The sequence below is a fragment of the Quercus suber genome, unplaced genomic scaffold, assembly GCF_002906115.3.
Source record: "Quercus suber isolate HL8 unplaced genomic scaffold, Cork oak 2.0 scaffold_46, whole genome shotgun sequence".
Taxonomy (NCBI): Eukaryota; Viridiplantae; Streptophyta; class Magnoliopsida; order Fagales; family Fagaceae; genus Quercus; species Quercus suber.
The window spans coordinates 3,071-75,159 of NW_027069511.1; the positions used below are offsets into that span (position 1 = coordinate 3,071).

Below are 72,089 nucleotides of genomic sequence, written 5' to 3' on the forward strand. Positions count from 1 at the left end.
GCAAAGTGGACAATAGATCAGAAATGTGGAATTTTATAAGATGACCCACACGAAGAAATATGACTCTTTTATATAGTGTACTTATATTATTTAATTACTTGCATAAATTATTTAATTAAAGTTTATTTTAATTGTGCATAATTTAATGAAGGAAAAATTAGTCGGTGAAGAGGTTTAGAGCACTAAGGAGAAATCTTTTATACAAGTGCTAGGGACAATGTCGAGCCTTGTTAGACTGATGGGAAAGTTTTTCATTCCTACCCTATTATTTTCTTCTCGTTTGCAGTATAAGACAATGGTCAACAGTGAGTTAGAAAAGTGCAAGCAACTGGTTAGGGTCAATTAGAGAAAAATACGTGTCAAATAACTGTAGTGATGACTAATTATGATAGCTAGTTTACAGTGATTTTTCCCTCTAAGTAATTCATAGAAAATTTTTGCATATAGTCACATATTGGTTAAACTTGAGGTAAATATTAAGCTATGTTATATCGTTGGGGTTGCGTTTGGTTGTATTGTTTTGGAATTTGGACTTATTGCTTTTGGATAATGAGTCTTGATGTAGTTTAAGTTTTGTCAGATATAGATTGTTGATAAAAATTCATATATTCTCTCAATTATGGTATGTTTGAAAAATATAAAGGTTCAAGTTTTACTTGGACACTAATACTATTTAGTAATCATTTTTGTCATCTATTTCAGTTGGTCTTTACATTTGGTTATACTTTTGACTTCATGGAAAAATGTCTCATGTATTAGGCTATAAACAACACCAATGGGAGATCCATCTCTTGATGACTTGATGTAGAGGTTGCATATCCTCGTGAGGAAGTTGTTATTGTTTGATTAATATTTGAGACAGTATTTTGTAACGTGTTTGAAATTGTTAATCCTTTAAATGTTGATTTGCTGTTTTTTTTTTTTTTTTTTCATTAATATTTGTTAGGGAAAGTCCAATTGGAATACGAAGGACAGAGGAAAGAACAAATCTGATTACAATTGAGGATCCAAATAATTTATATGCTTATTTAGAGGATGCTGCAATAATTTAATATTATAATATTATCTAATAATTATAGTCTACTATATCTTTATTATGTGCATTAAAAGCAAAGTGGACAATAGATCAGAAATGTGGAATTTTATAAGATGACCCACACGAAGAAATTTGACTCTTTTATATAGTGTACTTATATTATTTAATTACTTGCATAAATTATTTAATTAAAGTTTATTTTAATTGTGCATAATTTAATGAAGGAAAAATTAGTCGTTGAAGAGGTTTAGAGCACTACGGAGAAATCTTTTATACAAGTGCTAGGGACAATGTCGAGCCTTGTTAGACTGATGGGAAAGTTTTTCATTCCTACCCTATTATTTTCTTCTCGTTTGCAGTATAAGACAGTTGTCAACAGTGAGTTAGAAAAGTGCAAGCAACTGGTTAGGGTCAATTAGAGAAAAATACGTGTCAAATAACTGTAGTGATGACTAATTATGATAGCTAGTTTACAGTGATTTCCCCCCCTAAGTAATTCATAGAAAATTTTTGCATATAGTCACATGTTGGTTAAACTTGAGGTAAATATTAAGTTATGTTATATCGTTGGGGTTGCGTTTGGTTGTATTGTTTTGGAATTTGGACTTATTGCTTTTGGATAATGAGTCTTGATGTAGTTTAAGTTATGTCAGATATAGATTGTTGATAAAAATTCATATATTCTCTCAATTATGGTATGTTTGAAAAATATAAAGGTTCAAGTTTTACTTGGACACTAATACTATTTAGTAATCATTTTTGTCATCTATTTCAGTTGGTCTTTACATTTGGTTATACTTTTGACTTCATGGAAAAATGTCTCATGTATTAGGCTATAAACAACGCCAATGGGAGATCCATCTCTTGATGACTTGATGTAGAGGTTGCATATCCTCGTGAGGAAGTTGTTATTGTTTGATTAATATTTGAGACAGTATTTTGTAACGTGTTTGGGAACAGGGTGAAATTTAAAGTAGGTAAATAATAGTGTACTTGAGTATTGTTTTTCTCTTACGAGTATTTATTGTTTGAATAGTTGTAATGCTTATATGAGAATTTGTGATTGAACAATTCTTTGATGCGAAGGATTGTATTTTATTATTTTCCATTAGGTGCTCATGTAAAATTCAGAATGAAAATTATATAAAAAGTAATATGTTATTACCAACAATGCTATGTCATTGCTAATATTTTATCTCATAATCAATGATGACACACAATACTGTTACTTATATGCATAAGTAATGACAATACTGTCACTGACAATGACATATTAAAGGCCACCAAAACGTCATCATTGATAAATTATAATGACTTATTACTCGATCTCAAATGTCATCGCAAATACCAATAGCGACAACATTTAAAGCATTAGAGGCGACTTTTTTGTCATCCCTTAAGACCAAATTTCTTGTAGTTTTGTATCTACTTTTGCCCTTTTCACAAATGCATCATTCAATATGTATGTCAGATGCATATCTGCATGTAGGACTCCTTGTGTTTGCCAAGTTTTATGGTATCAAAGCCGAAGTTTGCAATATATTTTCCTTTCTGTTTTCAAAATCTTGTTTAGGTTTTTAATTATTGGCAAATGGAAAAGTAAAAGGAGATTTCTATACCAAACTCCAACTAGCCCAATCTTAAACTCTCATTATCCTAAGCTTTGGCTACCAATCAAATTTTTGTGGAGTTATCAAACCAAACAAATGTTGAAAATAGGAGCACATAAGAAAGAAATAAAATAAGATGCTTAAGATAATTTACATTGCACCAATGTTCTTAAGACCAAGAACAACCCAAACCCTAATAATGTGACCCACAGTTCCACATGCCAAACAGTGTGCCAAAGTATTTGCAAGAGTGCAACCAGCTGGGATCACTAGTCTGTAGGCCAGAGTCTCTCACTTCAAGCTTTAATCCCGCCGTGGCCTTCCTGTTTGCTGACGGTGCCAACCCAAACCATCCAGCAAATAGCATCAAGCTTGTAGAAGTCACAATTATCTATCCCCCAAATATTTAGATTTGTCATCTCTTCAAATATAATCCAATAGAAAGCTGACATTAAATTTTCGATGAATGAAATGCGATTAGAATTCATCCAAAAAAAGAGAGGAAAAAAAACATCATTGTACAAACTTTAACAAAGTTAGTAATGTTGACTTTGGAAGCAAAGTTATTTAATCTAAATGTTGTATTCAAACAACCATCTTAAAAATTGGCCTAAAAAGTCTTGTTGTTTAGTGAGATTAACTAGTTCTCTCCATCCAGAGAACTTTAGTTTGAATCTCCTACCCCACTTATTATAAGCAAAACCATCATATGATTCTTGATGGTTCTGGACCTTTCCTTCTACCTGTTTCTGAACAACCTTTTCCACCTCCTCCTTTCCAGAACTTGAATTGAAGATTAAGGAATCTGTCGAATCACTTGTGGGTTGAGTCTTTCCTAAATTGAATAGGAGTGCACCTAAAGACTTAGCTTGGATAAGCACCACTGGTCCAATCCAATGCACCACGTTTAGTGAGATTACACTCTTGCTAAGAGTATCTGACTGCTTGATCCATGATTTGTGTCATGCATAAGATTCATGCACTGATAAGTCATTGTCAAAACCGCCGAGTTTCTTCGTTGCACTCCGCAAGTGGTACCCATCCCTTCTGCCGGAGATGGAAAATCCGTTGTTTCGTATGGGGTCAAATCTAGTCGGTACTTCTCAGCATGATGTCACTACTTTTTACCAGGTTCTTCTTGAGAAGAAAAGTAATATTGAGTGGTTGATGAGGCAATTTTATGAGGATCACGTGAGGCTAAAATTTGAATCTGGGAATTACACATTTGATGTTTATGTTACAAAGGATGAGCGGATTAAGGTTTTGGATTTCAACCCTTGGGGTGCATTTTCATTGCCATTGTTGTTTAATTGGGAGGAGTTAAGAGTAGAACACTAGGGAAGAAGGAGACCAAGTGGACTTTAGAATTGTGGAGAGCCAGTGTGCTGTTAGGCCAAGTATGAAGACAGCAGTGCCATATGATTACTTGGATACCAGCCCCAGGAGTGGCTGGGATCAATTTTTGAGAATGCTGATGAAGAGTTACAACAGCAGATTAAGTCTCCTGAAGCAGTTTCTCTGTATCAACTGTGATTCATATATTTAGTTCCATGGGGTTAGACTATATATTCCTGTTGCTGAAAAACAAGATTTTGCATCCACAATCAATTACATAATGATGAAACTCGATTTGTGCAACCTCCCTCCTGGTTTGTGACCTATAAATTGATTGGTGTTCCTCAAATGTGTACTTAAAATTCTACTTTATGGTGCTTTCATAAAATCTACTTCAAGTTGTGTTTTTCTTTCCCATTCCATTTGTCTTGCATCTCTACTTTGTTGGGATTTCAGATGTTTGTGTTCAATTTAGTGTTGTATCCCATTGGAATTCCTTTCTATGTTTAATTTTCCTATTAGGCAAAGTTTTTTGCGGTCTGTTTATATGAGCAGAATTTTATGAAGGGGAAATTGTTTTATGCTGTTTATTTTTTTGCGATACTTTGATATCAGTATGATTTGAGATTTGATTATAGGCAATCCAGAGCACACCATTTTAGATGCAACACAATGTGTAAAACATGGGGTCAATGCATAAATTGTAACAGGCGTATTGGAAGCTATTCCTATAATAAGATTGTCTTTGGTAGTTATTCTGATAAAGTCCCAGTGTAGGACAATTCACCTTAACTCGTTTTTATAGTTCACACACTTTTGTGTTACCTATATTTAGTGTTGTATTTATGTTAATGCACAAGTTTTTATAGTTCACACACTTTTGTGTTACCTATATTTAGTGTTGTATTTATGTTAATGCACTTTCTAATACAAAGGCCAAAGTGAAGACCCTTGCTAGGGTAAAAGAGCAAGGAACAGAAAAATTACTCAAGAGAAAGAGAGGGAATGTATTTCTTAAGGAATTAAGGATGTCCTTTCCAAAAAGATCTTGAGGGGCGGGGCTATGGCCTTTTTCATCCATACATTTTGCATTTAAACACGAACTTCAATTGCAGATGCAGGTCTTGGAAAAGTGTATTGTATTTATCTGGGTTATAGGAGCTAAAACGATGTGATAACGGGCCTAAAAAAATAGTGTAGTGCAATGCAAGACATTCATTCTAGTTTGTTTTCATTGGAGGAAAAGGTTTCCCCAGTAAAGTGAATTCCGATTATTAAGGCTAAAATCTAAAATCTATTTCTAGTCTGAGGCCAGTTTTTAATGGATTTTCCCTCACTGGTGACTTTTAGAATCCTGAAATCACTCGATCTTAAAATTTGAGCTAAAATTAGATAGGGGCCGCGCGAACGCAGGCCCCCACTACCACAAATTACGACGTAGGCTCTGCCACTTGGGCAGACCTTAGAGCAGCACCCCTCCTTAAGTGCAATGGAGGTCACTGACCTAGGCCATAGGCATTTTTGATCACCCATTGACCCCGTCCAGGTAAGTATTTTGCTCGTTCCTAGTTTTTCCTTTTTTATAATACCTTCTTACCCTTATTCCGCTTGTTCTCTTCCTATGTGGGATTTTGTGCCACACCAAGAATCAAAAAAAGCCTGACATTATTTTGGTTCATTGTAGAAAGAGGCTAGGTTGGCTCACAGCTTAAAACATTTAAATCCCACTTTGCCACTTCGAAAGAAAGATGATTTGACGCAAATGAATGTACTAAAAGTTTTTAATTTCTTCCCATCCAATCTTTTTTTGGTTGCTGCTTCTCCTTTGCTGCAGAAGTCATTGCCATAAGATGGGGTATGGTATCTTTTCTTTTTAGAACAACAAAGAAGAAAAAACAAAAAAATAAATTTCTTCCAATCATTTACGTGGCACATTCCAGTTGTTAGATATATTATAGTCCAATTGGCCCAAACCAATTGGTGCAAGGAATTGTTGCTGGGGCTGTTGGGTTTTGGTGAGTGGATCTCTTGGGCTTGCAAGGACAGTGAGAGTCCGCTGGTGGAGTTCCTTGACTCCTTAAGGTTGCGCTTGGAGGAGTCCATGACTTGATGACTGCTAACGTGGGCTTGATGAAAGACAACAAATTTTGGGAGCTGAGATTGAATTTGGGCTTTGAAACCATGTACATGAGCGGACTATGGTTAGGGTCGGCCCTAGGCCTAGGCCATGGCAAAAGGCTCCCCTAGCATAGAAAGGCTCCCCTAGCATAGAAAGGCTCCCAAATATGGGGGTGGTAAGTTCTTTTTTCTTTCTTTTTTTCTTTTTTTTTTTTAATTAAGGGAAAAAAAATTAGAGTAATACTAGCATATTACAAGTTTTATTATATAAATCCTATAAATTGATATGCGAGTAATTTAATACTCACTGATTCTTTTATTGAAGTGTCATCTCATTGTCACATCAGTTCGTAAGTTTTTTGTAGTAAAATTTTTAGTAAGTTTAGCATTTTTTCAACAAAAAGAAATACAACCCAATCACCATTAATTAAATGAAAAATGCTAAAACTAATACAAATTTTAGGACAAAACAAATTTTGGGAGCCAAGATTGAATTTTGGCTTTGAAATCATGTACTTGAGCGGACCATGGTCCATGGTGTTATTCAATGCACCTTGTTGTTCGTTCATTGTTGTTACTGTTTGAAAGCTCGAAAATGTGTTGAAAACACAAGAGCTATTTAGACCCCCAATTAAAATTACGGCTCGATAGATTTTACACAAACTTAATACAAAGTGCGGAATAGTGTAAATGCGAGCGGATGAACAAGTAAGCTACTCTAATCCATAAACTAAGAGACACAGCAGTATAATGGAATATAAAAGAGTAGGGAAGAAGGATGCAAACACAGAAAACACCAAGACGTGTTCTCGAAGAGGAAACCGAAGAACTCGGCGAAAAACCTCTCCGCCGCCCTCCAAGCGGAAATCGATCCACTAGACAATCAGTTGGGATACATGGGTTAGCAAGAGACCCTCCAAGCCTAATCTACAATGTACCTAAGCCCTCCAAGCTCCTACTCCAACAAGGCTTCTCGGAACCATGTCTTGTCTTAGTTATCCGGATCCCGCAACAAGCTCCATGTTGCATCTGCCATTCCAGGCTTCTTCCAATGCTTCCCAGCAGCACCAAAACGTCACACAACACTCTCCAAAGGTGTGGTAAGTGTTTGGGCTATCAACCTCTCAATGGTGTGGAAATGGAGAGGGAAGGGTTGAGGAGATACCACAAGCAAGTGTATAGAGAAAGGTGGGGATGACAATCTCTAATTACAAATGTGTTTGGCTAGGGTTTTCTCTCTGAAGCACTCCTCAACATTTGTGGGTAATGGGGGTTTATATAGGATAGGTGCAAAATGTGTGAGTCAGTCAGTACAGGCTGGCAGAACAGCATGTCTCGCGGGTGTCTCGCGGGAAGGCCTTACCCGTGAGATACTCGCGAGAGACAGCTATCTCCATCTGTCATGACTCTTCGCATTCCAGCATGTGCAGGGCACATGCTTCACTTCGCGGGAAGCTTAGTCGCGAGATACCCGCGAGATTCCATCAGCTTCCAACTTGCTTGAGTCTTCACACACTCTCTATCACACACCCCTTACAACAATTCCCACAACAAATACAGGGTATAAACGATTGATAGAAATTACAATCAAATTTGGCACGGAATAAAAGCCAACAAAACACATAGTTGTAAATCACAACTTTACAATTTCTTTTTTGTGATAGGTAACATGTCAATTTGTAATCCTATAGTAAATTTGTGTTATCCTTAGTATCACTAATTATAATAAAAAAAAAGGTAAACAACCATTATATATAGACACACACACATACACATATATACATACATACATATACACATACACACATATATAATTTTATAAAATTTAAGCCTTTTGTGGTGGGGGCATTAGGCGTAGGCCTTAGGCTAGCCCTGCAGGGGCATGAGTCTAGAATTTCATAGTTTTGAAAACGGCACCAAATTCAAAGCTCAACCATTGGATGAGAAGAGCATGACAAAGTATGGGTATTGGTGAAATTAGGGTGTGATTAGATGGTTTGATTGTGAGAGTGGATCGATAACATGCAACCATCATGCAGCAATTTAGATTCCAATTCTAACCATTGGATTTGCATAGCATGGTAAAATATTGGTGTTGATGAAATTTAAGCTCAATTGAATAGCCAAATCGAGCTCAAGTTAAACCATTTTTACATATAAGCAAACCCATCATTTGTTTTAATATTTAATAGTTGAACTATATTGTTATTTTATAGTATTTGATATAGCTCACTTGTGGAGATTTCATGTTGTTCTTTTAACCTGTGACATATAATCTTTTTTATTATCAAATTTTGGGGAGCTATTCAATTTATGAATTGTATATAATTTATTTCTTTAATTAACCTATGTATTTCATATACATACTCCTATTTATTATTGTTTATTATAAAAGTTTATAATTGTTTAAACTTTAAACCTTATAAACTTCAAACCACATGCCGCTACATATATTCTAAAACTAGTCATAGGCCCGTGCGTTGCACGGTTTTATGAAAAAGCTTATAAAATAAATGTATAAATAATTATATATTTTAATAGATTCAATAAAGATAAAAGAAAAAAATTATCAAGTGTAAATAATTATCTCACTAAAATAAGAGGTAAGATTTCTTCCTAAAACTAAATTAAATTAATAATTGCAAATTGAATTTTAAATTGATAATTATTTAAAAAAAAATACTAAACAATTGATAAATCTAAAATTAATATAATCTTGATAATATTATAAATTAAAATTAAAGTTGATAATTCAAGAATACACGTGTAGAACATCTTGATAGTTTGATGTAACATAAAAATCAAATAAGAAATTTTTTAAAATTAATCTATTAATTATAACCATATTTAATCATTAATTCTAAGACCCTAACCCTAAGCATATATATTAGATCAAAGCTAAGAAAATTAGTTTAAACAAAAGGCAACCAATGCACAAAACCTAATCAATTTAATAAAAACAAAATACAAAAACAAAGAAGGAGACTTTAGAAACTTGACAATGTTTTCGAATGTTTTGAATTCATTAATTAAAATCACATGAAGACAAAAAGCCAATAATAACACTAAAGAAAATAAACAAAATAAAAATAATAATAATAAAAGAAGAAAGAATGCATACCTACATTGTCATGAGATTTAGGCATTCACATATTGAAATAAGCTTCACTCCAAAAAGAATATATAGGGTTATATATATTGGTAGAGTTTCATTTGAAATGTAATTCATTTAAATCTTATTGAAATTAAAGATATCTAATCAATGTGTTTGTTTTTATCCCTGAAAGTTCAAATAGCATTGAAAACACTATGAACATTTAGACCCCCAATTACAAAAAATCAATTCAAGCTTATTATCAAACAATTAATGTGCGGAACATGAATATAAGCTAAACATAGAATTGATAAACAATCTAAGCCAATTATAATCACATCCACAACAGAAAATAAAAGGCAAAGATAAAGGGAAAATAGATGAAAACACAAGGACAACACGCGTTGTGTTATCGAAGAGGAAACCAAAGTCCTCGGCGTAAAACCTCTCCGCCGCCCTCCAAGCGGTCAATAATCCACTAGAAAATGTAGTTGGGATACATGAACAGCAATAGACCCTCCAAGCCTAATCTACCTAGGTACCTAAGCCCTCCAAACTTCTTGCTCCAACGAGGTTGCGCCGAACCTTTTTCTTTTCAAGCTTACCGGATTCCGCTATAAACCATAACATCAACCAATAACCATTGGTCCCTTCCAAACTGCTTCCCTTAGTACTAAATGAACCTTCTCACAGTCGTGAGTATAGTGAGAAAAGGATTTGGTCAAGAACCTCTCAAGGATGTATTAATGGAGAGGAAGAGATTAGAGGAATTTGAAGAGTCTCTTAGTGAAGATTGGGGATGAGGCAATCTTATTTTTCTCTAGGGTTTCTCTCACAAAATTCTCTCTGGAAGCTCTCAACATTTCATGAGTATAAGGGTCTATATATAGTGTTGTGTGTTTGGAATACGAAGAGATAGTTTTTCCTAAACAGGGTAAGTTGGCGGCTTGGCCTCGTGACTGGTCTAAGTCACAAGCTAACGGCGTGGCCAGCCTGGGACTTTTGTCCTGTAGTGCGACAACTGGCGTGACCTTTCACCTCCCTGCATGCTTCTTATGTGTACTACAGTTGGCAGCTTGTAAGTCACGAGTCCTAGCCACAAGTCCCTGCTTCTTTGCACATTGTTGAACAATTTTTCACACTCTCTCACACACTATCCTTACATGAATCCCACCTAAATACAGGATTACTAAGTACTAAATTACAAGCAAATTGGTACAGAATAAAGCCAACAAGATGGTTGATAGAATTCAACCTTACAATCTCCCCCTTTGGCTATTCTGTGACAAAACCCTATAACAAACTCTAGACTTAACGCGTGAGTTGGGAATAGTTGGAAAACTCACTCACACCTAACTCTAGAATTTGTGTAGCTCTTGAACCATAAGAACAAGTATCTCCTGAAACATAACAACACAATAAGTTTATTATATGTAGAAAACTTGTAATGCATATGAAATGGAATATAGCAATAGACCATGGCAAGACCTAAACAAGCAATCACTACATACAAGTGATCACAATGCTCATTCACACTTGGAATGAACATCCGGACATTCAAGCTAATAAACACAAAGCAAATCACTTGAATGACCAACACTCAACCAATGCACAGTACATGAAATATATGCATCTAGGAATAAAATCCTACAAGGGCACAAGAGTAAGAGTACTTAAAGAAAATGCATAACATTTAGCTGTAAGTACATAGACACCTTAAAAGCTTACAAAAGCAACAGGTACAAAACAAAACTAAGAACCTTAAAAACCTACAAAGGTACCAGGTACAAACAATAAACAATGTTGAAAACATCATATTATATACTTAAATAACATTTTGAACTAAGTAACTATACCAGTGAACCACAAGTTTTCCAAAAGTATTAAATCCATATCTACACAAGATAAAAACAAGCAAACAATAAACATAATAGACAAAACAGGTGTATAACATCTATAATAACTCCCCCTTTCAGTATGCACTCTCCTTTTCATCTTTATGTTGCTCTCCCCCTTACTATGTGCCACTCTACCCCTTTTTGGCACGAATCACTAAAGACTTTCTTCCAGCTTCTGTTGAATAACATCTAGTTGTAACTCAATGGTGCCGAGACACATTTGAGTTTGATTGTGAAAGGAGTGAAGGAGTCGTTCCAAATCAGAAATCCGATAAAGCACATTTTCAATGAAGTAGCTTTGCTTGGGTGTTTGGAATCTAGGGGGAACAGATGGGGTGCCGGTTGATTGTGTAGGTGCAACTGTAGCATGAGCAGATGGAGATGCATGTGTGGATGACTCACTCTTAGGTTTCTTAGAGGAGTGACTCTTGCTTGCTTGGAGAGTGTATATGGATATTGGTCGAGGACGAGGCATAGTTTTCTCATCTGATGAAGGATTAACACCTTCACGAAGGATAATCTTCATGATTAGACTACAGAATGGAAGAATTGTTCGTGTTGCTAATCGAGCCACTGTTTTCCCAATGATCTGAAATATATGAGCACAGATGTCAATCAAGACACCAAAAATGAGGTCACACAGGAATTTAGCCCTTCCAAGACTGATGAAGGCAGTGTTTGACAGTGGGTAGAGGTTGGAGAACATGGTTAGCTTTAGAGTTGTCAGTTCAGGCGAAAACAATGCAGTGCCTATAGATGATCCTGTACTTCCCACTTCATGTTCATTCCTAAGAACTCGAAGGATGTCTTGTGCCTAAGTACTCTGTCATCATATGGAGTTCGATCCACATTTTCTGGTCTGGTGATTCGAAGTACTTGAGCAATATAGTTTGCATTGATGGAAAATTCTATTCCTTGTACCCAACATTTCAACTCTACCACTGTGTATCTGGTATTAGAGTAGAATTCCTTAACCAATTCTTCAATTGGATCCTTAAAATTCCCAAAAAGGTCAGCCCAATCTCTTTCTTCAAAAATCTTAGGATAAACGTTATCCCTAGGGTATCAAACTTGACAATTCATTCCACAATGGGAGAAGCCTCTCTAAAAGTGTTTGTGTAGGTCTTTGAGTCAATAGGTGTCCTGAATCTCTCAATGGTAGAGTCTCTAGATGACTTAGACGATAGTCGTGTCCGTTTAGCAATCGAGGTTGACGGGTCATCGGTTACAATGTCTTTGCCTTTTGATGAACGATGAGTCATTTGAAAAAGATCAAACACACAGCAGAGAACCAAATGCAATACCATAGGGTACAAACATTAGTTTAATTAGATTCAGATATAAGAGTGTAAAATAAAGAGATCTCACTTAAACACAAAAACATGAACCAAGAAAACACCAAGAAGACATAAGCAATACTAACATAATAAGTGAAATCGGCAAACAAATATGATGAAGAACAATAACAACTCAGAGTCAAGTGGAAAATGTGCATCACAAAGTCACAAGTGACAAAATACCAAGAACATGATATGAATGGAGCAACACATTCATGAAGCACATCACAGAGCACAGTCTCTCTAAAGACAATAGAAAAATAATCAAATGTCCATCAAAAACAATAACACTCTGAGCAAGAAATTTTCTTAAAACATAATGACATCTGCACAAATCAAGAAAATAATGTTCAAATCTTGAAATATTAAGTGAGGGAAGGAAAACCCATACCTTTTTCTTGATGTTTGAAGTAGACATGATGCAAAAATGGAAGCTTTTTCAAGAGAGACACGGAGTGTTTGAGAGAGACAAATGGGGAAGATAATGAACAGTCACAAAAATTCGAGAGAAAACTTAAAAACAATTTTAAAAACTGTCTTTAAAACGTCAAACACGCGTTTTTTGCGACTGGATTAAGTCGTCAGTCAGTCGCCAGGTAAGCCGCGAAACACATAGAAGTTAAGATTTCTGAAAAATTGTCTAAGTGTTTTTCGTGACAAGAAGGTCTACTCGCGAGATAGTCGTAAGGCGAGCCGCGAAAATTTCTGAGTACCCTTGCGACTGGACCCTCCACCCTCGAACAAGTCACCACACTGAGTCGTGAAAGTCACCAAAACACAAATTTTGAAAAATTTTCCAAGTATTTTTCGCGACTGAGACCTTGACTCGCCAGTGAGCCATGAAAAATCTCGGAGTGAGCTCGCGACTAGGACATGCGATTGGACCAACCTGCGACTGAGTCGCCAAAACAGGGCAACACTGTTTTTGAAAATTTTGACATTTTTGTATAAACAAAATACTTTCCAAAAACGAGCTAAAACACTCAAAAATCTTTTTGTGTTTGATAAAAAAAGATTGAGTTTGTAAAAACACATTTAAATAAGTACAATCACACAAATGAATATGGCATTCATTGAACATAAACTTGTGTGATGTGTGTGAGTATCAAAAATGAGATAGTCCTTAGTCTAATGTGAAGCTTCAATGATCAATTCAATTAAGGCATACACAACTAACACTAGATATTGTGACCTATCTCAATTATAGAAGTATGCATATATGACCTCCCACATAAACTTGAGAACATTTCTTTGAAGCTTTTCATTTGGCTCAATTTCTGACATATCATTTGATCTTTTTGAATCAATATATCTCATTGTGAGATTGATGCTTGAAATTTTTAATATTTCAATTTGATAAGTTAGTTTTTGGCTTTTTGGGCATCATACAATTTATTTTGGTCGCTTTCCCTTTTTCTTAGTCAAATACTAGTATGTGCGACAGACTTTTGTAGCTCAATATCTCTTTTCATTTGGAGATTTACATTTGGTGAGCTCTTTGAGTAAAGCAATAAAATAATATTAGGAAGATATATAGGCACAAGTCTATACATGTCTCAAGATCAACAAAACCATTCACTAATCATTCATGATAAGGTTGAAGATCTATTTACAACAGTCACATAGATTTAAGAATTTCTTCCACAATGATATGAGTGCATAAGAAACAAGTTCAGCTCGTAAATGCACAAATCTATTAGTACAAAGGTACAAGGCAAAACATGCTTTGAGACAAAACTCAACAAAGCCAATCAAACTTTTTAGATTTTCTACTTTTTATGTGTTTTTGGATTTTTGACACAAAAGCAATAAAAGATTGATCAAAAGCAAAAAATGTAAAAACATTTGTAACAAAAAAAAAAACACACAAAGCACACAACCAAGCAAATACACAAACATGGGAAGTATTAATGCATGGACATGTTGTAATGCTTATGCATGAGTACCCTTCGTCACCCACACGTCACGTGTGTTTGGGGTGATATCCTTAACGGATTAGGTACAAGAGTTGGGACTTTCAAACCTTCTTGTGAAGCTTTTCAAGCAATTAGTGAATGCACCAATCATCTTCATAACGTCCATCATTCCTGGATCATGGTTTTGACTTCTTGGTTGCTCACCACACCAAGACCTCTTGTCATTTCTCCTTCCTCGTGATCGAGGAGCGCTTGTATTATTCAATGCTCTCAGCTTATGACAGTTGAGTTTGGTATGCCCTTGCAATCCATAAAAGTGACAGAAATGATTCGTTCTAGGACCCCGTTGTGATCTTGGAAGAGATCTTCCTCTAGCTTCAAACCTAGCTTCTGATTGATTATAGGACTTATTAAACACCCGTTAATCAGCCACATCCTTCATCTTCTCAGCCTTAACTTTCTCAAGAATATGCTTATCCACAGCCGTCTCTTTGGCCTTCACAAACTTCACTTCTTTGGTGACATTAGCTAATGAGCTACTCCTTCTGGTATATCCCAACCTGAACTTGTCTGAGGCATGTTTTTGAGATGAAATAACATCATTTAGCTTCTTAGAAAAGACCTTATCTATCTTAGCATGAGCTTGCACTACCTCTTGCTCAAGAAATCTCACTTTTGTGTATGCTTCTGATAGCTCACCATTAAGTATTTCAATCTCACATTTTGCTTCCTTGTATCGTACCCGCAAACTTTTGTAATCTTCCTCAGCCTTCTTCATCTTCTCCACAGCCCTTTTTGCCACCTTTGCATACTCACCTGATTTCTCAAGAAATAAGGTGTAATTCTCTTGAAGACCAGATGTATCTTCATCTTCTTCAGCTTCCGATTCGTCCACAATCCCAATGGATTCCAAATCAGAATGCTCACCAAGCTCCTTCACAAGTGAACCTAAATCATCTGAGGATTCCACATGTGCAATGGTCATGAATGCGAAGTAATTTCCTTCTCCATCGCAGCTCTCTTCAGAGTCAGAGTTTGATGAATCCGAATCACTTAAAATAGTAGCATAGACCTTTCCTTTCGACTTTAAATAGTTGGGACATTTCTTTTTGAAGTGTCCATGTCCATTACACTCAAAGCATGTGATTCCTTGAGAATATTGGGAATCTCTACTATCTTTCCTTCGGAATTCTTTCTTCTCCTTCCCGGAACTTTGATATTTTCCTTTGTCACCAAATTTCCCATCATTCTTGAGTTTCAAAAATTTCCGGAAGTTCTTTACAAGGTACACCACATCTTTATCTACTGCATCCTCTTCCGAAGAGTCATGAGATACCATTCTCTCATCAATTGTTTTAAGAGCAAGAGATTTGCTCTTCTTCTGCGTGGGTAGTGACAATTCATATGTCTACAATGAACCGACCAGCTCTTGAACTTTAATGTCGTCAAGATCCTTACTCTCTTCAATTGCCGTTACTTTGGCACAAAAACTTTCTGACAGTGACTGAAGGATCTTCCTTACAACTTTAGAATCCTCCGTCTTTTCTCCCAAATTAAATTTGCCGACGACCACCTTGTTTAGCTTACTGTAAAAAGAGTCAAAGGACTCATCCTCACTCATCCTTAACTCCTCAAAGCGAGTGGTCAACATCTGTAGTTTGGTGTCCTTCACCTTCTTAGTCCGTTCATAAGTTGTCTTCAGAATTTCCTATGCTTCCTTAGCAACGGTGATATGTGAAATCATGTGAAATTCTTCTAGAGAGACACCACAAAAAATGGCATTCAAGGCTTTGCTATTTCCAATAGCCACCGCGAGAGCTACCTTATCCCAAGTGGATTTGGCAACCTCTGGTCTAGTCCAACCAACTTCAACTGTATCCTACACAGCATCATCAATAGAACACAAAAATGCTCTCATTTGGACTTCCCAAAATGCATAATTATTACCATAAAAAAATGGTGGCACATTTAGAGATTGAGACCTATCCATCTCAACACAAGGTCAAGGATCGCACAAAGTGTTTAAACCATAGCAAGTGCACCCGCTTTGATACCAATTGAAAGTTCAAATAGCGTTGAAAACACTATGAACGTTTAGACCCCCAATTACAAAAAATCAATTCAAGCTTATTATCAAACAATTAATGTGCGGAACATGAACATAAGCTAAACACAGAATTGATAAACAATTTAAGCCAATTATAAGCACATCCACAATAGAAAATAAAAGGTAAAGATAAAGGGAAGAGAGATGCAAACATAAAGACAACACGCGATGTGTTATCGAAGAGGAAACTGAAGTCCTTGGCGTAAAACCTCTCCGCTGCCCTCCAAGTGGTCAATAATCCACTAGAAAATGTAGTTAGGAGACATAAACAGCAATAGACCCTCCAAGCCTAATCTACCCAGGTACCTAAGCCCTCCAAGCTTCTTGCTCCAACGAGGTTGCGCCGAACCTTTTTCTTTTCTAGCTTATCGGATTCCGCTATAAACTATAGCATCAACCAATAACCATTGGTCCCTTCCAAACTGCTTTCCTTAGTACCAAATGAACATTCTCACAAAATTCTCTCTAGAAGCTCTCAACATTTCGTGGGTTTAAGGGTCTATATATAGTGGTGTGTGTTTCGAATACGAAGAGACAATTTTTCCCAAACAGGGGAAGTTGGCGGCTTGGCCTCGCGACTGGTCTAAGTCAAGAGCTAAAGGCCTGGCCAGTCTAGGACTTTTGTCCTGTAGTGCAACAACTGACGTGACCCTTCACCTCCCCGCATGCTTCTCACGTGTGCTGCAATTGGCGGCTTACAAGTCGTGAGTCAGTCGCGAGTTCTAGCCGCGAGTCCCAGCTTCTTTGCACATTGTTAAGCAATTCTTCACACTCTGTCACACACTACCCTTACATGAATCCCACCTAAATACAGAGTTACTAAGTGCTAAATTACAAGCAAATTGGCATAGAATAAAGCCAACAAGATGGTTGATAAAATTCAACCTTACAATCCCATAAAAATTGGAATTAAAAAAATGTCATATGAATAGAATGAAAAAAAAAAAAAATGATTCAACATAACGTAACATATAAAAATTTAAAATTTTAAAAAAAGAGAGAAAGAGAACGTGATTGATAGCTATAAGGAATTTTGATATATATATATATATATATATTAAATGTTATCAACGTAAAAATTATCAAATTAATAGGAATATATACTGTTTTTTGAAATAGATAGAGATTATCAAATTATTGGACATATGTACTGTTTCTTGGGATAGATTTATATTAATCACCTCTTGAAGAATTTGGATTGTGCTTATCCCTTAATAATCAAGTTTTGTAACTTGATATTCTGATAAAATAATATTAATTTAATAATATTAAAATTTTGAAAATTTAGATGATAAATATTAAATTTTTGTATGTTAAATATTATCCTCTAATTTAAGAAATATATCCTAACAAATAAAAAAATAATGTTAATTTAATTTTATTTAATGATAAAAATGAATTAGAGTCCTGATAGTATACTACTCCTTTTTAGTTCTTTAAAAATCTAAAAATTTAATCAAATTTCTTCAATTTGGTGAAGCCATGTGGTGCCAACTCACGCCAACTCACGCCAACTGACAACACACAACTGCGCAGCAAGGCACCCTAAAAAAAGAAGAAGAGAAAAGCGACTAAAGATCAAGACAATTGAAAAAAAGAATGCCTAACTGTCTAAGTGAGACCTGGGAGTGTGAGAGGCTGGGCAGCACAGCGGCAGCAGAGCAATCGCTGAAGCAGAAATATAGACCTGAAATTGGAACCCCACAGGTCTCTCAAAATTATTTTTTTTAAAAAAAAAACAACTATCCTGATAAATATGAATTAATTTAACATATTATTGGAGCTTTTTGCATTGGATTTAGAATATTTATTTAAAATTTTGGATCAAACTATCTACACATTGATTGAGAACCCATGCGCAGAGCAATGCATGCGTTGATTGTTCATCACCTAACCTATGATGTTGATATTTTTTATTAAACAGTTCTAATCTACAATCATATTGAAAACGTTAACCAGCCTCTTCCTTCGTAGAGCCGTGTACTGTAAGTGACCCTGATTACAATTTGGTAGATGAGGAAGATTACGATTCTAATTTGCCCCAAATTTTGAAATATAATTTGATGAAATGCAGATCTTTTCTGATGCTGGTCAGTATGTGATCCGATTTGGGAGTTCTGATCCTGGCTCCAAGACTGGCCCTGCTACAATGGTAGAGTACCACATCAGGAAACAAAAAAGGAATTATTTTCCTTTAATGATTTTATTCATTTCTCTAATCTTATATGTGCAGTCTTTGGTGGCAGATAGAAGAGTTGGAAGTTGAGCGGTAGCTGTTGCTCTTGCTATATCTCTGGATAATGACTCTTTCTCAAGACACGGCGGCTGGTAAGCTTGTTCTTAGGCATACGAGACGTAATAGTTTCTTGCTAAGTGTGGATGCTTTTGCAGGTGCAAATTCGCACCAAAATAGGGCAAAACCTTATTCAATATTTCTGTTCCATTGAGTGATTAATATGCTCTTCATATTAAGACTTAGGCATGCATATGATGGTGTATGTGTCTGAGATTGAAAGAGACTGATTGACGATGTGTGAAGGAAACAAAATGTATCTGCTGTGTTAGATTAGGACATGTGCAGTCCACGTGTGTGTGCACTAGGATGTCAATCAAAAATAAAACCCAAAATTTGAAAACAAAAAACACATTACTCATTTTGATGCCAACCAGTCTAGGGATATAATTTTTTTATTACTGCTATTGACAGTGTGATGTGTGATACAAAATAAAATAACATTATTAACATTATCAATTATTACAAAATTTGTTCGTTTCCTTAAACGGCTATATCTTTTATCCTAAAAAGACAATTTTAATAGCATTTGGATAAGATGGGACTTCCACTCTACATAACTATGGGGCGGTGGGTGAAGTCATGAATTTAATCACTTTATGTTGGAAGTTTTCTCAGTACTAGAAATGTTAATTTTTTAGTCTCTAGTTGCTCATCAACATTGATAGAGTTGTAATTAGTACTGATTTTGCCCTTGCTTTTCTTTGTCATCAGGGCATTACCTTTTGTTGCAGTTGGGGAGTAGTTTTGGTTAAGCAATATAGTCCTTAACCTGTGTGGTTATATTCTGTGTTTGCAATATGGGAGGGATAGCAATGAGCCAAGCAATAATAGCCTGGAAGGTGCTCTACTGATCTGTTTTCTTGTTTCCTTACCCCACCCTATAATCTGAATTTGTAACTCTTACCCTTTTTTGAGTATTTTACCAAATGACTTTCTTCTATTGCTCCCTTTTTTTTTCTTTTTTGTGCTTGTTACTGTTGCTAACACTATTATTAATTTGAGATATCAAAATGACTGTTTATCACTAAGGGAATGTATTATTTGTCAAGACTTGGCCCCAGCGTCTTACAGTAATTTATGGATATATAGTAACATAATGATACTGGGGTATTGTAGCATGACCAGGAAATGAAAAAGACATGTCTATGTTTTGGATATGAGAGAGTTGGTATTTGCTTAGGAAAGGTGTTTGCCTTCTTTGAGGAATGTGACAATCTCAGTTCAATTATTTGTGTTTTTATTTAAGTTTTACTATATACGTGGCATGCAAGCCATCCTAGTAGGAGGGATATAAGGTTCATTATAAAATGATGAATTTACAGTCAAGTACCCCTTTAAAAATCCATCTTAATTTGGGACCATAGTTTTTTCCTCATTAAGGCCAACTTCAAATTGTACTATGTTCCAATCTTCACACTTGTACCAAAAAAAAAAAAAAAAAAAAAAAAAAAAAAAAAAAATGTAAAAGGTTTGGTGTTGCTTCTTACAAGATGGCTGAAGCATAGGCATTGATTTTCTTTGCATTTCTCTATCTTGTATGTTAGCCACACTAGTACCTTTTAATATTATTAATCTGGATGACATTAATAATATTATTACCCAAGTGCAACTTCAACTCTCTTTCTAACATTACCATCATTTATTATTGATTTAATTTTTACAGAGATTTGTAGCATCAACAAGCAAAAGAACCACAATCAAGTTTGATAGGCCACAATCTGAATGACCCTTTGTGATTAACCATAATTAATTAATTAGCCAAAGTTGTTAATCAATCAATTAATCATGCAATTGCGTGGAAGCACAAACAAATCACCAAAAACTAAATATGCAGTGGAAATTAAATAACACGGTAATTTGTTTACGAATGGGGAAAACCCTAACGGCAAAAACCCCACCGGGTGATTTTCAGGTCACCACTCCTGAAACTCTACTATTTTCAAATCAAGCGGTTACAAGTAAAGGAATCCCAAGTACTTTACCAACCTACAGTTGAACCCTTATCCCAATACCCAATTGGACTTGATCTGTAGCGACAGTTCCCACCTTTGATGCATAGTTCCCAAGTACGTGACTAACCAATGCACGGATCCCAGTACGCGACTTCAAAACACCAACTAAGGAAGAAAGGTTGGCTGCAAAATTTTTCAGTTCATCATTTATGATGAATAACAAGAAGATGCTTGGTTACAAAACCCTTTGGTGCAAATACACAGCAACTCCTTGAAGGAAGATGAACTAGGTCAAGAACTTCATCTTTTGATCACAATTTGCTTGAACAGAGATTGCTCAATGCTTTTGCAACTTGTGTACAACTTGACAGCTCTTAAAACAATCCTTTTATATGTTTAGGGTTAAAAGAAAAGAAGGCCCAAAATCATATTCACGGATCCCAAGAAAATCAGATTAAAAAATCTGAAATATTAAATCTCGACAGATAGCAGGTGTCGAGGTAGCTATCGAGCAGGTGTCGAGCTTTAATGAAATTGCACTTCAGCTTGCTTTTTCTTGGACAAACTTGATGACTTCAACACTTGACCTTGAAACCTTGTTTCTTGAGATATTAAAAACACCTAGAACTACCCAATTACAAGTAGAGTGCGTTTTGTCAAAGGATTAGCCAATTTACATAAATAAGTGACATATGTTCTTAACAAGTGAAAACATATATATCCTAACAATCTCCTCCTTTGGCAATCTGTGACAAAACCACAACAAACAAATGAACATATGAGAGAAGTCATAAATCACTCAACTCATATTCACTTGTTGATACAATAAAATATATCCTAACACAAACTCTTGAAAAACTTTGCAAGAAGAGAGTTTATGGCAAGTAGACTTTGACAACCTGTATTTCTGAAACACTTTAAACAAAACTCATCAAGGCATCTTGTGTGAAACAGAAATAATAGATTGCATACAAGTATAATGAACATGTGTATAAAGATAGAGAAGAAACAACACATGAAGAGAGAGGTGAAAGAAACATACATCCATATATATAAAGAAGTATAAGTACAATGTATGTAAAAATGGTCAAAGGACCTCATATACAAGATCAATGTATCTAAAAAGTAAGAAAAGAAAATATACATATAGAACCTCACTACATCCCTCAAAAATATCAACACTCCTCCTATCAAAATGTCCTATACTAACTCTCCCCCTAAGATGACTACTCTCATAACCCAAAACTACTTCCCCTTTTTGTCACGAGTGACAAAGGGTACAGTGTCATGTAGACATCTCATCAATAGAGCTAGCATCCCCATCATCATCATCATCATCATCCTCATCCTCAGAATCTGAAGCTGCTAGAGTAGGTGGTGAAGGAGTAGCCTCTGAAGCAAAACCACCCATGGTCGCCTGCTGTTGTGCAATACAACCAACACAAACATTCACCTGATACAACTCAGCAGAGAGTGTATCAAAGCGAGTGTCCATGCGCTGCAACTGCGCCATAATGTCTCCTAGAGATACATCGCTCGTAGAGGAAGAAGGAGCAGATGTAGATGGAGCTGATCTGGATGGAGCTGAACAGGAAGGAGGAGTGGCATCCGTCTGTCGCGACCTAAACTGCGCCTCACTACGTTTTATGGTAGTGGCATCTATGGCAAATATGTGTGTGAAGTGGTCGGACACAGGAAAGGGAATGGAAAAATGGTGTAAGATCCTCATGATAGCGGAAGGAAAGATAAGCTTATCACGGGACGCCGAATTAAGATGAACATCTATGATAGAAAGAATGAAGTGAGAAGGAAAATCTATAGTAAGATGCTCTAATAAAGATAATAAAAATCGAGCACAAGGCTCAATGATGGAGTTGTAGTGAGAAAGTGAATGGAGTACAAAAGTCATCACCATGTTAAGAAATCTAGGACCTTTAGCAAAAGGCCTACATGATGTGTACTGATGCTCTCCCCAATCAGCTGGGCGTTGACAAAAAGCAGAGATAAGCTCATCTTTGGACACAGTCCTCAGACGCTCACAAGAAGGGTAATCAGGAAAGTCTATCCTAGGTACCCTAAGCATATCCGCAACTAGCTGCAGTGTGACAGGAATGTGTGTACCTCAAACGCGAGTGAAAAAGAAAGGTATTGAACGATCTATCCTGTGCATGTTGGAGTAAAACTCCTGAATCAGCACGAGAGGGCAAGTGACCAGGACGTCACACAGTGACTCCCATCCCCTATTGTGAATGACAGAGGGAAGTTCAGTGTCGGCGAAGTCCGCCAGAATGACTTGGCGTTCCGAATGAACACCTCGTCGAGAAAAGTTCTCCCAAAATGCCTTGTGGGCATCTCCATCACGGAATCGAAGGTTAAGAGAAGCAAAGTCAGAAGAAGAGGAAGCTCCAGAATGCAGAGGGTTCCGAGCAAGAGTGGATTTACGTTTGGGTGCCATAGATACTACTAACATAAAAGAATGAGAAAGAGATAGAGAGGAAGATAATCAGAAAAGTTCCCAAAACAGTTCACATATATCAAATATATTGAACAATAAGTACGTATGCATGGGAATGCATGAGCATGTGACATGCAAATCAAAAAGGCATCATGGGCTCAGCCCAACCCAATCCTACCAGCACACAACATATAGCACACATCTAAATGCATGTAAATATCATTCTAATGCACATGGAATGCAATGTATGACATTTTAAAAGCATTTAAGTGAAAACCCAACCCAAAATTTCAAGAAAAACTCATCAATTTTGAAAAACCCAAAAAATTAAAAAAAAAATCCCAAACTTAGGTTTCAAAACATGCAATGCATGAAAAAGGAAGGGAAAATGAACATACTAGGTGATGGAAATCAAGGGAAGATCGAAAATGATGAAGATTTGAAGATTTGAGTGACAGAAACTTGTTTGGGAGGTGAAAAGTCTTCGAATAGATCGAGAGAGATCGACAGAATGAGAGGAAAATCGCGATCGGACCTTTTATAGACACCTCAGTAATTCTCGACAGCTGAGGTGTCGAGAGGTATCGAGGAAGGTGTCGAGAATTTTGCCTTCGACAGCTGCAGGTATCGAGAAGTGTCGAGGTGCAAGATCAATTTCAGATATAAGAATCTCGATCGATCGACAAGGCGTCGAGGAGACAGGAGATTTCTCGATTGATCCACATGGTGTTGAGACAGGTGTCGAGAAAGAAGGCATCAGACACAACAAGTGAATCTCGATCGATCCATCAGGTGTCGAGAATCTATCGAGGAGACAAAAGAATTCTCGATCGATCCATTAGGTATCGAGACAAGTGTCGAGATTGCAATAAGAAAAGGCTTGAAAAGCTTGACAGGTGACCAGGTATTGAGTAGGTGTCGAGGAGGTGTCGAGCCAGCAGTTAAAAGCAGTTTTTTGAGAAGAGAAAAGCACAGACATGAATGCAATCCAACACACGCCTCAACCAAAGATCCACTCAACATATAAAACTCTCAAAATCATCTCTCAACAAAAATTTAAGCACATGGATCCTCAAAAACACACACATACACACTAAACAAGTCTAACCAATTTTATTTTTCAAAAACAAGTTAAGACAGTTTAGTGAGCATACATTAGCACATGTAAAACCTTTGTGATGGCTAAATTACATTGTACCTGCACATGTATCGAAAGTAGCAAAGAATATTACGTGTTGTGTGTAAAAAACATCACAAGATTGCATATGTGTATGCATGTTATGACGATCTGAGATATGAGAAAATAACTTTAACTCACACACAATCATAACTGTTTGATGGGCACTATCACCTTCGAGGTACATCCTATAACTCCCACATCTCCTAGAATACACGCTTGCAACCATACTTAAAGCATTTTTGATCTTTTTGCTTTTTATTTTCTTTGCATATTTTCTTTTATTTTAGCATATCATACACGGGCATATAAAAGAGAGAAAAGAAATATCCAAGATGTTAGGCTTTTGACATCGCACTTTTGCTATGCCGAAGCATACGAATGTCTTTGACACTGCACTTTTGTTATGCCGAAGTATACAGGTGTCATATTATGATTGGCGGGCAACAGTGATGAGATGGTTATTTATGCCTTTCTCTTAGAATTTTCTAGTCCTACCCGTCAAAAAGAGTGATATGAGTGTTAAGTTTTAAGAGATAACTTAATCTTACTCATCAAAAATAAGAGCCGCAAAGCTCACTTGCTTAGTTGTGCATAGAGATGCTCATCTAAGCTACAAAAGATACAAAATTTAGAAACTGTGTTTCAATGGCCATCCAAAGTATACAAGTACCAAAGTACACAAAACACATACTGTTTTTATATTTTTCTGATTTTTCAATTTTTATTTTATTTTTATATTTAAAAACAAAATAAACAAAACTGAAGGTAAACACACAAAACATGTTAAAACAAAGTAAAGCATAAAACTAAACTGACTCAACAAAAATGCAAAACACACAAGTAATGCAACAAACAAGAAAAACAAGAAGGGGAAAAGAAAGTGATGAAATCACTTAGAGTACTTTTTCTTCCACACATTGGAAGAACCTTTCCTTTGATTAAACCCTTGAACTGGTGGTGGGGGGGAAGAATTGAAACCGTTCAAGTTAGAAAGAAACATGAGGGCTTCTAGAATATCTCCAAGAGGAGTAAGAAAGGATTGAAGCTGAGTTTGGCTTCCTAATGCTATCATGCCATTGCTCTGTTGAGTGGCTAGCCACTTATAGCAATTTGGTCGAGTATGACCGGCAGCTCCACAATGATGACAGAGATGCTGCTTCTTTTATTTAGGCTTTTGAGAGTTAGCCTTCCTAGCCCTAAGGTTTTTAGCATCTTTCTTATCTTGCTTAGAGGGTGCTCCTAAGATAGATTTACCCTTGTTTAAGTTCTCACTGGCTAATTCAATTTTGACATCAGTGTTCTCAATTTCAGTGTTATTAGCAGGAGAAACAAAAACAGTATTGCTAGTAGAAGCAGTATTAGAGAAAGAAAGACTATACCCCAAGCCAGTTCGATCTGAAGCAGATTTCTGATTGCTAAGCATCTCATTAAGTTTTGCACTTGAAGTCCTCTCCAATTGAGCTCTAACTTGTGACACTCTGCTTCAAGCTTCTTGGTTTTTTTAGCCAAAAAGTTGTTCTCAAATCTCAGTGCTCCAATAGTTTGATTCACCTCATTAAATTTTGTGGACAACTCTTCACGATTAAGTTCCACATCACTGAGCTTCTTGGTGGCCAGCCTGTACAATTTCTCATGCTTCTCAGAGAGCTTGTAAAGCTTCTCATAGGTTGAATGGATATCATCTTGATCATTCATCTTCTCAAATTTTGACTCCACAAGTTCTTCTTCTTCATCCACTTCTTCAACAATCCCTTCAGTAGGATTGACTGTGGCAGTGAAGGCATTTAAGATTCCGTCATCCTCATTGTCGGAATCATCTTTAGGCTCAGTGTCACTCAAGGTTTCAGCAAGTGTCTTACTCTTCCCAATGCTCTTGAGATATGTAGGGCATTCATGCTTCATGTGACCAAATCCACGACATCCAAAACGCTTTGGTCCTGTAGGAATAGTGTACTGACCGCCATCCTTAGCATCCTTCTTCCCTTTGTCTTGACTCTTGAACTGAGAAGAACTGGATTGTCTGCAGTTCTTGTTGAAATTCCTCCCATTGGCATTCTTCATAAACTTCTTGAACTGCTTTTTAATGTAGGACTTCATCTTGGAATCTTCGTCATCGGAAGACTCATCTGTATCACTGCTCTTCGCCTTCAAGGCCATGCTCTTGCTTTTACCAGTTTTGCCAATCCTAGAGAGTCCTAGCTCATAGGTCTGCAAGTTTCTAACCAGCTCAGTCAAAGGAATCTTGTCAATAGCCTTTGATTCTTCTATTGCCGTAATCTTGGCATGGAATCTCTCAGGTAGAGATCTGAGCACCTTTCTTACAACCTTGGGTTCAGGGATGGTTTCCCCAAGATTGAAGGCTGAGTTCACTATATCCTTAAGCTTGGCATAGAACTCATCAAACGACTCATCCTCCTCCATCTTAATTTCTTCAAAGCTAGTAGTGAGCCTCTGAAGTTTTGAATCTTTGACAGCCTTTGTTCCTTCATAGGTTGTCTGGAGGATGGTCCAAGCCTTCTTAACAGTTTCAGTTGAGGATATCTTCTTGAACTCCTCATTAGTGACTGCACTAAATAGGGCATTTAACGCTCTACTGCTGAAGTTAGCCGCCTTGATCTTTGCATCATCCCAATCGGTCAGTTCTTCTTTTGGCTTAGTCTAGCCAATCTCTACAGCTTACCACACCTTCTCATCTAAAGACTGCAAGAAAGCTCTCATGCATACTTTCCAGTATGCATAGTTAGTGCCATCAAATAAAGGAGGTATGATTAATGATTGTCCTTTATCCATGACAAACAGGGGTCAATGGATCAACACGGCAAAGATTAAACCTAATCAGAGTGTGCCCGCTCTGATACCACTTGATATGCCACAATCTGAATGACCCCTTATGATTAACCCTAATTAATTAATTAGCAAAAGTTGTTAATTAATCAACTAATCATGCAATTGCGTGGAAGTACAAACAAATCACCAAAAACTAAATATGCAGCGGAAATTAAATAACACGATAATTTGTTTACAAATGGAGAAAGCCCTAACAACAAAAACTCCACCGGGTGATTTTCAGGTCACCACTCCCGAAACTCTACTATTATCAAATCAAGCGGTTATAAGTAAAGGAATCCCAAGTACCTTACCAACCTACAGTTGAACTCTTACCCCAATACCTAATTGGACTTGATCTGTAGCGACAGTTCCCACCTTTAATACACGGCTCCCAAGTACGTGACTAACCAATGCGCAGATCCCAGTACGCGACTTCAAAACACCAACTAAGGAAGAAAGGTTGGCTGTAAAATTCTTCAGTTCATCATTTATGATGAATAACAAGAAGATGCTTGGTTACAAAACCCTTTGGTGCAAATACACAGCAACTCCTTGAAGGAAGATGAACTAGGTCAAGAATTTCGTCTTTTGATCACAATTTGCTTGAACAGAGATTGCTCAATACTTTTGCAACTTGTGTACAACTTAATGGCTCTTAAAACAATCCTTTTATATGTTTAGGGTTAGAAGAAAAGAAGACCCAAAATCATATTCAAGGATCCCAAGAAAATCAGATTGAAAAATCTGAAATATTAAATCTCGACAGATAGCAGGTGTCAAGGTAGCTATCGAGTAGGTGTTGAGCTTTAATAAAATTGCACTTCAGCTTGCTTTTTTTTGGACAAACTTGATGACTTCAACACTTAACCTTGAAACCTTGTTTCTTGAGGTATTAAAAACACCTAGAACTACCCAATTACAAGTAGAGTGCGTTTTGTCAAATAATTAGCCAATTTATATAAATAAGTGACATATGTTCTTAACAAGTGAAAACATATATATCTTAACAAAGTTTTCAGATCTCAAGTGAAAGAGATACTGGTTTCCTTTAACGGTAGACTGTTTTTTTTCTAAAGAATTATTTAATTTTCGTAAGGTTGTTTTCTGTTCTTTTAAACTAGAATCCCCTTTTGATGGATTACTACCAGATGCTGCAGATAGGAATTGGATTACTTGTGCTACAGCAACTCAGTGGTATCAATGGTGTTTTTTTCTATTCAAGTAAAATCTTTGTAAGTGCTGGTTAGACCAACATCTCTTTAGGCTTTGAACTGTTAAAAAAAAATACCCCTCTGCCATTCACAGCAGAGTGATATCCTAACCTGGCCTTTTACCGCAGATGGGAATTTTGCAGTGAAGTCTGGATATCAATTTTTGTTTGTAGAAATTCACAAACAAAAGCCAAGTCCCTCTAACTCAAATTTGGTGAAGCCACTGTGGCAGGCTATTTGGCAAATGAAGACACCTAGTAAAGTCAAAAATTTGGTTTGGAGGGCATGCAGAAATTCCCTTCCCACAAAGATGAATCTTGTAAAATAGCAAGTTATCACCGATGACAGGTGTGACCTATGTCAATCACAACAGGAAGATGTTCATCATGCTTTATACCTCTATTCAAAGCTTACAGAATTATGGCAAGTAGTCCCTTTATGGAAGCTTACAGAATTACACAAAGTGATAATTTTATGGATTTACCAGGCTGCATATTTGCAGAAAATTGGGACCCTACTCTCTTCTCAATGGTTATCTAGGCAATATGGAATCAAAGAAACAATCTCTACCTAGGTAAACCAGTTGCCACGCTGAGACAGCTCCTCCAACAAGCAAAAGAGTGCGTTCAGGAGTTCTTGGCATTGCAAGAAATCCCAGCACCTCAGCGGACCCCTATAGCAGTTGCTTGGCGTCCTCCAGATGCATCATGGTATAAAATAAATTTTGATGGAGCCCTCTTTGTTAAAGAAAACTGTGTAGCCAGTACAGGTGTCGGGGTAGTAATAAGAAATAAGCAAGGCTTGGTGATGGCATCCCTCTCTCAAAAAATACCTCTCCCATTCACTGTCATAGAGGTGGAAGCACTTGCAGCTAGAAGGGCAGTGAAATTTGCTGCAAAACTTGGTTTAGATCGGATTGTATTGGAAGGGGACTCCGAGATACCCATCAAAAGCTTACAACATGGATGTAGATCATTGGCACAGTTTGGTCACTTTGCTGTTGATTTGCGGCACACAGTCTCTCAGTCTTTCACTGATTATCGTTTTTCTCATGTACGTAGGCTTTGTAATACTGTTTGCACAGGCTGATTTCAACAGCCTCCCTTAATAATATAATGTACTGTCTTTCTTCTCAAAAAAAAAATTAAAAAAAAAATAAAAATCATTAAAGCTTTAAATTAAAATCTGACAGATTCTTATCTTGCATGGAGACTTAAAATGTCTAAAGCATGCATTTTTTACATGATAGTATGCATTTGGGTATGATATATTTGTAGGACAAATCTGAGAAACACAGGTTGTTTGTTTGTAATTGCCTAAAATTTCTTCATGCTTCCATGTTAAAAGGACTATTTAATGTAAGTGAATTTCCTATGTTAAGGTCACTAATATATTTGTAATTGCCTAAAATTATTCTTATCTTGCATGGAAACTTAAAATGTTTGAAGCATGCATTTGGGTATGATATATTTGTAGGACAAATCTGATGTTGGACATCTATCCTTTTTAGCTCCCAAAAAAAAAAAAAAAAAGTGACATGACTTATTTGATCATGTTTATATTGTAATTGGCTTACATTCCAATTGGACAAGCTCATTTTCCTTGATGGGAAGAATATTTACTCACTTGAGAGAGAGAGAGAGAGAGAGAGAGAGAGAGAGAGAGAGACTCTCTCTCTCTCTCTCTGCACAAAAGGTTGCTATTTTTTAATTTCAGGCTACCATTTTGAAATTGAAAGTGCTATCATTTTTTTATGGGTAAAATTTATTAGAAAATAAGGTCAGACATTTCATATGTAGGATGTATATAAAAGGTTTTTTTTTTTATAGGCTGTAAACAAAAGGTTCATCTAAAGAATACAAAGTGTTATATGTTTATGTGTTTCTTTCTATTTTTCTTTGAATTGTAGAATAACTTTTATCTCCCAAAAAAATTAATATTTTAATGATTATTTGCGAATGCCATTTGCAAATAATTTAGTATTAGTGAAGGTATATTTTTAACTCATACAAAAAATAAACTTTTTACAAGGGACTTTTATTATCCCTCGAAAATAATTTGGTGGAAACATTTCCCTCCAAAATTTTTGACATTTTAATGATTATTTGTGAAGGTCAATCTTGGCCCTCGCAAATAATTTAGAATTTGTGATAACATTTTTTTAACCGTCACAAATAATACACTTTTTGTGAGAGATTTTTAATTGTCCCTTGCAAATAATACGAAGAGAAAATTTCTCTCCAAAATATTAGCATTTGTGGTAGTTACAACACATAATTGCAGTAGCTTTTATTGTTGGTTACAAATGTTTTACATTTTACAAAGTATTTGCGAGAGCCTTATTTTGCCAACAAAAATAGGATTTTTTGAGAGGGCTTTTTGGATCCGTCAAAAATTCGTCATCACTAAAAGGCCTTTTTATCATAAACGTTATTTTAAGTTTTTTTACTCTTAAAATTTTATTTATTTCAAGGAAAAATATATGTTACCGATTAAACACCTTAAAATACATGTTGATAATCATAGTAAAATACCAATACCAAACCCTCAAAAAAACCAAATAGCTACCATAGTCTTTATCAAAAAACACATGCAATTCAATCAAACACACACACATGCACACGCAATAAAATCAATGCCTTACAAAGAATAATAAAATATAATATAAAAAAAAATGTTAATTCAAAAACCTATGTTCAAATCATTGGGGAGGGATCCTCTAGCCATACATGTACATTGTTTACATCTCTAGCAAATCTATCTAAAACTATAACACTACTGCAATTTGGTGCAGCCATAACTTCTAAGCTTAACTTTTATTATATAGTATAATATAATATGATGTGGTAGGAAAGAGAGCGAGAGAAGATCCCCACCTATACATGTGGTCAAGAAACCAAGAAACTTGTTTTGTCTCCTGCTTTTGAAAGGTTTTGAGTGGATCATCACTCAACCCAGTCTAGTAAATATGTATAATTTGACTAGGTGAAGGGGTGGATGACATGTAGACATTCATAGAGAGATGTAGGCCGTATATCAACTATCAATGATAACTTGGTCGACCAGTTCAGTTTATTCAAAGGAAATTTAAAAAAAAACAAAAACAAAAGTTGGTACCAAAATCGAAGAACATTCTATACTATTGGTACCAAAAGTTGAGTATAGAGATCATTCTGGAAATGGTCTAACCTAAAGTGCCTGATCAAATGCATCTCTGGCCAATTACAGAATTCCTGATAAAAGCAATAACTCATAAAAGAGAGATATCGAAACCACACAGAGAGAACTATTCAAAGAGGCTCAAATCATTTTACAAAATAAACAATTACAGGGTGATTGCAGTTTCACATAGGAAAATAGTAACACCAACCAATCCATGATTGTTCTGAAAACCACTTATCTGGGCTGACACAATGAGTGCATTGAGCAACACACTAGAGGAGACAACTGTAAACATGTGAAATTAAAACCACAAAATTTCCTCCTTGATTCTCCCTGAAAAAGAATAAGCAAGCCCAACCGGTGCCAGCAGCAACAATTATATTCGTTCTTCATGCAAGTCTACAAACAAAGCCCAACAATTCCAAGCTAAGCTAAGCTTCGCATAAAAATAATATAATAGGGATATTGAAGATTCAAACTATTAAAGTGTCACATTGGGGGAAAAAGCGTACTTACAAATTTGAATTAACATTATTGTGTAGAACTAGATTGTTTACCTACCACAAATCACAAATGGACAAACTTTGATTAGTAATGAAGAAATTTACACACAAAAAAAAAGTAGCACTAAAAATCTCAAATTTGAAACCTCAAATTAAATGCTTCAACAAAACTTTTTTTTTTTAATACTCCTTCTACATGTACAAACTATTTTATAACATTTTTACAAACTGTTGTTGTATCCAATTTCTTACTGTTTCTTATCTAGATACACCACCAACATCACTTTTTTATTTACTAATAACCACTCGCAACATTAGTAATTTGTAAAATTTTTTGTAAAAAAGTTTGTATTTCTAACATTTTCCCTAAATAGAACTTCAACTAACACACTTTAAGTAGGGGTAAAATTGTCTTCTCAACGTTTTTTTTTTTTTTTATAGGAGTAAAAGTGCAATCTTGTAAATTCCTAAGAGCAATGTTTTGACAATTTTTAGATCTCTATGTAGTCTGTAACTTGTTGTGTTCTAACTTTTGATACATGTGTTGTATTGTTTTGATACAAGTATTGTACATTAATATGAAAAGCACACACCCAAATCTAGCAAATTAGCTCATGCTTCTAAATTTGTCACAAGAGTGCAATTTAAGCGTTATATGAAAATATCAAAACCCAAACAAGCAGACCATTAAAACGGTAGATGGTGAATTACATATTTCAAGAAATGCAAGATAAAAAGGACAACAATAGCTTATTACTATACAAATCTACAACAGAAATCCCACAACATTATTCACTATAAAAGAAAATATATATATTATCAAGAAATCTAAAGCCATTTTTAGCTAAATTGCACTAACCTATCTCAACTGAAGCATTGATATTTTACCATCTAAACTCATTCTAGTTGAATGTTTGCCTTTGCCCTCTTAACCCCGCCAAATGCTCGGAACGGAGATTGTGGTTGTCATAGCCATAATATCCTGTACGAACCTTGCGGAAGAGAATAATGACTGGTACATGCTCAACGATCCAATAATGTCGCCCTCGCTTAGGATCCAAACTTTCTTCAAATTCTTTGGGCATCCCCCAAAATCCCAGTTCTTTGAGGTTTTTCAGATGTTGGATTCCGGAAGGCACCTCTTTAAGTTCTGGACAATGCCCAATGGAAAGAAATTCAAGAACAGGCAATGTTCCTTTATCTATCAATAGCGAATGCAATGCATTTAAGTGTCTAATCCATAGCCACTTGAGTTTTGGAAACCCTTCTAGCTTAAAATGCAAATGTTCTCCGTTGTATGCATGGCGTGAGATCATGAGCTCCCGTAAGTTTGGTAGATTTTGAAGGACTTTCAATGGGTCATCATTTAACCTGGACCATAAAATCTTTAGTTTGACCAGATGTTGAAGTTTTGAAATCCATTCTGGTAACTTCTCTAATCGCCCCTTTATTTGTAGGCTTTGAAGAAATTGAGGTGGGGATGAAATGAATTTTAAATCAACTATCTCATCTTCGCTAATTAAGGTTACATCAAGAGATCGAAGGTGGTTCATATTTTCAACAGAGGCACACAAAGCCATCATGGTTTCCTTTGACAGGTTTTTCACGCCTAGCTTCCTCAATTGTGTTAAATTTCCCAACTCTTTAGTAAGATCAACCCCTCCATGATTCAACTCCACATGATACAACTTTTGCAAGTTCTTTAAACACCCAACTCCCTTTTGTATCTTTACCCCTTTTCCCAAAGTCAAACTGTTGTCTTTTTCGAAATCAAGATTGTAAGCTATAAAATGTCGTAGCTTACAAAGGTTGTTAATCTCAATTGGTATATCAGAAACTAGGGACTGCTTTAGATCTAGAGTCTCCAGATTTTGCAACTTTCCTATGGATTTTGGAAGAATTTTAACTTTGGTATTTCTTAAACTTAAATACCTTAAATGAAATAAACTTCCAACATCTTCAGGAATGCAATCCAACAAAGCATCTTCAAAATCCATGACTTTCAAAAGCTTGAAATTAGCAACAAAAGTACTCATAAAGGACTTTGGAAATTCATCAAGATTGAAAAATAAAAGAGAATGAATATGAGTGTTCCCAAATTCCTTCAATACAACATATGAAACTCCATCAATTGACATGCGTCGAGTTAATCCTTCAAAGCGAGACTCTTGTTTTGAGAGAAGATGACAAAAACTCAATTCCTTCATCTTTCGGAGTATGATCTCATGTAAGATATCATGGAGTCGACATTTTCTAACTTTCCCAGATATGTCAACATATGATACTTGAACCAAGCTTCTGTGGATTAATTCAGTCAAGTATTCTTGTGCAACTTCCTCAAATGTTTTACCCTCCAATTCCTTCACAAATCCTTCAGCGATCCATTGTCTAATCAATTTGATGCAACTAATGGAGTAGTCTTCTGGATACATACCAAGGTATAATAAGCAAGATTTGAGGTGGCAGGGCAAGTCTTCATAACTTAAGGACAATATTTTATCAACACCTGCAAGATGGGGATTTCTTCCTAACTCAAACCCAACACTATCATGCAAGTTTTGCCATTCGAAGACAGTTTTGTCTTTGGTTGACAAAAGACCACCCATGGCAACAATTGCAAGTGGTAAGCCCTTGCACTTCTCAACAATGTCCTGAGACAATTTCTTCAACATTGAGGGACAATGTCCTCCAAATTCAAATTGGAACGCCCTTTTGCAGAACAGCTCCCATGCCTCAGCAGGAGTTAGTGGTTGCAATTCGAAAACATGAACAGGTGAAGATTTTTTACAAAAACTAGCCACCTCCCTATTACGTGTTGTGATCATAATTCTACCACCCTTGTTATTATCAAGTAAAGCATGTTTTATATCCTCCCAAAAGTCAATTTTCCATGCATCATCAAATATGACCACATACGTTTTTAGCCGTAAGTAATCTCTTAATTTACTTACCAATGATTGTTCGTCCATTGTGTCAATTTCCGGCATAGGAAGCTCCATTCTAGCCTCACGAAATTGCTTCATGATGCTCCTTAATAGATCTTGTATGTTGTAAGATTGAGACACTGAGATCCACGCATAGCATTCAAAGTATCCTCTAACAATTTGATGATCATAGATTTTTTTGGCAAGTGTGGTCTTGCCTAGGCCCCCCATTCCTACTACCGAAATTACAGTACGATGAGGTTGTCCTTCTACCAACCAGCCTATCAATTCATGTCTAGAAGATTCAATTCCAACAACGTCAGTATCCTCAAGATAAAGGGAGCGCTTTCGAGGGTCTTGCCACCTAACATTCTGAGTACCACTGCTTGATCCTTGACCAGTGGATTGGAAGCCATATCTTTCACTTCTAGCCTTGATCTTCTGCACTGATGCTTTGATCTTCTGAATCTTAGTGGCTGTTTCGTGGTGAGGTTTTAACATTGAAAATAAGAGAGCAGATTTATGGAGGAACCAACTGAATCCCTGAAGCTGATGGGGATGATGTTGTGCCATCTCAAGCAAGTACTCGTCCATGAAAACATCCATGTGGAAAGCTACTTCTTTGACTTGTTTCACCCAAGTTTTGACACCCTCGCTCATGTCCTCCTCTGCTGCGGCCCTTGCATCTGCATCCTTAAGGAAGGACTGAATGCTCTCCAGTTCATCTTTGATGTCAGCTACTTCTTCATGGATGTCTTGTAATAGTGTTGCTTCTTCGCTCAACAAGGACATGAGCTTCTCAGTAAGAGCGGATATCGCAGCCTCTGCCATATGTAGCCTATCTTCTTACTCCAGTGTTATTTCGTTTGAATTTGGCTCTTCTCTGTGATCAGATATTGCCTGAGATTGAGCTCGTATAGATCAAATCCACTTTCCTAAAACATTTTTCTTTCACTCTTTCTTTCTCTCTCTCAAACTTGAATAGATGAGATAACACTGTGAACGAAAGCATAAATACAGAGTTGAAAAAGATAAGAAAATTAGAGCATGTCTAATAGACTAGTTAAAGGAAACCCAAAAATAAAAAAACAAAAAAACAGTTCCAACAGACTCCCTAAAAGGAAAAATTTTCCAAATTCTTTTTTGGAGTTGCTACAGGAGTTCTATGTAGCAACTCCAAATGAATTTTTCTCCCTTAAAAAATCAAACAACTCAATAAAAAACAATTCTTTCTCCCTCACATACTCAAACGTCTCACATAATCAAAACACAAAACGCAAAACAAAATCTATTTCTTATTATAACAGCAAAGTCGAATCAGAACAAGAAAATAAGGGAAAAAAAAAAAGTCAAGCAGATCTGACCTAGTCTGGCGGTGGGGAGGCGGACGAGGCGCTGCTGCTTGGTGAACGCCGATTTCCGCCGGCTTTGTCCTTCCGGCGACACTTGATCTCCACCGGCCTTCTTCCCCTTTCTCTCTCTACTGCGTTCTTTCTCCCTCTCTCTCTCTCTCTTCTGTTTCTCTGATGTGATAAATGTGTAACTGTGAACTAAATAGAATAACGCGTCTCAATTTTTTTTTTTTTTGGATAAAAAGAACGGTTGAAGTTGAGTAATCAATTGTGTGTGAAAATGTGTGGTGCTTAAAATTAGTAGGTTGAAATAAAATTGAGTTAAGCCCTTGTTTTTTTTTTTTTGGTATGTAATCGTGTGATATGGTATTTAATATTACATAGGTTTCTTTTTTTGAAAAAAAATAGAAAGAGATAATTAATTAATTAAAAGTCATTTAATTATTAAATAACAACAACAATAATAATAACTAGATCTAAAAAAATAAGTTGTCAAAATTTTAATGCATAAATTCATTCCAAATTACAAAAATTTGATAAATTTCAAGACTAATATAGATTTGATAAATGAAAAATAATGCAAGCATGAAAAATATGATCATTAAAAAAAACCATTGGAAAGTATGATTATTGAAAATTAAAAATGAATAAATAAAAACTAACAACTCATGACTATATTATTTGTTATCCCAAGTGCTATCCATTGAAAAAAAAAAAAAAAAACCAACCAACCACAATTTTAAAATTTTTAATTTTTTTTTTTTGAAAGACAAATTTGATAAAACGGTTGTTTATAAGAATTTTTTCTTCTTTTGAGAAAGAAAAAATTTGGACTATTTCTAGATTTATGCGTGTCACCCTTGGGCAGGGGTCATTATCATCTTCTCTGTATCGGATGTACGTACCTGAAGGGAGATTTTTAATTGGCAAGTAGAAGCAGTACATCAAGACAACTAGGGACCTCTCCTCCATCCAAATCAATTACATTCCATCCAAATCAATTACATTATTGCATTATTACTAATTTACTAACATTCTTAGCATACCGCGGCAGCCCATGTGCTAATTTGTTTGCCAACCCCCAATTATATGACTAAGAGAAGAGAACGGTCTTGTTAATGAGTGTCATGGATATTATAGATTAATATTAAATATCAATTATAAGCTACAAAGAACACCGATTGAAAGATTAAAAAGAATAAAACGCTTAGAATTCAGTAATTCACTAGTCCGCAAACATGTGTTTGAATGTGTTTCTCTTGAATTTGTATGGATTAATTTTTATTTATTTATTTATTTTGTTTATGGAACTGTATTCAGATAGATTGATAATATTAATTATTATTATTAAAAAATTCACATCTCAAAGCCTCAAACTATGAATATCTAATGCTAATTTCGCCATGTAATGCAACACTTTTTTATAAGGAAATAGTGTCCCAATTTTTTGTGAAACTGTCCTACTTTCTACCTATGAGATATTCCAAAAACCTATGGACCGATAGACGATATATATTAGTGGATTGAACCAAGGACCTTTGGTTTTACATCGCACCTTAAACTAATGAACCCACTACAAGGGTACCCTTGAGGATTAATTTTTATTTATTTATTTATTTTGTTTATGGAACTGTATTTAGATAGATTGATAATATTAATTATTATTATTAAAAAATTCACATCTCAAAGCCTCAAACTGTGAATACCTAATGCTAATTTGGCCATGTAATGCAACACTTTTTTATAAGGAAATGGTGTCCCAATTTTTTGTGAAACTGTCCTACTTTCTACCTATGAGATATTCCAAAAACCTATGGACCGGTGGACGATAAATAGTAGTGGACTGAACCAAAGATCTTTGGCTTTACATCACACCCTAAACTAATGAACCCACTACAAGGGTACCCTTGAGGATGTATTATTATTATTCTTTTTTTTTTTTTAAATAAATGTTTTAGCTAGGTAATCAAAATGGTGTACATGCATGCCAATAACAGGTGTCTTAAAAGTAATTTGCTATTTTCCCTTCCAAGTATCAAGTTATATTTTTATATCCAATGTAAAATACAAAAATATAATTTGACAAATTATTTTTTATTTTGTTTTTATTTATTTATTTATTTATTTTGCACAGCTTATGCTATATAATAGAATATACAGGTCAATTTTTATTGTTTGACAATTTTTTATTATTTAATTTTCAAATTTTAGATTCGAGGATGTTATTTCATTAATTTTAGGTGTTCAAATACTTTTATAGTAAAAGTTCTATATAAGGTAGGGTATCAATTAGGATCTTTCTTAGACATTTGTTTCTTGTCAAGCAAATTTTATGGGGTTTCTAAATGGACTCCAAGTCTGTATACAAATTTTCAATTCAAAATTTCATTCGTAAAAATATCATAAACATTTTTCTCAAAACTTTCTCATGGATTCTAGATTTTGTAGTTGATTCTAATAACCTTGAATGAGTTTAAGGGTTTGTTTTTAGCTAGAAAGATATCAATCCTTACTGATTTCTATTTTGCATCAATTGGTATCAATGCTCGTTAGCATCCTGATATGGCAAAAGGCAATGGACAACCACCCTATTGACGGTGTTCATAGGGTGCAGGCCCTTAGGGTGGCGATTTAAACTCATGGTAAAAAAATGACCCGTGGATGGATTCTAAGCGATTGGCAACATTTTCATCGACTTGTTTTTGAATACCAAACAAGATTGTGAAGACAATAAGGATACTTGTGCCAGATATTAAACTCATGGTTGACCTATCAATTGGCACATTCTTGGTTTTATTGATATTTATGCTTTGATGGTATATCAATATATGATACTAAAAATATTTTATATATTAGAACTTGGATCTTGAAGATTATTTTGCTTGCACAAACTTTTTTAAAGATTTCAAGTTGTAACTTGTATCAAGAAAACTGGAGAGTAACTTAAAAGAATGGTGGAACGATTATGATACAATATTTCTGAATGAAAAATGGTTAGCCAAAAATTTCCTCATGCCCAATAATGAAAATGTTGATTGTTAATTTTTCCTTCTCCCATTATTATGAGATGAGATATTGTTTTCTACAAGTTATACCCATAGACAAAATAATTTATTTAATAGGTATAATTGTAGTTAAAATCTCATTATTAGTTTACTATAGCAAGATGAAAATTTAGATGTCTATGATGAAGAAAATATTCAATTAAAGAAGTCGAACGAGATCAATTTTTTCTTTCACGGTCAGAATAGAGCATACAATAGGTTTCTCCTATCAATTTTAGAATTCATCAATTTAAATGATTAAGGTAATTTACTCTAAAAGAAATTTTATATCTGCATTATATATCGGAGGTAGAAGATTCTTCTAGTTAAAACTTTGTTTACAAAACATTCAATAAAGTGGATATAATTTCATTATATATGTATGTATATATATATATATATGAGTTCAAATTTAGTAAGAATTGAGTGTAAAACCCATGTTTTACACCATCTAAAAAGTGATTGTCAAATCAGCATTTTACTTAAAATTCAATACATCATACCACACCTAATAATATCTCTATAACTCTTAATTTGGTTGAATTTATATATGAGTATTAGAATTGACTGACCGGGCGCAATTGTGCTTATTCTTAAATATGTGGTAAGATGATGTGACATGTTAAATTTGGAAGGATAAAATATGGGTTTTATATTACATTCTTACAGAATTCTCTCTCTCTCTCTCTCTCTCTCTCTCTATATATATATATATATATATATATATATATATCGACATCCCATGTAATTAACATAATTATTGTAATTATGAACTGCAGTCTGCAAGTTGTTCTTCTTCCATCGCCTGATTTATAGTCATTTTTTATTATATGTTTGTTCTGAGAAATTTCAACGATATTATTTATCGTTTCTTATATTTAAAATTGCTTCATTAATTAACTCATGCACTTCATGGGTATTAGGAAAATATTCTCATATATGTCTTTGAAGTCAATGATTTAGCATTTATAGTTTATAGAGCTTTCATATATTGTTTCAGTCATTGTATATGCAGATGACAATGATACTTGAACAACTCTTGTATTTTAATCTACTCAAAGTAGAAAACGATAACTAGTATCTGTCTGTGAGTAGATCACAAATCATATATGGTCCACGATTCGAACATTAAATAGGCCAACTATTACATTGTCGTTTGTACTTTGATATTTTAAGATGACTTATGGCCAGCATTGAGGAACACTTGCATGTGTTTGCCAGAATTATGTTAACTCTATGGAAAGGTCTTAATATATATTCAAACTTTTCTCATGCCAGGATTGTAATCGTGAAATGTACACTCATAGGCATGCATGAACCAAAATAAATTATAAAATACAAACAGAAAAAAACATCAAGGCATTTGGTAATGAATGTTGAATTTCCTTATGCCATCAGTTTAAGAACGTCAAATGCTTTACTTTAAAATATTTTCTGCACATTCTTCCTTTGGAGTAATCCATACGATGTAAAAAAATATTCCAGATTATCTATTGTAATATATCCTAAATTCTTAAGAATCGTGATCAATCATTAAACAAACCCTTATTTATTCTTCAAAAAAAAAATCATCATTATTTATAATCTATAATCTATATAAAGTTGTTAACCATTTAATACTGCTCCATATAAGTTTTGGATGTCTCCCAATATTTCACCTTATTAGGAGTACTTTAATACTACAATATATTTATATTTTAATTGACTTTAAATTCCATCAAGATTCCTTATAAAACCTTCTATATTAAAATCTCCCACTTGAATATTGGTACATCCTATTTCCTTTTATGTGAAACTTTCTTGTATTTTGCACAAATTACTTATATATTATCATATATTTTAATTACGGTTGTTCACTCCTTATTATCATTTTAAATACTTTTTCTTTTTTTGTTTTTTGGAAGATTCATCAGCGTATACATTTTTTTGTATGAGATTAGCCTATACTTAAACTATATCTAAAAAACACAAAAACGAAAAGAAAAAAAAAAAAAAGAAAGAATACGAGAAGCCATTGACTTCAAAAGGCACATATCCACACACTAAAAAAAGAAAGAAAGGGGGACTAGAAGTCATTGCATGACTTCAAAAGATACATTACACATATCATAATATGGACAATACTAATGACGTTATCAAATTCAGTCTTCCTTCTAAATTGTTCATTTTATGTTAACTATGGAACCAAACTAATAATTTGCCACAAAAGTAACAATTTACTTCATAAACTTTTGAAATTTACATTTGACACATAAGATAATTTTGACTAAAATGAAAATTGTTGGCATTCTGTCCAACCTAACTGGTCAAGCATTAAAAAAAAAAAAAAAAAAATTCCATTGATTTCTGAGTCATTTCGCAAAATATGTAAAAGTATAAATTTTCTATAATTTTATGGCACTGTTGAAGTTAGTTAAGGGGATGAGAAGTGATGTATAATTCTATATTGTGATTTTTTTTTTTGGACAACTGTTTTTGATTCTTCGAATGTTTGAAAGTAAATTGTTATTTTTTTTTTAAATATTAAGTATTTTTAACACACACGTACAGGAAGAGAGAAAAAGGTTTTAAAGAAACTTACAATGGTGTATATCTAAAAGGGCCTAAATTACACAATTCACATCAATTGTAGTGCCTAAATTAATGATAAAATGTGAGAGAAACTAATATGACATTTCCCCAAATAAATAGCAAAATGCACTGGTATATGTCTCACAAAAAGCTAAAATGCATGGTTTTAAAATTCAGATTGTTTAAAGAACTAGAAAAGAGAGAGATTCGAAATTTTTGAGGTTAGACCGAGGTTCAACCAAAGTCAAACCATGATGTGTCATTAAATTTTTTAATATATTTGGTACTTAAATTTCCTTTATATTTAATAATGTTTTATTCCTAATCAACAAGATGCAAGTGACCCAATGGTTTGCACGTTGGAGTTGTTTTCTCACCTGGTGAGAGCAGGTTCTAGCAAAGAAATACTCAATTTGAACTTGAATTTTTTGACTTAAAGTAAAAATGGGTTGACCCATAAACCAACATTTTTTTGGTTAACACAACCCAATTGAACTATGATTATGAGCCAACAACATATTTTCATCAAATTTTACCAAAATAATGAGATGATTGAATAGTGACATAGAGAACTGGTCCAAGGACCAGTTCCCAGTTAACCTGGTCCGATTCGAGTTTCAAAAAATTGCTAAAATTTACCTACCCAAAACTTCATCTGTCCTTCCTAAATATCAAGCCCTACCTACACAACGCAAAATTGGACTTGTCCTAAATCAAAAGAAAAATACAAGATCCAAACTCAAATGTTTTGACCAAAAGTAAAAATGGATTAACCCATAACCTGACTTTTTTTTTTGGGTCAACATGATTCAATTAACCAATGAACATGAGCCAACCTGTTTTTTAAATTATTAATTTAAAAAGGATAATCTAACCTCATAGTTTATAACTAAAACTTAATAGTCGATTGACAATTATATGCCAATGCCACTAAGGCTGCCACTGCTAGTAGCCAGCCACTATGCATTTATTTAAGGACAAAGTTTGACTATAAATTTGAATATAGTCATTGACTATAATTCTCATTTAAAAAATTAATATAACTATATATTTGAAAATCTAATCGTTGAATTACATGTTTTTTATGTCTATATTTACTATTCAATTTATAAACTTATTTTTTATACAAAATTTTAAATTACTAAAATTTCTTTGTAATCAAAGAATTATTGAAAGAAGTTGCAATATAAGCAAAAACTTTCCTGTGCAATTGGATGGTTAAAATTGAAGGTGAATGCACGCAGTGAAGAAGAGAAATGATCACAAGAGTATGAGACCAAAAAAAAAAAAAAAAACCTTTTATGGGTAGAATAGATATCTTTGGTAAAATTAAACCCCCCCCCCCCCCCCCCCCCCACACACACACACATATATAAGAGTTTTACTAATGCGTGACTTTATGTCAAATATTAGTAAATCATTTTAGAAATTATTTTTAAAAAAATGAAAAAGTAATTTATTGTTTTGACAGTTTTTTTAATTTTTCACAAAAACTTTTCCAAAATGGATAACAAAATCTAAATAAATATATCATAAATGGACAATTTAGGTTCTTCTCAATGATAAAGCTTCCACCAATTGTAGCTTCTAGGCAGCTCAATTAGTAAAGTTGATGATAATTAAATAAGAGATTTGAGATTTAATCTTCGCTTACAAAAAAAATTAATTGATGTCTTAATCTAATCATAAAAAATTATCTTACCAGGAATCGACATCAAATGTGGAAATTAAAAGAAAAAGGGGCTTCCACCAACTTTCCCTAAAGTTTTTTGTTTTCTTCTTTCTGGCTTTTGAGTCAGATTACTTTAGTCATGTTTTGTCAGAAAAATCAACCATGTTTTAAGCGGTCCACAGCTGTAAAGTAACTCAAAACATGTTAGACTTTTTGACTTTTCTGGCCATCGCAACCCCACACCTTGTAACTTGATGCTTCCTTTCAAATGAGTCCACTACAATGCATTTTATGTCCAATTCATAACATGTTAGTAACTCATAATATGTTAGTCCAATTCGGGATGAATGCAGGTAGCTGATGAGGCGGTTTGATCAATTTTAAATCTGAAATTGTCTTCTCTCTTTATGCTCCAATAGCAATTTGTTATGTATTTATTTGATTTTTTATATATTATAAAATAATAAAAGATTAGAATAAATTTATAAAATCAACCAGCTTTACATACTATGATTGATGAAGTATAAAGTGAAACACAAAAAGTGAGACAAAAAATTTGTATTCATCTACCCTCTAATTGTTCACGTCTCTTGGATTCATTGCTTACGTAACCCCTATATATGCCCTAACTCATGTGTGAGGAGCTTTAGATTTTGGTTAAAATACCTTCTTCTTTTTTTGTGTAAGATATTTTTTACCTTAGGTCTTATGCTTTGAAAACTTTCAATTTGGTGCTTGGATTTTATTAAAAAATTTCATTTGAGTCCTTGCCATCATTGCAATGACAGAACTTGCTAATGTGGCTAATGAAATGCTTACTTGATAGTTGACACACACATAACTAATAAAATAAAATAAAAATATTTAATTACTATTTTAAAAAATCCATATCAACATTTGAATAAATAAAAAATCCTCATAAAAAATCCTTAATTTTAAAGTAAAATTAAAAAAAATTAAAAAATAAAAACTAAATATGTAACTTTGGGTTTCTTGGCCACTATTATATATTTAGACCCCTGAAAACTCAAATTCTTTAACCTAGTTTAAAGCCAAGTTGTTATCTAGTTCAATTAAACAGATCTAGGTTAAACAAGTATCAATCATATCACTAATAGCGGAAAAGTAAAGAACACGAGCGATATGATGACTCAGAGAAACCAATGAAACGGTCTAGTTTCAAGGTAAAAAATCTGAGGAGGATTTAACTTAAACAATCTACAAGGCAACAATTCAAGAATAAAATGGAAATTTTACAATAGATTCAACCCTAAATCTAATGCTATCTCTTGTAGTAGTTACTCACGTGACCACACGTAGCTCCAAATTTACGGACTCTTCTATTATAAATTTGCTACACACAAACACTCCAGTTTGTGACTTTGCAATCTCCACTCAAAGATTTAGATCATTAGCAATAGTTGATCTTGTTGCAGCAACTTATCTCCATTGGTTCATGCAACATCACTCTAATATCCGATAGATGCTTGTTGAGTTAAAAGGTTACAAAACCTCATAGATATCACATGAATAACTCACAAGACTTGAAAAACATGTATTAGGGTTTTGCTTTTATATCTAGCACACAAACCCTAAACGTTTCGTAGGTTTTTGGGCCTTCTTCAAAATCTGCAGAATTCGTGTTTCGATTGGTCGAAGAACACACTCGATTGGTTAAAAGTTTCAGTTTCTGAATTCTTCTTTTGCAGCTAATATGTTCTTGAAACTTGACTTGTATCATCTTGAGTAATGTCTAAAACCTCTTCAAGGACTCTAAGATCATATACTAGACTAGTTTTTGTACTCGGTTTGCCAACATACACAAATTTAGTTCCTAAACATTTAATGCTAAATATTTAGAACCTAACAGCCACCCAAACACACATCAATTATTTGGATTCTATATAATATACACAAATCAATGTTATTTACACCACCAAGCAATTCACCGATATTGTGTATGGGAAGCCTCTATTATTTCTTAGGTGTTCAACTCTAGAGGTTAACTTCTTTAGTTGTGGACAATGCTCAATGTTCAATTTTTCAAGAGGGCACAAAGCTTCTTTTTCTATAATCAATGAATTTTGTTAGGTTCTAAATGTTTAGGTTTAAAAATTTAGATTTCTATTTTTATGTATGTTGGCAAACCGAGATCAAAACATATCCAAATTATGTATTAGACATTGCTTATGATAGTACAAGTCAAGATTCAAAAACATTCAAGCTGCAGAAAGGAGAATTTAATTTTAGTGAGGTTCGACTGACCAAAATTAAGCCTCGATCGACCAAAAATCATAGACATGATTTTTCTGTAGAATTCTATTTTAGTCCAAACACTACAAAAACGTTTAGGAGAGAATGGAGTGGAATGGAAAGAGATGAAAAGAATAATTTTAGAATATTCTTCCATTCCCTTGTTTAGGAGTTTTAATGGAGGGAATGGAAAGTTTGTTCCATTGTTTGGGAGTTTAAGTAAGAGGGAATGGTATGTGTAGGAGGGAACACTCATTCCTCTCTATTCCCTTAAAACCTCAAATTTTTATTCCCCCCAAAATTGGGAGGAATGAGAGGGAATGAAATTAGGGTTAATGAATTTTTTTACTAAAACTCCCAAAATACCCTTATATATTCAACTATTTATTTTTAAATACGGGTTTAATTGTAATATTGTCATAAAATAATTCTATTTCATTCCTTCCAAGTTACTCCCAAACAAGATTACTTACATTCCATTTATTTTCATTCTTTTCCATTTCTTTATTTCAAAACATTCAATCAAGGCTACTTATTCCATTCCATTCCATTCTTTTTCATTCATTTCCCTTACTTAAATACATTCTATTCCTTTCCATTCCCTTATGATCATTCCATTCAATTCCATTTGATTCCTTTGTGAACTTCGAAACGAAGCCTTAGGGTTTCAAGTGAAACACTTCTAGATATAAAAGAAAAACCCTAGCTACGTTTTTGGGGTTCTAGGAAATATTGTGAGTTACTCCTATGAGATCTGAGAGGTTCTGTACCTTATAACTCAACAAGCATTTGCCGGCTCAAGAGATCTACAATCAAGAACTAGTGGAACTAAGTTGTTGCAAAAGATCAACTACTGACGGTGATCTAAAATCTTTGAGTGGAATCTCAAAGTCATAAACGTGGGAGTTTATGTTCAGCAAATTCAAAATAGAAGAGTCCGTGGAGTCGAAGCTACACGTGGTCGTGTTAGTAAGTTCTACAAGAGGTAGTTTTAGATTTAGGATTTAAATCTATTGTAATCTTCCATTCTATCATAGTGGATTTGTTTACCTTAAGGATAGCTAAGTTAAATCCTCCCTAGGTTTTTACCTTAAAATGGTTTGTTTTATTGGTTTTTTTAGGTCATCATAGTACTGTCTTCTTTAATTTTCCGCACCAAGTAATATGTTTGCATGTGTTTAACCTAAATCTCATAATTAACCTAAGTAACTACTTTGCTAATTCATTAGGTTAAACTAATCTGGTTTTAAGTGGTTTAAACAAACAAACAAGTGGTATTAGAGCAAGTTAGCTTTTGTCTAGGTAGTTTTACCTTGAGTTGATTCTTGACCCCTGCTGTCATGGATTCTCTTATCTTTCCTCTAAATTCAATTAGATTTAAAATTGAATTTTTTTCATCTTGGACTGTGTGGCTTATAAACTATGCAAATCCTATTCTTGAATTCCTTGGTATAACTACAAGTTACAATAATTATGTTTGTTATACTACACTAACTGCCTTAAAAGTACGTGATATTTGTTTGTGGTATTTGGATAGTGGTTGTTCCAGGCACATGACAGGTAACAAAGTTTTGTTCAAGACCCTTTTTGAAGGAAAGATAGGAACTGTCACATTTGGAGATGGAAGCAAATCAATCATTCATGGTATTGGCACAATAGACATACCAATGTTGCCCGTCTTTGAAGATGTTTGGTAAGTGGATGAATTAAAGGCAAATATATTGAGTATCAGTCAAATCTGTGACAATGGACTAAATGTGTTATTCACCAAGTATGAATGTGAGATACTTGATGATTGTGGTGTCTTCATCTATGTTGGGATAAGAACTGTTGATAATTGCTATGGCATAACACCGAGCATTAGTCACAAATGCTATAGTGTGAAGATAAATTAGGTGGACTTATGGCATCAATGGTTAGGACATGCTAGTCATAAGAAAATTGAAAAGATCTCTAAGTGTGAGGCTGTTGTAGGTTTACCAAAATTTGAGAAGATAGAGAAAAGTAACTGTGGACCATGTCAAATTGGCAAACAAGTGAAATCTCAACATCCATCAATAAGTGAGTTTCAAACATCTAGACCATTAGAATTATTGCACATTGATCTAAAGGGTCCCGCCAGGGTTCAAAGTGCAGGTGGAATGAAGTACATACTAGTAGTGGTTGATGAATTTACTCAATATATTTGGGTAATTTTTCTGAGAGATAAATTTGAAGCACTTAAAAAAGATGATACATTTTTGCAAGAAACTTCAGATTGAGAAGAATGCCATCATTGCTCGTATCAGAAGTGATCATGGAAGAGAGTTTGAAAAGTCTAAGCTTGGATAGTTTTGCAATGATTAAGGAACTAAGCAAGAATTTTCTACACCCAAGACACCTCAGCAATGGCTAGGGTTATGTTGAACAACAAAAGTATAGCCAAGTCATTTTGGGGAGAAGCCGTGAACACTGCATGTCATATACTAAACAGAGTTTACTTTCGACTCGATACCAATAAAACTCCATATGAACTCTGGAGAGGGATAAAGCCTATTGTGAAATACTTTAGAATATTTGGCAATAAGTGCTACATTCTTCGAGATCGTGAGAATCTTGAAAAGTTTAATCCTAAAATTGAAAAAGGGATTTTTCTTGGATACTCTACATCAAGTAGAGCTTACAAAGTGTACAATCTCAGAACCAAAGCAATAATGGAACCACAAATGTGGTGATAAATGATGAGAAGAGTACCGAAGATCATTCTGAAGTGATTCAAGAGACCTAAAACAATCACATTGAAGTTAAAGACACTCTACCCAAGGAGCATGTCAGTAAGGTCGATGATCAAGAACTACAAATTTTGAATGGTGCAGTGTCAGAACCCACAACATCGTTTGGTGAAAGGATATAAGAACAAGGTGATGGAAGTACTCCTACTGGCCAAAACAGCACATCAACATCCCTACTAAAAGGACCATTTACAAGGATTAAGTTGAATCATCCTATTCCAACATCTTGGGAAGCTTAAATCACAATATGCGATGAAGATCGAAAGTAATAAATGTGATCACTCATTCTTGCTATTTGTCCCAAATAGAACCCAAGAAGGTAGATGGAGCTCTTTAAGATATTGATTGGATAAACTCCATGCATGAAGAACTTCATCAATTCATTCATAATGATTTGTAGGATTTGGTTCCTAGACCACAAGGGGTTAATGTAATTGGCACTAAAATGATTTTTAAAAACATGTCAGATGAACATGGCATAGTTATAAGGAATAAATCAAAACTTGTAGCACAAGGGTATACTCAAGTAGAAAGAGTAGATTTTGATGAAACTTTTGCACTTGTAGTTAGGATTGAGTCCATTCGAATTATATTGGCCATTGCATGTCACTTAAACTTCAAACTGTATCAGATGGATCTGAAGAGTGCATTTTTGAATGGAATGTTGCAATAAGTGTATGTGGAGTAGCCTAAAGGATTTGTAGCTCCACACAAACCTAATGATGTCTACAAACTAAAGACAACATTATATGGTCTTAAACAAGCCTTTTGAGCTTGGTATGACAGACAGACTTCTTATCTTGTGGAGAATGAATTTAAAAGAGGAAATGTAGATAGTACTCTTTTTATTCAGAAGGATAAGAAACATTTTGTTGTAGCACAAGTCTATGCGGATGACATTGTTTTTTGCTCTACTAATGATAATCTTGTCAAGTATTTTGCTGATGAAATGAAGACAATGTTTGAGATGAGCATGGTAGGTGAACTTACCTACTTCTTAGGACTACAAGTGAAGCAAACTGACAAAGGAATCTACATCAAACAAGCAAAATGTGCCAAAAATCTTGTAAAGAGATTAGGACTGGAAAATGTAGCCCATGCTAGACCACTAATGGCCACTAGCACAAAATTGGGGATTGATCCGTCAAGTTAGTCTGTTGACATTACTTTAAACGGAAGTATGATTGGTTGTTTGTTATATCTTACTATTGTTGTGTGTGCTAGATTTCAAGCTAATCCTAAAATGTCACCTTTAACTGCTGTTAAAAGAATAATCAAATATGTGAATGGGACTTGTGATTATGGTTTGTTCTACAGCAAAGAGTCGAATGTATCCCTTGCTAGATATTCTGAGGTTGATTGGGTTGGGAATGCCGATGATAGAAAAAAAAAAAACACTACTGGAGGGTGTTTTTATGTTGGAACCAATTTATTTGCTTGTGTTAGGGTCATATTTTATGTAGTTGGCTAATCTTTTGACAAAATGCACTTTACTTGTAATTGGGTAGATCTAAAATAGGTTTGATACATTAAGAAATATATTGTTCAAAGCATATCAAGTGTTCATATTAAAAGTCATGAAGAATGGTCCAAGAAACAAGTAAAGAAAAGATGTTCATTAAGCTCAACCAATAGCTTAACAGATGCTTGCTATCGAGACTTAATGTAAAGCTCGATAGATGGCTCGACAGTAGCTTGATCTATCGAGAACTATGATTTTCAATTTTCCAGACCTGAAATTTGGCACAGGCTTATGTATTTGTTTAGGGTTTCTTTTCTTACAACCCTAGACATATATAAGGCTTATTTTAAAAACCGTCAATATGCGGATATAGAGACTAAGAGATTTATTTTCTCTGTGAAAAGCTACTACATTTGTACGCCATACGGTTTTGTAACCAAGTTCTTCCCAATCTTCATTGTGGATACAGGCTTATGTATTTGTTTAGGGTTTCTTTTCTCACAATCCTAGACATAAATAAGGCTTATTTTAGAAGCCGTCAATACACGGATACAGAGACTAAGAGATTTATTTTCTCTATGAAAAGCTACTGCATTTGTACGCCATAAGGTTTTGTAACCAAGTACTTCCTAATCTTCATTGTGGATGAAGTGAAGAACATTGTAGCCAATAACATTGTTCAAGTTGCTGGAATTAGTCACATACTGGGATTCCTGTAAAGGATTAGTCACAGATTGAAGATTTGTACATCAAAGGAAAGAAAGCTACTACAAGATCAAGTCCAGTCAAGTATTGGAGTGAAGGTTCAACTGTAGGTTGGTATTTCAAGATAGGCCAGGGTAGTTGGTAAGATTCCTTATACTTGTAATTGTTTGATTGTTAATTAGTAGATTCATAGAAGCGGTAACAATCCATATGTTATTTTAATCAAACAAGGTACATATAATGAAGCAGTCTACATAGCTCAAAACAAGTCTAATTTAGTTTTAATTGGAGAAGGCATGGAGAAGACTATTGTTCAATTTAACAAAACTGCGAAACAAGGTTATGGAACTTCAGGATCGGCTACTGTAGGTAAGGTTCTATTGTCATATTAGTCTTAGTTTTTTTTTTTTTTTTTAATTTGATTTATTGATCTTTGCATGTAATGTTGTAAATATCTATTAAGCGATTGGTTTTTAAACACATACTGATTATTTCGTTTATGTTTCTTCATCTAGATATTAGCGCCAATGATGTGTTTGTTAAAGGTATTAGATTTGTGAACAATGCTGGACCTGATGGTGGCCAAGCCGTGGCTTTGAGAGTAGCCAATGACCGAATTGCAATTTACCAATTCTCCATACAAGGATACCAAGATACATTACTGACAGCATATGGTATCCATTTCTTTCGAGAATGTGAAGTTTATGGCGTAGTAGATTTCATATTTGGGAAGTCACGAGTTGTCTTACGAAACTGTGACATTTATGTGAGAAAGCGTACGGAAGGCACTGTGAATATGATCACAGCTCAAGGTCGTGGACAAGTGGAAGATACGGGAATAGTGCTACATAATTACTCCATTAAGGCTGACAAAGATCTTCAACCTTACCCACAAATCAAATCATTTCTTGGCAGGCCGTGGTATGGTTATTCACAAACCATTGTCAGGGAATGTTTCCTTGACAAATTGATTGATCTTGAAGGATGGCTTCCGAACAATGACAAGAAAAGCTTATGCTAATCGCGGCCCAGGAGCCAATACAAAAGGAAGAGTTAAATGGCCTGGGTATCATATTGCCAAAAATTCTGAAGAGATTAAAGACTTTCTGTTGAAAATTTTATTAATGGTACCTAGTGGCTGCCGAGTGTGGGAGTTCCTTTTGTTGGTGGTTTTATAAATTAAATATTGTATGCATTGAAAAGGCAAATGTCATTTAAAAAAAATCATATATGTAAAGAATTTGGTCCTTTCTAACTCGTTGCAACACTGTGACTCCATGCAGATTTTATTTCATTGCTTCAATCCTTGATTTCTATTGCGTTTATCCCATAGGATATATATATATTGCTTTGTGAACTGACCAAATGTCACCTATTGCATGGAGAGTTGACTAAAAAATATATGAATAAATTAAAACAGTTTGAAAATGAATTTAATTTTTTTTATAAGGTTAATGGAAAATAATAAACACCTAAACAAGCACTAATAAAAATTGTTTACTAATTTTTCAAGTAGAATATATATATATATATATATAAAGTCAAAATTGAGAGAAAAACCAATGAAATTCAAAAATTAAAATTTAATTTTGTACTATGTGTCAAATTAATTTCTAAATTTTGGTGCAAGTACATATCATTCATTGCAACAATCGAGAATTTTGTTATTTTGATATTAAATGTGACATTATTTTCAATAAAAAATATTTCTTTTGTAAATATACCAATTCTATACCATATTGAGCTTTTAGTTTTAATTTTTTTAATATTTATTTTCATTGAATAAATATGAAAATAATTTTGTGATGGAAATTTCAGTACCAAATCTTATTGCAATAATGTATTGCTTCAAATGATTCTTTGGCAATAAGATATTGTTTCAACTTTGAGATTCATGGATGTAAGAAGAAAAGCTCAACATGCAATTTTCATGTGGATGATTGTTGGAGTCTTGAAGAATATAGGCTATGTTTGGCAACATGTAAAATATCTTCCGAGTGTAAAGGGAAAGGAAAATATTTTCAAATGCTTGGTTGCATTCTAAAAATTGCTTTGGAAAATATTTTCAGGTGTTTTGCTGCATTCTAAAATGCTATTTTTTTACTAGATTTTCACATTTTCTCAGCTTCCAAACAAATTTTATAACAGAAAATTTCAATATATAAACTTAAAAGAAACAAAAATCAAAACAAAACCATTCATTAAACTCTCAAACTCGATCAAACTAAGAGAGGGAGGAAGAAATTAAGAGTGAGAGACTAAGGGAAAGAGAGAGGTAGATTGAGAAAGAGATAGAAATTGGTCATGGGTGGGTCGATCTAGAGGTGGCAGCAACGATCTTTAGGCAAAAATGACGAGATTAGTCATGGGTGGGTCGATCTAGAAGGTAGTAGCGATGAGATTGAGAGGAGGAGGAGACGATTTACAGTGTGGCAATGACGAGAACAAGATGACAATGCTCCGATCTAGACAACAGTGACAATCTTGTCCCAGGTTCAAGCTCTCTCTCTCTCTCTCTCTCTCTCTCTCTCTCTCTCTCTCTCTCTCTCTCTCTCTCTCTCTCTCTCTCTCTCTCTCTCTCTGGGTGTGTGAGTCTGGAAAATGATTTGAAGGTAAATGAGATGTATAAAACATTTTATGGGCTAAGGGCTTATTTTATGGTAAATTTTTTTATTTTCAATTTGAATTTATTTTACATGTGCACCCAAACACGCATTAGGGTGTAAAATATTTCCTCAATTCCATTTACACCCGAAAGGAATACAGCCATAATTCCAATGTGTTCCAACAGCAGTAGATAACAATTATATTTCCACTTTACACCCAAGTTTGTAGATAAAGCTCAACAATTCCAAACGAAGGTGCACATAAAAATGATCTAATAAGAGGGATATTGAGAGATACATGCAGTTTGGGTGATTTAACACACCCCATATGAATGCTCTGGCTATCATAGCATCGATCATTTTGGTGGGAAAAAGCGTGCTTACAAGTTTGGATTAGCATCACTCTGTTGAACATGATTATTTATAATTTACCTATCAAAATGGAAAACCTTTGATTAATAAATGGAAGAAGATTTTACACTAACTATCACAAGGTTTAATATATATATATAATAAATCAAATCTTAAAATAAATTCCTTTTATTGTTTTACCTATTATTTTACTTTTTTTTATACACTATTTAAATAGAACATCTAACACACTTCTTAAGGTAAGCATGGATTTTCATAAAGATCATTATTGTGTTCTGACAGTCTTCCTACAAGGCCAAATTGTTTGTTTAACACAATTATTGTATAGTACTATTTTCGGTATGCACCCATTCACTAACGGAGTAGCTTTTGCCTTCAAATTTTTCTTAGAGGCTTGATCAAATGCCACAACCCTTTGCAAATCCTTTTGTTTTTATTCTCAATTGAAAAAAAAAAAAAAAAAAAAAAACAATCATATTTAGCTGAAGTAACAACACAACTCAACAATTCCATTTTGTAATTCCAAACAACCAAATGTCATAATTTAACAAAGATAAGAAAAATATCACCAAATATAAAAGCAAAGTTTAGCTAAATTTCACTAACCTTTTTCAATTGAAGCAATCTAATAATCGACATCTCCATTTTTATCATCTTTGTCCTGCTTAATTGTGCACCCTGTTGACCTCTCTAAATGTTTGGGGCGAAGAGTACGGTTGTCATAATTGTAATATCCTTTGCTGATCTTGTGGAGGAGATAGATGACAAGTGTGCGCAATTATCCAATAATGTGACCCTTGGTCTGGATCCAAACTTTCTTCAATTTCTCTGGGCATACCTACAAATGAGAGTTCTTTCGGGTTTCCCAGAAATGTTATTCCAGAGGGCACCTCCTTCAGTTGCAGATTAGGCCCTACTGAAAGCTCTTCCAAAAGAGGCAATGCTCCTTTGTCTATAATCAAACATTTAATTGATTCAAGTGTTTGAGTTCCAGCTCCTTAAGTTGTGTAAATCCTCCTTCCTCAAAATGCAATTTCTCCCCATTGTATGCCTCATACGCTATTCTAAGCACCAACAAATTATGTAGATTTTCAAAGATTTTCAATGGATCTTCACTCAACCTTGACCATAAAATACTTACACATACTATGTGTTGAAGTTTTGGAATCCAATTCGGCAACTTGTCTAGACGTCCCTTTATGTAAAGTTCTTGAAGGCGTTGAGGTGGAGATGAAATGTGGTTTAAATCAATGATTTCCTCTTTGCTGATCAAGCTTACATCTAGAAATTCTAGATTGTTCATCTTCTCAATAGAACCACATAAAGCCCTTCCAGTTTCCCTTGTAAGGTTTGTCAAGCCCAGATGCCTCAATTGCCTCAATTTTCCCAACTCTTTGATTAAATCAACCCCTCCATGATTTGTATCCACGTAAAGCAGCTTTTGCAATGACTTTAAACATCCAACCCTGCCTTGTATTTTCACTCGTATTGAACTAGCTAGAGTAAAATCCACATTGCATTCATAATAATAGGCTAACAAATGTCACAGTTTATCAAGCTTGCCATTCGCTACTGGTATCTCATGTACTAGGGATTGTTGCAAATCCAAGGCCTCTAGGTTTCGCAGCTTTCCTATGGATTTTGGTAGCATCATCACATTTGTATTTTTCAAGCTTAAATACCTTAGATGAAATAAATGCCCGAAATCTTCAGGAAGTTTATCTACTAAAGCATCTTCGAAATCTAGTACTTTCAAAAGCTTGAACTTTGCAAGAAATTTACAACAAAATGATGATGGTAATTCATCAAGATTGAATAATAAGAGTGAATGTAGTTGGGAGTTATCAAATTGCTCCTCTAATTTATATGAAACTTTGTCCATTGATATCTGTCGAGTTTGTCCTTTCAAACTTGACTCTTCTTTTGACAGAACATGACAAAAACATAAATTTTCCATCTTTTGGAGGATGATTTCATGCAAAAGATCATGAAGTTGGCATTTTCTAGCAGCTTTTCCATCTTGGCAAACCTCTGATACTTGAACTAGGTATCGGTCAATTAGTTCAATCATGTATTCTCGTTCGATCTCTTCTAATGTTCTTCCATTCATTTCCTTTATGAAACCTTCAGCTATCCATTGTCGAATCAATCTTCCACAACTGATAGAATAGTCCTCTGGATATAGGCCAAAGTACAAGAGACAAGATTTAAGATGGTAGGACAAGTCTTCATAACTTTGGGATAGAATTTTGCTAACACTTGCTAGATGGAAATTTTTTCTCAATTCATACCCAAGGCTGTCGTGCAAGTTTTGCCATTCAAAGATAGTCTTATGTTTGGTTGCCAAAAGACCACCTATTGCAACAATTGCAAGTGGTAATCATTTGCACTTCTCAACAATGTTATGAGACAATTTTTCTAACTCTGGGGGACAGTTTCCTCCAAATTCAAACTGAAACGTCCTTTTGCAAAAGAGTTCCCATACCTTATCAGTTGGTAGTGGTTGCAATACATGAACATGAACAAGTGGAGATTTTTTGCAAAAATTAGCAACCTCCCACTTTCGTGTTATGATCAATATCCTAGATGCACTTTCTTGTTTTTAAGGATTTTACTTGTGAGTTATTTCTGTTCTATTGTGATTGCACGTGCGCGTGAGTTTTTGTGTTGCGCTCTTTGTATTTGCATTCTTTTTTTTCTTTTTGATTTTCCTGTGTTTGAAAGATTGGCTCCTATGATCGTGGCTTTGTTGGGAATGTAGAATGCAATGTGTTTATAGTGTACTACTTTTAATTAGTAGCTGTAAATTTTTCTGTTCCGGGTTTAAGTTCAATCTATGTAGAGTTATGCTACATTCACAATATTTTTAAAATAAATTTTAAATGGTAACTTTTTAGGTAAAAAAAATTATATCAATAGCAAGTTAGATTAGAACCAATAAATTTTATTTAAAAACTAAAAAAAAATTAAAATCAATAACAATTTTTGATATAAAATTTGTTGTGAAGTTATTGTATAAAAGTTATGGACGTACATAACTTTACTTTATTAAAATTGACAACAAGTCCTTGCCTACTTTGAGGTTGGAACATGCGACAACTTGAAGGGTGCTTTTTCAATGATAGAAGAAGTCCTTGCCTACTTTGTGGTCCTTAAAACATCACTACAAGCTCTTTAAAAACGATGCTATAAAGCCTAACTCGATTTATCTTAAATCGAGTTTCAAAAGAAAGGCATTTTCCTAATTAGTTTGGAAAATAGGGCAAAACGCTACATAATTTGTGCGAAAAGGGCATTTGCCAATTTTCTCCCAAACGAGAGTAATTTTTAGATATTTCTAAAGTATAGTGACATGATGTTCCCTTCTTTCATATTCATTGTAGGTCCTACTAATTAAATTGATTGTAGGATCCATCAAGTATGTGAAGGAGGAAACATCCTGTTACTATACTTTCAGAGTATCTAATAATATTCCATTGGTCAAGAACAAGACTGCTACCATGAGATTGAAAGTCTAACTTTTCTAACTCTTAAATCATGTTGGAGAATCTTTTGCATGTGTATCTACAAATTAATTACACCCAAGATTGAAATTGTAGAGTTTGTAACCGCTAATTACTTGGCTCTTCCCTTGAGTGACTGATATTCTTTTTGAATTATGAATGATGGCTAATTTAGAATTACACATACGAACACATGCCTAAGTTGTCTTTCAAAATTGACCATTTTCAATCGGCAAGAACAAAATGGGGTGCGCTAAGGTTGAGACACAAATATTGCTTATTAGAGGTATGTGAATAACCAGTACCTTCACCAAGATAATATATATATTACTGAACTAAAACTACAGAGAAACATAAAACGACATAAAAATATTTGACAGATTAAGGATTGGGATCGACCATCCGTCAAGCTTAAGTTCAATGAAAATGAGAATTTGGAACTAAATAATTCCATGATGGCATCGAATGGAAACAAAAAGTACATCAATTGGATCATGACTACAATAACCACTGACAATCCTCACTTTATTTTTGCTGTATTAGACTCATAATGTATTGATAGCACTATTTATATAATGAATTACCGGGTTGCTTTCCATTCTAACCATGTCACTTATTGTTCCTCGATCTTAACACCTTTTGGAACATGCCTTTCCTCCAGACGATTAAGGGTACTTTTTGATATACACAACATCTTCAGGTAGTCACAGTTTCTTATGGCTAGCTTCTGAAGTTTAGGCACTGCTGTTAGCTGAATCACCACCATACACAATTGACTGAATTGTTCAATAACTAACATCCTTAGTTCCAGAAACCGTTTAGCTTCAAATACCAGCTCCTTGCCATTGTAGGCATCATATAGATGGAGCTCCTTTAGAGAAGGCAAATCCTGAAGGGCTTCAAGCGGGCTGTTCTCCAGTTTTGACAACTTGAGCTTCAACTTACTCAGATTTTTGAGTGAACAAATCCATTGTGGAATACAATGCAACCTTCCTCCAAGAAATAGACTATTAATCAGCTCAGGAGATTTCCTAACATGATTCAAATCAAGATCCTCCTCCATGCTCACCGATTCTACATACAAAGAAGTAAGATGTTCCATCTTCTCAATGGATGCACACAAATCCTTTCCGTCTTCTTTCACGAGCTCAGTGATTCCCAGTTTCCTCAATTCAATCAAGTTTCCCAACTCTTTAACAATGCGTTGCTTCTTGTTGTTTGCTTTGATAATAGAAAGCTTCTGTAACAATGTCAAACGCCCAATTCCTGAGCACGCCTTTAGGCCCTTTACTCCTACAGCAGTGTGATTTTTGTCTTGACAAGAAACTAACAAATAGAGCAACTTATGAAGTTCACAAATTTCCTTGGGCAACTCGGTTACAAAAGTCTCTCTTAGGTCAAAAATCATTAGATTTTGAAGCTTCTTAATAGATTTTGGAACCAACTTTATCTCTGTATTCCTTAGACTCAAGTATTTTAGGAGGATGAGTTTGACAACTTCTTCAGGAAAATGTTGCAAGGCTGCATTTTCCAAATCTAGAACTCTCAATAACTTGAATTTGCTGAAAAGTTCTTCGGCCTTTGATTCCAAACGATTGTCTACCCCGAACACAGAAAAGGTACGAACATTAGGGAAGCCCTTTGTTTGTGATATGCAAGGGGAGAAGTTGTGGAGAGATAATCGCCGAGGAATATTTTCCCCCAACCTTGTTTCTGGTCCTCTAACAACAGTATAGAAGTTGTCATTCTCTGATTTGGAGAGGATGAACCCTCTTACAAGATTATAAACACGACAACTCTTTACTTTTCCATCAAAATCCCATTGGTTGACATGAACCAAACTCATTTGAACTAGTTCATCTAGGTATTCATCTGCCACCTGCTCTAGATTTTTACCTGCTTTTGCCCCAATGAACCCCTCAGCAATCCACAAGCGAACCAGTCTTCCGCGTGTAACTGAGTGATCTTCAGGAAAATTGCAGAAGTACAAGAAACATGATTTGAGATTGGGCAATAGATGAAAATAACTTTGAAATAGTTTTTTAATGTATGTGTGACCAACAGCACTTCCTGGTTCAAACTCAAGACTGTCATGGACTTTTTTGAACTCCATAATAGTACTTGGCTTATTTGACAAGAAAGTGCCAACTGCAACAATAGCATGTGGCAATCCTTCACATCTTTTCACAATTTTCTCAGACCACTCAACCAATGAACTCGGGGATTTGCCACTCGGGAAGGCCTTCCTATAGAAGAGCTCCCAAGCCTCTTCCCAAGTTAATGGATTCATGTTGAGATCATAAATATAATCATGAGGGCTTGCACAATGAGAAGCTAAGTTGCGTCTACGAGTGGAGATGATTATTCTACTACCTTTATCATTAAAAGGAAGTAAACTTTCAATGTAATTCCACTCATCTTCATTCCAAATACCATCAAAAACAAAGATGTACCTTTTTTGTTGTAAATGCTGAATCAGCATCTCTCTTCCATCCATTCCTGGATAATAATGTAATCCCATTTTCATGCAAATTTTCACTAACAATTGCTCAAAAGAGCGTGGGACAGGAACCCAAGCACAGCATTCAAAATTTTTCTTCACCATTTTATAGACTTCATGGATAAGAGTGGTTTTACCTGTGCCAGCACCTCCAAATACTGAAATTACTGCATATCTTGATTCATTGTTGAGAATAAGACTGCAAATTTTCCCGCTCCGCCTCTCAATGCCCACAAGATGATCATCCCTAGAAATTGGATAGTCCTCTGGGGGGATCTCTTCAACATTAAACCTGGAAGTAACATCAGAGGGACAGCAGCGAAATGCATCGGTGTCTTTGATGCTGTTGATCTTGGCTTTGATATCTTTCAATTGGGAGGATAAATGAAAGATTGGTATAGTGTCAATAACAGAATGACCAACATTATGAAGAAAGGTTGTCAACCGGTGATGATGGGAGTTTCCAGTAACATCAGACATGAACTCTTCGATTGCATCCTCGGTCTTATACGCTAAATTCCGCACATTTTGCACTCGATCCTTCCAGCCTTCTGTCTCTTCTCTTCCTTCTGTGTCCTTCAAGTAGCTTCTCATGGTCTTCAACAATTCTTTTACTTCATTAATGTCGGGGCTCACCCCTTTATGATATACATACGGTAGGAAGGGTAGCACGACATCTAGTAGACCTATTGCTCCGGCAAGTGCAATTTCCGCCATTCTGTTTCTCTTTAGAGTCTCTCTTTCTCTTTCTTTTACTCTCTCTGGTGGAGCTAAAGTTGTTTTGGAAATCAGCTCTCTCTCTTTCTGGTGGAGCTAAAGTTGTTTTGGCAATCAGCTCTGCAGATAGTGAATGAACTTTCCAAATTCCTAAACTACGGTATATATACATAGTTTTCAACTACGATTACGACGGTACAAGATTCCACGAACTTTCCACAGTCCACACGGCATATGAAAATCATATATCCTCAAATGAACTTTCCACTCGGCATATTGTTGTTTGTGGAAGGACTTTTCCACGCGGCATATTCTATGGCTAATGGCGACATCGATTTTTTATACACTCAATGCGGGGTTTTGTACACGCTTTTGTACAATACATACTCATTTAATCTAACCTATGATGTCATAATGGAGAGGTCGAAGACCCAAAGATGTGAGAAGTGAAGGCAAAAATGGACAGGGTGATTGAAAACCTAAAACGAAACGTTGCATGGACTGTAGAACAGAGATTCTCTCTTCACACCCCTACTCCGAAGTTTCGCTTTGCCTAACGCTCACTGGCTAAATTCAAACCAATTTATGCAGAGTCAAACGTGGAAGATTCTACTGCCGTCCCGTACTAACAATATTGTATGCAGAAATTTTGAAGCTTTCAATACGAAAAACTGTGTTTGGTTGTTTTCTATTTGTTTTCAGTAAGTCCTCCATGTGAAAGTATTCACAAAGGGCCAAACGACTTAAACAAGGGTTTATTGCACTGAATAAGGAATTTTCATTTCAAAGTAAAATGAAAAGAATTCAATTCATAGTTATTTTATTTCATATATCTAAGCCGCATAACTATATATATCATTAAAATTTGTAATATTTATTGTTAAAATGTATCTATTTTAAATCAAGGGAATCTGATTGCAGTTCCCTTTTAAGTATGGTGTTGCTGCATGCACAAAATGAAAATATTCAAGATTCCATTTTGCAAGTAGCATTAGCATTTACCTGCCAAGATAGTGACAAATTTAGAAATAAAGAAAAAGAGCAAAACGACAGGAATGGACTTTAGAAGTCAGTCAACTTGTCTTCATCTGCACAATACGTGTCGAAAAATGAAGTGCATGGTCATTTTCCACAAGTTGAACGTAAATTTTCTCCACCATTGATTATGATATATAACAGAATACAAAAGTCTCAATTCCTATTTTTATTGTTAGTTTTCTTTTTAATTTGTATTTGTTTTACGGGGTCCAATTTATAGTATTTTATTTTTATTTTTATAATTATGGTAGGTAGCTATAGTTGTTTTCAAAATGGTTAATAAGGTTCTATAATGATGTTCATGAGGTACCATTTTAATAGGTCTCCCCAGCTATGTTTGATAGGTCACAATCTAAATGACCCCTTGTGATTAACCCTAATTAATTAATTTAGTCAAGTAATTAATTAATCAATTAATTATGCAATTTTATTGAAGCACAAAAAAATCACCAATCAACTAAATATGCAGAGGAAAATAAATAACACGGTGATTTGTTTACGAATGGGGAAAACCCTAATGGCAAAAACCCCACCGGGTGATTTTCAGGTCACCACTCCCGAAACTCCACTATTATCAAATCAAGCGGTTACAAGTAAATGAATCCCAAGTACCTTACCAACCTACAGTTGAACCCTTACCCCAATACCCAATTGGACTTGATCTGTAGTGACAGTCTCCACCTTTGATGCACGGCTCCCAAGTACGTGACTAACCAATGCGCGGATCCAAAATAGTGTCAATAATAGAATGACCAACATTATGAAGAAAGGTTGTCAACCGGTGATGATGGGAGTTTCCAGTAACATCAGACATGAACTCTTCGATTGCATCCTCGGTCTCATACGCTAAATTCCGCACATTTTGCACTCGATCCTTCCAGCCTTCTGTCTCTTCTCTTCCTTCTGTGTCCTTCAAGTAGCTTCTCATGGTCTTCAACAATTCTTTTACTTCATTAATGTCGGGGCTCACCCCTTTATGATATACATACGGGAGGAAGGGTAGCACGACATCTAGTAGACCTATTGCTCCGGCAAGTGCAATTTCCGCCATTCTGTTTCTCTTTAGAGTCTCTCTTTCTCTTTCTTTTACTCTCTCTGGTGGAGCTAAAGTTGTTTTGGAAATCAGCTCTGCAGATAGTGAATGAACTTTCCAAATTCCTAAACTACGGTATATACACATAGTTTTCAACTAGGATTATGACGGTACAAGATTCCACGAACTTTCCACAGTCCACACGGCATATGAAAATCATATATCCTCAAATGAACTTTCCACTCGGCATATTGTTGTTTGTGGAAGGACTTTTCCACGCAGCATATTCTATGGCTAATGGCGACATCGATTTTTTATACACTCAATGCGGGGTTTTGTACACGCTTTTGTACAATACATACTCATTTAATCTAACCTATGATGTCATAATGGAGAGATCGAAGACCCAAAGATGTGAGAAGTGAAGGCAAAAATGGACAGGGTGATGGAAACCCTAAAACGAAACGTTGCATGGACTGTAGAACAGAGATTCTCTGTTCACACCCCTACTCCGAAGTTTCGCTTTGCCTAACGCTCACTGGCTAAATTCTAACCAATTTATGCAGAGTCAAACGTGGAAGATTCTACTGCCGTCCCGTACTAACAATATTGTATGCAGAAATTTTGAAGCTTTCAATACGAAAAACTGTGTTTGGTTGTTTTCTATTTGTTTTCAGTAAGTCCTCCATGTGAAAGTATTCACAAAGGGCCAAACGACTTAAACAAGGGTTTATTGCACTGAATAAGAAATTTTCATTTCAAAGTAAAATGAAAAGAATTCAATTCATAGTTATTTTATTTCATATATCTAAGCCGCATAACTATATATATCATTAAAATTTGTAATATTTATTGTTAAAATGTATCTATTTTAAATCAAGGGAATCTGATTGCAGTTCCCTTTTAAGTATGGTGTTGCTGCATGCACAAAATGAAAATATTCAAGATTCCATTTCGCAAGTAGCATTAGCATTTACCTGCCAAGATAGTGACAAATTTAGAAAGAAAGAAAAAGAGCAAAACGACAGGAATGGACTTTAGAAGTCAGTCAACTTGTCTTCATCTGCACAATACGTGTCGAAAAATGAAGTGCATGGTCATTTTCCACAAGTTGAACGTAAATTTTCTCCACCATTGATTATGATATATAACAGAATACAAAAGTCTCAATTCCTATTTTTATTGTTAGTTTTCTTTTTAATTTGTATTTGTTTTACGGGGTCCAATTTATAGTATTTTTTTTTCCTTTTATAATTATGGTAGGTAGCTATAGTTGTTTTCAAAATGATTAATAAGGTTCTATAATGATGTTCATGAGGTACCATTTTATTAGATCTCCCCAGCTATGTTAATGAGATGGTTGCTAATTTTGGTTAGCTGTGAGTCTGTGACACTTCTAATGACTTTCATGTCTTTGAATTAGGATATCCTCTAGATTTTACACATTATACTACATGTTTTATAGGCACTAGTTTTGTCAAATTTGGCTAGCTAGGAGACTTTCTTATATGCATGCAGTTAATTGCCGGGAAACAAAGAAATTTAGGGAAAAAAAAAGTCTCAGACACGCTTACATGTTACAACATGGGGGCTGTTTCAAGTTCTTATTATCTTCTGACTTCTCAAGTGATTAATATGGGGTATGAAATATCTTTGAAATAGTAAGATCAAGTCTCGATCAATGCGGATGTGCGGTTTTAGCCTTTTAGGACTTTCCTTGAGGTTACAACTTACAAGGGAAACATCTTCCTGGATAGAACTGAGCTATTTCTCTATTGGGGTTGTACCGGGTATGATGTTAAATTTCTACATTTGACTAACTATATATTTCTTAATTTCTCTTTCCCTGTAATGAATTCAATAGGTTAGGCTCCACTTAATATATAACAAAAGAGTGATAGATTAAATGATTAAGTTTACCATTTTTTCAAAAGTTTAAATCATTAAGAAATTATGAATTTAATCAATTAATCTAATAATCTCTGTGAGTTTGAGCTACCTTTATTAAGTGGGGCCTAACACATATACCATATTAAATTAGTGATTATCTCAAAAACTTATCTTAACTCATTAAACAACTTGTTATTACTTAATATTATTTCAGTCAACAAAAAGATGTTTATCAAGAAGCCCAAAAATGACATCATTACCAAAGAATGGTTAATGTGAATGAGATGGTTGCTAATTTTGGTTAGCTGTGAGTCTGTGACACTAATGAACTTTCATGTTTTTGAATTAGTATATCCTCTAAATTTTACACATTATACTACATGTTTTACAGGCACTAATTTTGTTAAATTTGGCTAGCTAGGAGACTTTCTTATATGCACTTAATTACCTGGAAACAAAGAAATAAATAAAAGAGTCTCAGACACGCTTACAAGTGATACAACATGGGGACCGTTCCAAGTTCTTATTTTCTTCTCAAATGATTAATATGGAGTATTAAATATCTTTGGAATAGTAAGAGGAACAAGTCTCGATCGATGCAGATGTGCAGTTAATGATTTTCGTTGAGGTTACAACTTTCAAGGGAAACATCTTCCAGGATAGAACTGAGCAACTTCTCTATTGGAGGGAGAGCCCAATAAAAGACTGACTTAGTCTAACACTTAGTCTAACACTCTCTTTTCACATGTGAGTTTAAGCCACCTTTATTTAGTGGGGCCTAGCTAACATGTGTTTCATGTTAATTAGTGATTATTCCAAAAACTTATCTTAACACATTAAACAACTTGTTACTCCCTCCATCTCACTTTTTTTGTCCTCTATTCTATTTTGAGGTGTCTCAAAATATTGTCTTGTATCTAAAAATAAAAGTCATTAATTTACTAATATTTTTATTATACCCCCATTAATTTATTAATTCAATTTTTTGATAAATTTTTTTAAAGGTAGTTTTGAAAACTTATATATTTTTAAAAGGTGGATAAGACAATAAATGATGTTCCCTTAAAAAGTTTGACTTTTCAAACAAGACAAAAAAAGTGGGACGGAGGGAGTATTACTTAAGATTGATTTGAGTCAACAAAAAAAATGTCTATCAAGAGGCCCAAAAATGACATCTTCACCAAAGAATGGTTAATGGTCATCTAGGAGGTAAAAATGCTAAAAAAAACAATTCTCATAGAGCAAACCTGATAAGCATAAGGTAAAATACATTCATTTTTATAATTTAATTTATATTTTTTAAAAAAATTGATAGTGGTGGTGTTGGTTTTTTTTGGTGGAATGTGCTAAATGGTCTCAATTCTCGAACTTTGAACTTTATGGGCCTTAGTGAGCGTTTAGATCACGTCCACGTTTGGACGTTTTGAGTTTCAACCCTTTTTTTTTTTTAAACCAGCATCTATTGTACTGTTCATGGGACATGAACAGTGCAAATAAGCAAATGAACCGTATTTTTGATGTGAACAATAATTCGGAAATTATTTTTTTTTTGTTTTCAGTTTTCAATTTTCAGCAAAATAAGCGGTATCCAAACGCAACCTTAATTACTCTTTCAAATAATTGGGTTTGTATGTTTGACCATATGGACCATCAAAAAAAAAATGTTTGACCATATGAACCAGTTGAAAATGGCACTGCCATTATCAGCCATAGAAAGCCCATACCTAATAACCCAAGATATAAGATCAAATGCACTGTGATGCCTAATGACCCAAACTAATTTTTTTTTTTTTTTTTTTTTTTTTGAAAACGATCTTCTCATTCATTCAGACAATTGCATGGAATCAAAGTACAATGCTTCAGCTGCTGGATGGGGAGTGTCCTCCATCCAAATCATTTCCTTTGTAACATTTTTCGCGTGTCTAGCTAACAAGTGTGCCACAAAGTTAGCACCCCGATTTACATGACTAAAACAAACCCATCTAAGTCCAGTCGAAAGCCACTGGATATCCTGAACTATATGGCCAAGCCGAGACATGTTATTCCCAGGATGCGAAAGGGAAGCCATAATCGCTACATTATCACCTTCGATGACCAATTCTGAAAATCCTGCGTCAACGGCGAACTCCACCGCTCGTCTACATGCCAGTCTTTCTGCCTCCTCGCTATCCTCAACTGGTGGCCCTTTGGCGAACAAAGCTGCCATTACCTCTCCCTTCCCATTTTGTATTATAGCTCCAAACCCCGTGCACTTCTCATTCTCTCTTCTTTTTCATTTATTTGGACTCTTGTAAGTAGAAAATCAGGCTAATGACAATACCCACAAGAAGTGTGCAAAAAATGGCTTCAAATGCCCAACAAAGATTATAATAAGATTTAATTTCAAACTTCTGTAAGGGACGACATATTTTTATATAATTGGCATATCTTTTGACAAAACGCACTTTGAAGATTGGGTAAATCTAAGTAGATTCAAGATGATCATTACAAGTGGTTTCATTGAAGATTACTCAAGAACTACTCAAGAAAAGTGCAATTTGTAGGTTTCGATACCTTCTTGACAGAAGCTTAATCTGTCGAGATTCATTAAAGCTCAACACATATCTCGATCTATCGAGCTTACGAGATTCAGACTATAGTCAGCAACGTTTTTATTCTAAAAACCTATTTGTTTATGGGTTTGTATAATCTTTCTAGGACTAGAAAAACTCAAGGTTTATGGGTTTGTATAATTTTTATTGGACTAGGAAAGCCCAAGGTTTGTGTAAACCTATTTGAAATAGGAGAACCCATTAAGCTCCTATTTAAAGGAGGTGGAAAAAGAAAAACCTAACCCTAGAGAGTTTTATAAGGTTTTCTTTTTGAAACCCTAGCTTCCTCCTACAAAAGAAAGAGTTCTTGTTGCATTTCTTGTATGCCTTTGAGTTCTGTAACCAAGCGAAGTCTCTTACACCATCATTGAAGATTTTATTGGCGTTTTTATGTGAAGCTGTTGCAAATCAACTATATCAATCAAAGGGTTACTGTGGAGTTATTCACGTACTAGGATTTGTGCAAAGGAGTTAGTCACGTATTGGGATCTGTGCATCATTAGTTAGTCACATACTGGGATTCGTGCATTGAATGGAGAGATTGCCGTTACAATACAAGTCTAATTGGATATTGGGGTAAGGGTTCAACTGTAGGTTTGTATTAAGTACTGGAATTCCTTTTACTTGTAACCGCTTATTTTGATAATAGTAGATTCTCGGGAGTGGTGACCTTAAATTCACCAGTAGGGTTTTACCTCGGTTGTTTTCTTTATTCGTAAACAAATCACCCGTGTCAAATTTAATTTCCATTACATTTAATTTAGTTTGTGATTTGTTTGTGCTACCACGCTATTACATGTTAAATTGACTTAATTAATTAAATTGGATAATTAATTAATTAATTTGCCAAATTGGTCAATACATTTTTGGCCTATCAACTTCAATACCAGTTACATTGGACAATATGATTAAAAATCATAATATTTTAAGTATTATTGGGAAAAAAAAATCATATCTTACGGGTTATTGGAAAAGGCATACGCCATTGAACTTTAAAACTAATTAACCATTAATTTTTCCCAACAAAAATTCTTATTTATTTGTTACTGAATAGATCATAGAACAATCCCCCTTTTAATTTAGGAGTATTGAATATACCCATAATTTTGTAAGTTATCATCTTAACTTTTATCAAATTCAACTCTTAAAGGACACAACCAGCGAATCCAACGTTAAGTAAGGACGAGAAGGTGAGCAGTTACTAAATTGGAGCTGGGAGGTTAAAGCAAAAATCTCAAATGTGAGGTTGTTCAGTCAAAATGTCTCATGTATTGGTTTAATCATTGCCATATTTTGTAAATTAGTCCAAAACTAATAGCACAATCAACATGAATGTATTATGTTTAATAGGGTTATAAAAAAGAATTAGCCAAGTAATTTAAAGATTCCACACGTAAATAAATCAAATTAGGGTTGAAATGCAATTTTCTTTAATTCCTAAATTTAGATAATAAAAATTAAAATGACATTGAAACATTTGAAATCTTCTATATATATTTATATCTAAAAGCTGAAGCGTAGCATTTAATATTGCTACACTCTAGATCTCATTGAGCCACATCTGCAGCAGTGGCGGCACCACCTTATGGCCAGGGTGGTCCCAGGACCACCTTGACCTGGAAAAAAAAATTATATATAATAATTTAAAATTTTATATTTATTTACCTTTAAAAAAAATTTTGGGACCACCCTAAAATTTAGGAGTATTGAATATACCCATAATTTTGTAAGTTATCATCTTAACTTTTATCAAATTCAACTCTTAAAGGACACAACCAGCGAATCCAACGTTAAGTAAGGACGAGAAGGTGAGCGGTTACTAAATTGGAGCTGGGAGGTTAAAGCAAAAATCTCAAATGTGAGGTTGTTCAGTCAAAATGTTTCATGTATTGGTTTACTCATTGCCATATTTTGTAAATTAGTCCAAAACTAATAGCACAATCAACATGAATGTATTATGTTTAATAGGGTTATAAAAAAGAATTAGCCAAGTAATTTAAAGATTCCACATGTAAAATTTAAAGATTCCACATGTAAATAAATCAAATTAGGGTTGAAATGCAATTTTTTTAATTCCTAAATTTAGATAATAAAAATTAAAATGACATTGAAACATTTGAAATCTTCTATATATATTTATATCTAAAAGCTGAAGCATAGCATTTAATATTACTACGCTCTAGATCTCATTGAGCCACATCTGCAGCAGTGGCGGCACCACCTTATGGCCAGGGTGGTCCCAGGACCACCTTGACCTAGAAAAAAAAATTATATATAATAATTTAAAATTTTATATTTATTTACCTTAAAAAAAAATTTGGGACCACCCTAAATATTTTTTTATGCCAATAAAATTAAATTTTGGTCCATAATTTGAGCAACTTAACAATATATTGGGGTCTTTCAAGCAAAAAGGAAAAAAAAATTGAACTAACATCTGAAAAAATATATATATATATTATAATAAAACTACTACAGATTGGGCAATGGCTTGATTCCTTCGACTAAGCACACTGCCCAATATAACACAATTTTCAACCTTTTATTATTTTTTATTACAGTACTATTTTTCCTCACTAGATCTATATTACTTACTTCTCATTTTTAATTATTTTTTCTTATTTATTCTTAACCACACACATCTTCTGTCTCATCGATTTTTACACTTCATACTTTTAAATTTTATCACATCTTCATCTACGTTTTGCCTTCCTCCTTGTTCGTAACTTCTGTGTCTTCTACCAGTACCAGTATGGCAGTGCCTCTTCTCAAGTTTTGAGACTCAAATTTCTCAATACGATTTTTTTTTTTTGCTGTACAGGTACCTTTGTTCATTTTTTTTTTTTTCCTTTTGAGGTTTGTTGGTTTATAGAATGCAAATTTGTTTTGGTTTTAAGAATAATTTTTTTTTTTTTTAAGCACAAACTTCATGCTGGCCAAATCTTGAATTTCGGCCAATATTTACCAAAACACCTAAAATAGGCTGGTATTACCCAAAATTTTTTCCGAAGTGGAATAGGGTGGGTTATTGTATCAGTTTGTTTACCAGCATGGTATTTTCAGGCCGTTACGGCCGGAATGGAATGGAATTAACAACATTGAATCAAACCTAATTACCTAAAGGCTAAAAAGAAATAAGATTGTGTAATTTATGCTTCCTAAGGAACACCCTGAACAAAATTCCTGGAGCCGCCATTGATCAGTAGCCATGTATTACCATTCTTTTTCCTGAATTTCTCCAATAATTTTAAAATACTACTAAAAAAAAAAAAATATATATATATATATATATATATTATAATAAAACTACTACAGACTGGGCAATGACTTGATTCCTTCGACTAAGCACACTGCCCAATATAACACAATTTTCAACCTTTTATTATTTTTTATTATAGTACTATTTTTCCTCACTAGATCTATATTACTTACTTCTCATTTTTAATTATTTTTTCTTATTTATTCTTAACCACACACATCTTCGATCTGTCTCATCGATTTTTACATTTCATACTTTTAAATTTTATCACATCTTCATCTACACTTTTACATCTACGTTTTGCCTTCCTCCTTGTTCGTAACTTCTGTGTCTTCTACCAGTACCAGTACAGCAGTGCCTCTTCTCAAGTTTTGAGACTCAAATTTCTCAATACGATTCTTTTTTTTTTTTTTTTGCTGTACAGGTACCTTTGTTCATTTCTTTTCTTTTCATTTTTTTTTTCCTTTTGAGGTTTGTTGGTTTATAGAATGCAAATTTGTTTTGGTTTTAAGAATAATTTTTTTTTTTTTTTAAGCACAAACTTCATGCTGGCCAAATCTTGAATTTCGGCCGGTATTTACCAAAACACCCAAAATAGGCCGGAATTACCCAAAATTTTTTCCGAAGTGGAATAGGGTGGGTTATTGTATCGGTTTGTTTACCAGCATGGAATTTTCAGGCCGTTACGGCCGGAATGGAATAGAATTAACAACATTGAATCAAACCTAATTACCTAAAGGCTAAAAAGAAATAAGATTGTGTAATTTATGCTTCCTAAGGAACACCCTAAACAAAATTCCTGGAACCGCCATTGATCAATAGCCATGTATTACCATTATTTTTCTTGAATTTCTCCAATAATTTTAAAATACTACTAAAAAGAAAATACTTCACCATAGATCCCACTATTACATTAACCATAAAGCCCACTATTACATTAATGATGTCCACCATAAAGCCCAAATCTATATGCATGTCTATTATATTAATGCTGTCCACCATAACGCCTAAACCCAATCTGAATACCCTTTACTCTTTTAACGCCAATCCTTTCTGTATTCCCTCCTTTTGCTGTTCCAAAGACAGTTTCAAAACTTCAGACCTTTGGCTTTCTAAAATAGTTTATTTGACTATCGCGTGCAATGAGGCTTTTTGAGGGTTTAGCGCGTGCAATGAGGCTTTTTTTGGGTTTAGTAGTCCTATTTTATAGCAAAAAAAAAAACTGTCTTTATTTTTTATATATAATTTTTATTTTGAAAATCTAATTTATAAGTTGAGAAAGCAATTTTTTTTTTAAAAGAAAAGTGGATAAAGTAATTTGAAAATCAACAGGAAAGCAACCCTATTTTTTAGACAATGATTTAGTGAGAGTTAGAGTTGTATTTTTACCAGATTGTCCTTTAGTTTTGTTTCTACTTAAACATAGGGGTGTAGGGCATTTTTTAACCAAAAAAATGAGGATCCCAAACAGGGGAAGCTCCTTTAGTAGTATAGATGATTCACTTCAGACCTTTAAAACTTGAACACAACACTAGGTGAGAGCTATTGAAGAGGGGGCAGATTTCATTAAAACACATCCTCGGTAGTAAATATGGAGTGCTGATATGCTCCCACGATGCAACACTGAATCTCGATAATAGAACAAATATTGCAAACCTCAATTAGTTTGTTGATTGAAAAAGAACCTACGAGGTCCAAGGTGTGAATATGACTGGGTGTATGTCTCTCAATTTCTGGCTTAATAGCACTACACATCTGTTTTATTAAGTCCTTTTTATACAAAAATT

General features: G+C 34.5%; 3 protein-coding genes, 1 non-coding gene and 2 pseudogenes across 8 annotated transcripts; 2 read left to right on the top strand and 4 right to left on the bottom strand.

Moving 5' to 3' along the window:
- The first annotated feature begins 3,290 nt into the window (after positions 1 to 3,290).
- LOC112031877 (uncharacterized) lies at positions 3,291 to 4,592 on the top strand (annotated as a pseudogene).
- A 781-nt stretch (positions 4,593 to 5,373) lies between these two features.
- On the bottom strand, positions 5,374 to 5,535 carry LOC112031878 (U1 spliceosomal RNA). Its single transcript, XR_002885027.2, has one exon. It is a non-coding gene; the product is annotated as a U1 spliceosomal RNA (small nuclear RNA).
- Positions 5,536 to 31,661: 26,126 nt separating this feature from the next.
- LOC111992130 (disease resistance protein RPM1) lies at positions 31,662 to 36,521 on the bottom strand. Of its 5 annotated transcripts, none has more exons than XR_010628240.1 (4): positions 36,328 to 36,521; positions 32,899 to 35,846; positions 32,053 to 32,093; positions 31,662 to 31,935 (listed from the first exon to the last, which is right to left on the bottom strand). XR_010628240.1 is itself a non-coding variant. In XM_065771560.1 (3 exons), exon 2 carries the CDS (start codon positions 35,792 to 35,794, stop codon positions 32,942 to 32,944), a length of 2,853 nt encoding a protein of 950 aa, XP_065627632.1. In that variant the 5' UTR covers positions 35,795 to 35,959; positions 36,328 to 36,521; the 3' UTR covers positions 31,662 to 31,935; positions 32,899 to 32,941. The 5 variants fall into 5 exon arrangements, 2 of the variants coding, with proteins under 2 accessions (XP_065627632.1, XP_065627631.1); XR_010628239.1 differs by having other exon boundaries at positions 32,899 to 35,863; XR_010628238.1 differs by having other exon boundaries at positions 32,899 to 35,959.
- Positions 36,522 to 37,137: 616 nt separating this feature from the next.
- Positions 37,138 to 37,210, bottom strand: LOC112031446 (U6 spliceosomal RNA; annotated as a pseudogene).
- Positions 37,211 to 49,086: 11,876 nt separating this feature from the next.
- On the top strand, positions 49,087 to 51,814 carry LOC136066774 (probable pectinesterase/pectinesterase inhibitor 60). Its single transcript, XM_065771611.1, has 3 exons — positions 49,087 to 49,289; positions 49,413 to 49,774; positions 51,309 to 51,814. Exons 1-3 carry the CDS (start codon positions 49,087 to 49,089, stop codon positions 51,812 to 51,814), a joined length of 1,071 nt encoding a protein of 356 aa, XP_065627683.1.
- Positions 51,815 to 55,314: 3,500 nt separating this feature from the next.
- On the bottom strand, positions 55,315 to 60,491 carry LOC111992138 (disease resistance protein RPM1). Its single transcript, XM_065771612.1, is given in 2 exon segments — positions 55,315 to 56,353; positions 57,925 to 60,491. Coding segments are annotated over 2 exon segments (3,606 nt in total).
- Between the last annotated feature and the right edge of the window lie 11,598 nt (positions 60,492 to 72,089).

Coding starts and splice junctions, on each gene's coding strand:
- LOC111992130 (XM_065771560.1), bottom strand. CDS start 35,794: ATGGCAGAGGCTGCGATATCCGCTCTTACTGAGAAGCTCATGTCCTTG.
- LOC136066774 (XM_065771611.1), top strand. CDS start 49,087: ATGTCAGATGAACATGGCATAGTTATAAGGAATAAATCAAAACTTGTA. Junction 49,290..49,412: donor AGTGCATTTTTGAATGGAAT/GTTGCAATAAGT, acceptor TTGGTATGACAG/ACAGACTTCTTATCTTGTGG. Junction 49,775..51,308: donor ATTGGGGATTGATCCGTCAA/GTTAGTCTGTTG, acceptor TTCTTCATCTAG/ATATTAGCGCCAATGATGTG.